We start from the raw sequence: 72089 nt of genomic DNA on the forward strand, positions 1-72089 counted from the left end.
CATGTGCCCAAGTGCTTTCATGAAGCAGGGATTTAGAACTTCCCAAAATAGCTATTGCACACTAGCTCCCCATGTAGACACTCATTCCAGTCATTGGAAGTGGATTAAGTTAAAGTGCAGAGTAAGAGTGCCCCCCATAGGGAGCCAGTATGGAATAGATATTGTGCTTTAAATTTCATTTACTTTGCAATGACTTCCCCGTGCAGATGTTCCTACGTTTGCTGCAATTGAAGTCATAAGCCAACCTCAGACTGCTAGGGCATGAAAAGGAAACTTTCCCTGTGGGCCAGTTGTTCCATAAATATCACCCACATCAACGGCTGGGAGAACTTGATGGGGCCAGCAGTGAAAGGGGAACAATCCCAGCAGCAATGGAGGGAGACACCCCAAGGAACAATAGGTAGCTCCTCCCACTGGGAGTCTCTGGTGCCCATTGGACCAGCTGGGGGAGAGGGTGCTGATTGGCCAGCATTCCCCAGCTCCCAGGATTTAACCAAATGCTGGAGCCATGTAAAGTCTTTCATCTCTATTCCAGCAGCCTGCCCTATACATCTGAGTTAGGAATAGGGACCCAGCCTGACAAGATGCTGTGGATTGCCCATTGAGGCATTAGGAAGGAATTTTGTTTCTCCCGTGGGCCAATTGGTGAAGGACCAGGGAATTTTTTGCTTCCTTGCAGCCCCTTCAAGCCACAGTGGGTTAAGTAGGAACATGCTTAGTACCTAGATGAGGTACTGGGGTGGAGTTGTTTATCTGGTGCAACTTGCAGCTGCTTTCTAGTGCAGTTAAGAGAATAAAATGAATGATTCCCAGCAGTAAAAGACTTGGGATTTGCGTGATGGGCCTTGGGCTCATGATAGGGTGAGACCTTGTGGCCTTCGTGGGCCAAGGTCAGACCTTGTGGTCCTTGAGGGCTGAGGTCCCCACCCTGCTGCACCCTCTGTCTTCTTATGGGGGAGGGTACTTGGACTCAGGGAGCTAAGACATCTGGGTAGACTAAGGAGAGCGTACCCCATGTTATGGGTTATACTACGGTAAGGAGCCGTGTAACCCTGGCACTTGCACCAAACCAATTAAATACCTGGTATAGGAAAGTAGGGGTGATGGGCAGATAGCGCCCCTCCCCTGTGTGAAACTTTAATAAAAGTTGTGGCCTGACACTTAATTCCATGTATGTGTCCGTCCTCATGTTGCTGTTGTGTCCACCTCAATTGCCTTTTGCAGGGTTTGCCCCTTCCTTTGTAGCAACCATTGCTGGCTAACGGTGAAGGGTACTGAACTCGCTGGATGTTGGGTCTAATCCAGTATGGCTATTCCTATGCTCCTGAGAACAAAGAGGGGAGCATGAGTGCACCATTGTACATAGTGCAAACTGGGTGGGGTGCTTTGATTTCCTTTTCCAGCAACGGAGTTGTGGATTATGATGTATGGCTCCTATATAATGGGCCAACTTGTGCTCTCCGTTCCACCCATCCAATCTCACTGAAGTCCATAGGTATGAATGTGATCTGAATTCATCCCTTATAACATTAGAACTGTGCAAAACTTTCATAATGAGAGCCAAAATCAGGAAGAATGTCATTTTAGGAGGGAACCTGAGTTCACTTTTTTTTTTTAATTTCAAACTGATAGCTAGTGAAACTCATTGTTTTGACCCAAAATTATGTAAAACTGACCAATTGAAACTGGACATAGTTGTGTATTCACTTAGGCTCCGATTCAGCAAAGCACTTAAGCATATGCTTACGTTGCACTGAAATAATTTCATGCACTTCACGTTAAGGACACATTTCCCGAAACAGGGCGTTAGCTGTGTTTTGTTTCATTAATAATGTTCTAGGGGCCTGGGATGCTTGTATGGGCTTGAGACTTTTTTTAAAATTAACTCCGTTCCATTGTACATAGAGAAGTAAATATTATTCCCATGTGTGTGGGAAATTAGCAGTAATGGAAGCTAGGGAAGCTTAATTTTCCCCTGTAGTGTGCTGAGAACTCACCTCATTGTGTCTGCCTAATTACAGTCTGAAATACAACTCACCCCCTGCCTCTCTGTTAGCCATGGTGAAAAAAATATTAAACTAAAAAGTCATAGAGACAGAAGCAGGAACACAATCTGTTTTTTCCAGACCCTTCATTTGCAATATGGAGACATACTGTGCTTCTAAAATCAAATTGTTTTTTTTTTTAACGTCAGACTTCAACCAAACTACACCTGTGTTGTTAAGAATACTTTTGTGTTTGTGGGCATGTATATATCACGGTGATGTGTTGAGATGCAGTGCATGTATCTGTAGATGTAATTCTGCAAGGCATTGTCCCTATGACTGGGAATTTCAAAGAAGCCAAAAGCAACTATGTGCTCAAAATGCACTCCACTTCATCAAAACTTGAATGATTCAACCCCATGGAGTCCTTTTGAAAATCCCAGCTGTCAGGGCCAGGATGTGGACAGCCTGTGTGCACCAGTCAGTTACCAAGTTGCAGTCAAGGGATTAGTAGTGGGGTCAAGCCAGGTCAGGATACTAGGTTATAGGCAGCAGACAAGTCGCACAGTCAAGGTCGAGCTGAATCAAGTACCAGGTTGTAGACAGGAGGCCAGGGATGAATCAAGGTCAGGATCTGGAGTCTAGGATCCGGTCTACGCTGCCACTTAAGTCGATGTAAGTTACATCACTCAGGGGTGTGAAAAAACATCCCCCCCTCCCCACGAGCAACATAGTTTACAGCAACATAACACAGTGTCTACACCACACTCTCCTGACGACTTAGCTTCTGCCTCTCAGAGAAGCGGAGAACTGAAGTCAATGGGAGAACGCTCTCCCATTGACTTATCACGTCTTCACCAGACCCACTAGTGTAGACAAGCCCTAGGGTTCACAACAAGGCAAGGTCAGGAGTGGAAGCAAGCAGGCAGTCTGCATCATTATTCAGACAATTCCCCATGATGGCTTCCTGGTTTATATTCCTGCATGACCCAATCAGTGGGCTATGGGGGGCTACCACTCAGGCCCTGCTGGGTGGTACTTCCTGCAGTGTCTAGCTTCACAGGGTTCTCCAGCAGAAACCCAGCCTTGAGCTTCCAATGTGGAAGTGTTGGCAACTCAAACTTCCTATGACCAAATCCCATCAGTTCTTACACCAGCCTACTCTGCTTTATTATAGGTGAGGCTGGTAGCACCACCTGTTGAGGTTGTCCAACATTTCCCATTATAAGATCCTGTTTTCAGTTTATTGTAACTTTGCCAAATATATAATTCTATGATTTAACCATTTTAGCTGAAATTTTCCATGGCAGATTTCTGCCTCAAGCTCCATATTTATTTATTGACCATTACAGCTAAACCATTTTGGCTGGATCTGAGAATTTGGATAAGAGACCAAATGTTCTTTTGCCCATATCTAATATTTGACAACCTTTTGTGGACAAACTTTAGCACCCCCATTCTTTAGGAGTGGGACTTGAAATTTGGCAGGGGTGGCCTTTGTCTTAGGCTGTGCCTTTTGATGTCACTGTGAAAATCAGGCCAAATTTGGCCTCTGAAAAAATCAGTTTGCATATGCTAAGTAGAGACTTAGATTTTAGCAGCTAAATTTCCCGAAGAGTTCTTCCTCACTGAGCATGATCCAGACCGAGGCTGAACAGGACTTTCCCTGCAACTACAGTTCTAGACTGCTGTGAGTTGTGGTGGGTCCTGGGAGAGGACCTGTCTCCCCCAGGCTCTAAACCTAACCATAGGCTGAAGCAGCATGGAGGAAGAAGTTGCCTGACAGACCTGGAGGGAGGGGGTGAAGAAAGGAGACTGAGACAAGGAACAGTGGGGGAAAGAAACCAGGACTGGAGGTTGGCAGAAGGAGAATAAAAATGGTACAGAGAACCAAGGCAGACTGGGCTTCTCTGGGAAAAGAGACTAGGACTGGAAGCCGGGGAAGGAAATGGTGAGGGGAGTGTGACCCAGTGGGTGGAGGAGACACTGAGATTGGATGAGGAGCCAAGGGGAAAATTGGAACTTGCTGAGCATGGAGACTGGGACTGAGACCAATTGGGGGCACAAGAAGGGAAGGGGGGAGTTAAGACAAGTCTGACAAGAAGCTGAGGTATGGAGAGAGAACTGGGACTGGCTGTGCAGACACTGGGGTAAGGAACCAAAGGAGAATAGGGGGAGAGACACTGTGATTGGATGAGGATCCTGGGAGGAAGATTGGAACTGGGAGCCAGTAGGAACTGGGAATGTTGGAAAGTCAGGAAATGGCAGAATTAAGGCTGCCTGTGCAACCTTAATTTGCCCGTCTTGTGCATCTGCACTATGGCACAGCAGTGATACTCAGACTGAGGCTCTTGAACTGCAAATGACTCTTTAGTGGGTCTCCTGTGGCTCTCTGCAGGACATGATATTAAAACACCATGTGATTTAGTTATTAACCAATCAGGATGCTTTTACTATGCTATTAACCAATTATAGTTGATAAAATAATACTTGGTCAATCATTTTGCTATGAGTGTGTGTGTCTATATATGTGTACACAAGCATAAACAAGTTCCTAGGGTTGGGATTTTCCGACAAGGTTACAACTGAAAAAGCAGGTGACAGTGGAAGATTAATTTAAATCTTAATTCTAACGAGCACTGCCATGCCCACCATACAGTATATGTAGGCGATACACAAGACAGATATTTTAAAACTCCAAGATCATTCTTGAAAACTCAGAATGTTTTTTATCAAGTTGTAGTGGATGACTATTTGACTGTAACTCAAAGCAGTCTCAGTGAATAAAAGACAGAAATAGAATTCATGGGAGCCTTAGATGGTAACACATCACTAGCTTCATTGTATGTGATGTTTCCTGTTTCATGTGACTACAGAGGACCAAAAGTCCAGAAAACAGAATCTGCCCTCATACAAAAGGCACCCCTGTATAGAGAATGTACAAAATGTTCTTAGATCAAAATAAAAAATAAAGCCAGAAAAAGCTAGTAGAATGGTCCCACAGCCTTACTCTTCACCTCTTGGATTGTTACAGTTTCTGACATGCTGTGTTTCCATGGAGAAGTTTTTTTTTGGTGTCATGAAAAGGGTCTTAGAAGTCAGGACATTGTGACACTGAGCGAGAGCGCCGGTATGTTTTCAAACATTATGGAAATTATAAGTACATGCTCCAAAACTGTCAAATATATATGTGGGATTAACTCCTCGGGTTACACATGTTCTCTGGAGCTTGTCATTTCCCACACCATCTCCCAAGCCCAGTCCCGCAAACAGAATCTGATGCTCAGCTCCAGATGCTAAATGAAGCTATTTCCCAATCTAGGTGTCTGTTTTGTGCTAGATGTGATCTTTCCAGATCCAGTTGTGTATCCCCAATGTGTGTTGTCTGGATGGTTTGAAACAGCTCATCTAGTTAGTTGGACTGAAATGAGCCCTAATGTGAGCCTCAGTGATGTTTAACTCAGAGTAGGGTTCTTTTCCATGATCACCTTCCCCAAATGAAATGTCAGCTTCCTCATATTACATGCAATACCTCGGGGAACTGGGCTGTTCAGCCGGTGGGGATGCACATATGGAGTATATTTCTAGGAAATGTTATGCAAACGAGTTCGAAGAAAAAAGGAACCATAGGAAAACTATGTCAATATTATCCCTGTTTTACAGATAAAATCCATTCCATATGTTCCCTCTCACAAGCCTTTTTTTTGGAGCGGGGGTTAAGATTTTAACCATAGTAGCTATTCCTTCTATAACCAATTGGCTCCACACATTAGTAACTAACACTAAACATTTGATCTCCTTCAGTTCCCAGGGTCGTCTTATAATGTTCAAAAGACATGGTTTACCTGGATTTGAAAAGAAAGTCCCCATTTCTATCAGTCACAGCACTAATCAGTTCAGAGCATGGATGGCAGATGAGCTTTACCATAACCAGCTGTGTCTGACCTGTGGCATAGGAAAAAGTTTGTACTCTACTTCTACAGTTCTTTGTTTCAGATAAAGCAGAAGGAGCATATGGAGAAGAAAAATTCAGAAGTGCCTAAGTACTTAGGAGCCCCTTGAAAGACCATGAGACTTAGGTTCCTAGGTGACTAAATTACTTTTAAAAATGGGACTTAGTCTCTTAAATCACAGGTACTTTTGAGACATTTATCCTATTATTGGATTACATTCTTGCACCTGCACATTCCCTTGTCTCTATCTAGCTTTCTTTCCCTCTTCCAGAAATTCTTCCCTGGCCTGATATAGCTCCCATGGAAGCCCATGGATGGGGGATGAAAAACACCATGGTATTTTCAGTGATACAGGCTCTCTTTGGCATGATGCTCTAAGATTTCACCAATGTCAGAGTAACTGAGCCACATTCAAGGATATTATATCTAGAGCTGACAGCCCAAAATTGTCAACAAAAATTGCTTTCATTTTTAAAAATAAATTTTAATCAAAGTTGCCCGGAAAAGGAATCAAGGAAATGATTGATCCTGTCCAGAAAACTTTACCTGGATGGATGTGAAATGTACCAACCCATGTGGGCATCAGCTAGATGTGAGGGGTTGGTATCAAAAGGTGAAGAAACAAGAACAGGTTCAAAATGAGGGATCCAGAAGGGGACACTGCCGAGAATCTCGTACTGTCCCCACTGGAGTCAAACCAGTGTGAGATCAGATCCTGTTCAGAGTAAGGTTAATTGTGATCTTTCTGGAATGGGCAAACTGATTGTATCATAACCAGAATGGTTAGGAAACGTTTTTTCCTGGGTTTTAATCAAAACCCAAAGACCTGGAATTTTTTTTTTTTAAATTGGAATACTTTCAGTTTTTGTGAACCAAATATTTAAGCCAGTTTGACAAAAATTGGGGGTTTTACGGATGGGAAAACCCTGAAAAATGTCATTTAAGAACAGAAATTCCCCACAGATATTTCAGTTTTGGCTAAACAAAAGCCATTTCTGTCGAACAGAAGTTTTGACCAACAAAGTTTGAGGAGCTCTAATAATAGTCAACCAAGTCTTCACCCAAAACTAGAATTGAATCAGACACAAACCATTCTGATGCTTGAAAAAGTTCAAATACTTTGTTTATGTCCATGTGCGCTGCACTTTCTCTTTCTAATGACCACCAAAAGTGAAAGCGCCAAGATAACCCAGGAATGCCTGTTTCTATGGTGTTTGTGGGTGTGACGTTGCACCCCATAATGCTTTATAGAAATATGCTTATGAGAGTAAATATGACATCACTGGTATGTTTTACGCTAGATATGCCATGTAACATATCTTTGCAAAGGTTATGTTCTACTGAATGTATTCATCCTATTTGTATGCATATATCATTTTTATATCTGAAGTTATGAGCATTGGCTCTAGGCTTGTATTTAAAGTGCTTGGTGTAGGAAGCACATAAGGCAGATTTGGTCAATATAGTGTGAAGGGATTATTCAAGTAATTGGGAGTACTTAGCTAACAATGGACCTTGAGAGACGCCAGTCCACATCTGAGCTTTCCTGGGAACATTCAAACTAACATGTAAACAATGGAGTCAGCCTGTAAAGAACTGAGTCATGCATGGACATGTGACTTGCCCATGTGACTCCAAAACTCCATCTTGTAGCTGTGATTCTGCACAGGAGAACACAAGGGCTCTCCACCCACAAGAGAGAGACTATATAAGGCCCTGGTAAACCACTCCATTTTGTCTTCATCTGGCTCAAAAAATAGCCTCTTCACCCCAAAGAAATGCCTGAAAGAAACTGGAACAAGGACTGTACCGGGGAAAAGATTGGGCCCAGACTAGGGAGGAGTCCAGTCTGAAAGAAGCTTATTGAAACATCTCTGAGGGTGAGATTTTATCTGTATTCAGTTTTCTACTGATTTAGGCTTATACTTGCGTGTGTTTTATTTTTGCTTGGTAACTTACTTTGTTCTGTCTGTTATTACTTGGAACCACTTAAATCCTATTTTTTATATTTAATAAAATCACTTTTTACTTATTAATTAACCCAGAGCAAGTCTTAATACCTGGGAGACAGAGAGAGAGATGCACAACTGTTTGCTCTACCAGTGTTATAGAGGGTGGACAATTTGAGTTTACCCTGTATAAGCTTTATACAGAGTAAAATGGATTTATTTGGGTTTAGATCCCATTGGGAACTGGATATCTGAGTGCTGGAGACAGGAACACTTCTTAAGCTGTCTTCAGTTAAGCCTGAAGTTTTGGGGGACGTGGTTCAGGCCTGGGTTTGTGTTTGTAAGAGGTTAGTGTGTCTGGCACAACCAGGCAAGGTACTGAAGTCCCAAGCTGCCAGGGAAAACGGGCTTAGAGGTAGTGTCAGCACATCAGGTGGCAGTCCCAAGGGGGTTTCTGTGACCCAGCCTGTCACAGTGGGCTGACCAAAAAACATGAGTCACAGACATAGTTTCGTACATTTATTTGTAGATGTTAAGGTCAGAAGGAACAATTCTTGATCAGACCAGTTAATCATAAAGACTACCCAAGGAAGATTTCCAGCCTGAAGATTCAAGATGTTCGGATACATTTTTTTTTTTGATAGGTTTCCAAACTTTTGAACTTAAACTCTGGGCCAAATTTTGAGCTAGTTTGACTGCAGTGGCTATTTAATCGGAAATCAGTAGAGCTAGGCCAATTTATATCAGCTGAGGATCTGGCCCCATTTTTTTTAAGCTTCTTCCACTGAATACTCTTAGCATCTCTGAAACTTTCTCTAAGGTGCTGCCCCTGTGGTACATGATGTCAAAGGGTAGCTAGGAAACTTAATATCTTTATTTCATGGACTACTTTACTGACCAGTTATCAGCAGGCAGTAATGGTGCTGCTCTGCAGGCAAAGATCACTTTAGCTCAGGCAAAGTCAGTCCACCACAGAAGACTCTGCAAATTTTGGGTAAGGGCAGAAGTGTAGGTAATGTGGTCTAGTAGTTAGGAAACTTAAGTTTTAGACTTGGCTCTGGTGTTGACCTGCTCTGTGGCTATAGATGAGTCACTTCTCTTCTTTATCAAGCTCTTATATAGAGGTCCGTATCATTATTCCTATTTTATAGATGGGGAAACTGAGGCAGAGAGGGGGCGTGACTTGTCCATAAGGTATTTGGAACAGTGGTCAACTTACAATGTGTTTAGAGCATAGACAGGTCCCTGGTCTCAATTGGAGCTTTTAAATGCTACTGTAATAATAAAAATAATTAATAAATAGAAAGGAAGGTCCAGAGTGTTCTAATGCCCACCCTCTATTGCACCCAACCTGGTGCTGCAGGAAATTATCCATATTAAATATGGCTTTGCCTGTGTGCATCTGGCATAGTCTGCCCACAGATTATTGTTCTAGTCTTTTGTACTGTCTTATGGAGCTAATGTTACTATTACTATACGGCTTTAGAATGTATGGGGGCTGTTCATATGAAGGTGAAACTCAGGTGGTGGACATTTGTTTCAGCTTTTGGGTTTGTGGTTTTTTAACTTGTTGCTATCAGCAATTAATTGCCTGTTGCTGCTTTGTTTTTGCAAATATTGTAGTATCAAACTATTTTAATCATCAGCTTCTAATTTAAATTAAATCAAGAAAACAATCACAGCTTCCCATTTTAATGTAGCCAATAATTGTGGGATTTTTGTTTCCACTTCAGGAATACAATTGGAGAAGCAGTGCAGTGTGATCAGATTATTTGTAAGTGGCAGAAAGTGGGGCTTCATTTGAAGATGGGCACAGGCAAGTGCCTCTACAAAATTCTACCCCAGCAATATTGGATTGATTATCTTTGAATGTTTAGCAAATTGGCTCATTAGAGAATAAATGCATGCAGTTTGCACCTGTCTCCAATTTAGTTTTGATGTGATACCTGTGGAGGAGAAAAGCTGGAGAACTGCTAGAGAGGACTGGGCTGGCTTTGAGGTTGGTTAGACTGCTGTTTTTCTGTCTGAGTTCCCTGACATGTCTTCCCCCCTTTAAACAAAAGTTAGACGTGTGTTAATGATAGCCACATGAATTCTACAGTATGCTACAAAGCCCATACAAAGGGAAGGGAGAATATAGGGGAAAGCGTGTAAGGAATGATGTGCAGAGAAAGGGAGACTGAGTGGGCCGAAAGAGGGAAGAACAGAGAAGTAGAGATGGGAGTATGACCAAGGTGGTGGGTATGGATGGCTTTAAGGCAGGACTCTTGGGATCTAGACCTGGTGGTGTGAGGGGTGGTCCCAAACCTTAGGTGAGTCTGTGGAAACCAAGAGACGGTCCAAAGGGCCTGGATAAGCAAAATTATTTGTGACAATGTGGGAAGGATGATGGGGGGAAGCAGGAGTAATGTCAGAGGGGACATGGGGAAAGAAATCCTAGTTCTTTGTTTGCTGGGAGGGGTAATCAAAATGTTAGCGGCTATGAGCCTTACTTAGATTTCTTAGGACAGGGAGGTGGCGGGAGAAGGGATGGAGGCACAAAGAAGGAAGAGGAAAAACAGACTGGAAGGGAAAGGGCTGGGAGGGCACTGTTTTATGTCCTAGAACTACAAACCCAGAAAATGTGGAACCTTGATTCAACAAGGTATTTAATAACATGTGACACTAATTTCAGAGTAACAGCCGTGTTAGTCTGTATTCGCAAAAAGAAAAGGAGTACTTGTGGCACCTTAGAGACTAACCAATTTATTTGAGCATAAGCTTTCATGAGCTACAGTTCACTTCATTGGATGACACTAAGCACCTGCCTTGTCACCCTGAAGTACATCAGAGGAGGTATGATCTAGAGGGTAAAGCAGGGGACCCGAGATTCTTTTCCCAGCTCTGCCACTGACTAGCTGTTTGACCTCAGGCAGGAGACTTAACCTGCCTCAGTTTCTCCATATGTAAAAGAGAATTATTTTTCTTATCACTCCCTTCCTGAGGCTTAATTGACTAGTGATGTTTATAAAGCTCTTTGACACCTTTAGAATGGAATGGAAGCCACTGTAGAAGTATAACTTTATTACTTTATATTTATTAAAAGTTAAGGCCCACCCTGCAGAGGATGGGTGGGGGGGAAGCAGTGTGAGCATCACAGAAACTGAGGAAAACGCTCATTTTAGCGCATTTGTAGACTGAGACAGCGGTAGAGTGCCATGGTTTGATCCTTGCTATTTATTCTGATCCTCTTCCTTCCAATGGCTGGGCAATAGCTGTAGGTTGAGGGGTTTTTTAGAGCACCCTATATGTGCTAACTTGTTCAGCCTCCACTTCCAGCCACTAGCTCTTGTTATATCTTTGTTGCATTGTTAACAACAGACTCAGATATAATTTTTTTCAGTGACTTTCTAAATTCACTTGGAGGGGAGGAAATACTGCTGGAAAAAGAGGAGTTTGTGTATATTGCAGAACTGAGTATTCTGCCTGGAACGTGGGGGAAAATGGCTTGAGTTCCTTAACTTCCTTCTCCATGTGTCTTCCTTCTCCATGTCCCTGCAGGTTTAGTGACTCTCCTAGTCTCAACCACATGGCTGTTCTTACAGCTGTCACTAGAGCTGGTTGAGATCTCTCACACGATTTTTTTGTCAATGACACGTTTTAGAAAATTAAACATTTTAGGAAAAATTGTCAAGGTGATCAATAGATTCCATTTTGTAGATGTCGTCATGCACACATTTTTCATTGGAATCTTTATCAAAACCAGTTTCAAAATCCTCATAGAATATTTTTGATTACCAAAAGCCTGATATTTTTTCAGTAAGAAAATATGGCACTTGGTAAATGAACAATTTTGATTAAAATATCATGAAAAACTTCGCAAAAATACCAAACATGAATCCATTTCTACCCCTGCAAAATAGAAGCACTTTGAATTTTCAAAATGTCTCCATCTCTTTCTACTAGCTCTCCGTTTAAACCCCTGACCCCTAAGTACCTGAATTATTCTTTCCTGAACTTGACTCTTTGTTTTCACCGTCGGAATGTTTCCAACTTCATCTGTGTGTTTACTGATTTATTTATTTATTGGCATCCTTCCAAATGGTTCTCTATGCCTGGTACAATCTGCCTCAGCTCATCTGTAGGGCTTTTATCCTCTCTACAGTTTAGTCCCTTCTGCAAATCTTCTTGTTCTGCTTCCCCTGTCTGTCCTTGGATTGTGTGCTAATTGGGGCGAGGACTGTGCCTTCTTGAATGTATGTAAAGTACCTAGCCCAATGTCGGCATTGCATAGACAAATACTGCTCAATACCTTGGATCAGAGATCTTAAACATATCTACACCAAACTGGCTTTTAAAAATTGCCATGACTCTTGTTTTGTCTCTTTGCCAGTGTTTCTAAGGCATTTGTGAAACTAAATGGGGCTCTGCCCAGTGACTGATTTTAACCCTACTATTTCCTTTCATTCTTGCCGTTGCTGTGTGTCCTCTTTGGATTAAAAGGGAACTTGTTTTACACGTGTTCTGGAAGGGTTTAGCCTTCAATGGATGGGGCGAGGGGGGGAAATAACTGGCAGAGACTTTACAACATGACCAGCTAACATGATTGTAAAGATGCTCAACTGTCTATGCTAGGTGTAAAGGCATGTTTGGTATCATGTTAGCTAAATTGAATTACATAACTACATTTTTTAAAGCCTCTTTTACTTGGTCTAGATTCTCTACTCTGTCCACACGTACAGAGCCAGGTGTAGCTCCCTGATCCTTTGCCTCCCAGCCCAGATGGTCCCTGGATGCTCAGACTTCCTGCTTTAACTTCCGCCTTTGCTGTAAATTCTATAAGAGAGCTTCTACTAGTGGAGGATCAGGGATAGTACAGGTTTCCCCCCCTTACATGGGGAAACTTCAGCTGGAAATCTCCATGTAGTTGAAGGCCACTTTATGCTGCAACAGACTAGTGACTCTAGCCCATGCAGACTAGAATAAGCAGGTAAGGAGGGGCAGATTTGTGAAGGGCCTTGAAGGTGAGGACAAGAACTTAGAACTTATTTCCTGCAAATAGTTGAGCATTAGACTTGGAACAACAAAACGTGAATGAGCGTTTTCCAATTGTGCTTTGATATTGTCATGACTTTGATGGAGAAATCAACCAGAACGCACTTATCCTGACAAGATCTCTCTGACTTTGGATGCGGTTCCATTAGAAAAGGTTTCCTATCATTGTCAAGGTAAGATTGTTGATTTTTATCTCATTTGGTTTCACTTGCTTCACTTTTGCATGTAGAAAAAGACGATGCTGTGATTTTCTCCCCACTGAATAACTAGGGTGCATTAATAAGCTCTTTTTTTTTTTTTTTTTTAAAAAGGGGGGGGGTTGGGGGTGGCAGCTGCCATCCTAAAATGTGCTGACAAGCCAAATATCTTAGAGATTTCTGACTTTCTGCTGGCATGTCCTTTTATTTATGTAGGAGTCTATTTAGGTCCCAACCTTTAAAAGACAAAGTGTTTGCAACATTCAATAGACATTGCACAGCTCAATTGCTGGATTGCACACTCTTTATTACAAGGATTCTGGATACTTCACCACACTGCAAATCCAAACAGACATGGTTGATTCCATTACACTCACTCTGCATTATCAAGGCTTTCTTCACAACTATCACAGCTAGAGACTTAGGGTGAGATCCTGGTCCTGCTGAAATACCTATCCTCTTTGAGGTTGGGATTCACCTTTTTTATTTTTCAATGAAAGCTGAGACTCTAGAAAACAGAGGTGGTGTGATAAGATACCACTGCATGTTGAAATTTGGCCTTAACACAATGTCCTTCATGAAATCAGCCAACAGAAATTGTTTGTAGAGTGAGAAATTAGCATCCTTTTCTTCATGTACTTCCCCATTTCCACCTCGGAGCAAAGCGTACATGAGCTCATTTGGGAAGAGGAACAAAAGCTACTGGGGGATGGAGCTGGCCAGAGGATGACAACTCTGTTTCATGGCATCTTCTGAGGTTTTCAAATTTTTCTGTTCTGCCTTGGAATGGAAACAACCGTTTGAACCTTTCAGAAAAAATGGAATTGTCTAATGTCTGGGTTTTTGGATCAGAACTTGAGCTTTTCAAGTTGGGAAGGCCTGTCTATAGCCATGAGGCTCAGGGTGTGGTCTGTGATGTGGGAGGTCTAGGTTAAAGAGCAGAGGGTGTTGCTCTTTCTTTCTTTTTTTTTTTAAAATCACTCTGAATCGGGCAGAGGCGGGATTCAAACTGCAGTCTCCCACGTATCAGGCTAGAGCCCTAATATACAGGCTATAGAATGTGAGTGATTGAGCTCTCCTATTCTCTAAAACCTTTCCCAATGAATACTTCAGCAAAACTGACACATCTCCACAAAACATTTTGGGTTAAATAAAACAGCATACTTCTGCAAACTTTAATTTAATGAAAAATGTTCCAAACCATTTCTATTAGCAAATGCTTTGTAAAGACTCTCTGACTTCAATCCCTATATTTAAGAATGAATTAAAAAACATTATCTAAAACTTGAATTGAACATTTCCAGGAGCCCAATGGGGCTATATTGGGGGTGGGCGTGTGGGGGGGAGAGAGTTATCCATGTGCAGTATTTGCATTTTATGGTGATGCTGCAAGCACCAGGATTAAACAATAACAAGTGTTTTAAAATGACAGTTGACCCCCCCACACACACACACACACAAGAAAACAGAACACTTTGTACATGCTGAGGAGTACAGAGAAGTTCTGGCTGGGGCTAGAAACAGAAGTGCCAAAATCCCATGAGTGAGGTGGTTTCTTTACTGCACTATTTCTGGTCTGGCCAAAAGCAAGGACTATCAGAAATCTCAAGAAGTTCAGATCTGAAACTGAATCAAAAGCACATCAGAGTTGGGAATAAAGTTGCGGAGGAAAAAATTTCCAGCAAAAAATGTAGATTTTGGTCAACCAAAAGACTTCACAAATTTATACTGATTTTGCCAAATTGTTTCAGTTGGAAAAAATTTTGTATTTAAAATTCGTTTCACATTTTCTAAATGAAATGATTCAAAGTTAGCTTTATTTTTGGTAGAAATTTAAAAATGTCTTTCAATTTTTAACTGTTAAATAAGTTTAAAAAGTTTTGGTTCGAATCATTTCATTTGACCTGAAACATGTAACATGTATGTTTTGTTAGATGGCTGGTTCACTGAACACTTCAAAAATATTTTGTTTTGGGTCAACCTGAAATAGGTCCCCTCCCGCCCCCAATTTTTCAGAACTGTCACCAAACAAAAAATCTGTTTACACAGCCCTGTGTAGGATCCTACAACCAATTCTATGCTTATAATTTCAAAGGTATAGCTATACCATCATGACCATACTAGTGTAGACTCAGTTTTTATCAGCAAAAAATTGCTTTTGATGGTATAGCATCGACCAGTTTGATAAAATAAACAATACCATCAAAAAGCGATGCTTTTGTGGTGGTATAACCGAGTCTGTTAGGGGTCCGGTAGGCATAGAAATGTCTGCAAAAATCACACCTAACTGGCCTTGCTATGCTGGCAACAGTTTCTAGTGTAGACCTAACCGTAATCCCGTTTTCAGAATCACTTAGGTGATTAGGAGCTGAAGTGTCATTGAAGCTCAAGCACCATTGAAGATCTGGGCTGTCGGCACTCTAGGAGCTTGAGTCTCTTTTGATAATCTGGGTCTAACTGATTTAGACTTAGGCTCCTAAATAGCCTGTGTTGCTATGCTGGCATAACCCTCTAATGTAGACCCAGTTGGCACAGCTACCTCCAACGCATTGTAGACCAGGCCTAAGACGAGATGTTGGTTCCATTCAAACCAATGACAAATCTCCAGTTGACTCAATGGCAAAAGTAGCAGGCCATACTTATCCAGTGTTTGAATTTGGCTGTTGAAGAATTTTATGCAGCAAATGGGAAACCGGAGTTTGGATCATCCTGTCTAAGAGGGTCTAATAATACTTAGTCCTGCCTCGGTGCAGGGGACTGGCCTAGATGACCTACAGCGTTCCCTTCCAGTGCTACATTTCTGTGATTCTATGACTTACCAATATCTGAAAAGCAAAATTCTCTTTCAGACTTTGGGAGTGGCTTAGGGCAGGGTTTGGTGGTGAGATTTAAGGGAATATCTATAATGACTTACTAATGAGCTGCAAAAGTTCTATGTCTTTATAATTTATTTCTGAGGATGGAAAATGTTCCCTTGGAATGTTATATTTCCATGTAGGTTGGGGTGGATTCTAACCAGCTCTGTGTAGGGTCTTTGATCCCTCTTTGCTCCAGTCCCCCAGGCTTTAAGAAAGATCAGTCGTGGTGTGGTAGAAAGCAAATGGAAATAAAGAAAGATGAGAAATGAGAGAGGAAAGAAAATCAACAACATAAAACACTGTTTTCTTGTAAGATTTGAGGCAAGGATAAATTGCCTGTGATCTCACTTCCAAGCAATGTCAGTTTATTTGTACTGCTGCTGAACTGACCATTTTAGCCGTGGCTGGCTACTCACTTATTCTGAGGCCTAACCTGTTTGCTCTACTCTGGCATGCAAAGGGAGTTCCCTGATGACATATGTTCGGTGTTTCCCTGGCTATCTGGGGCAGGGGTCAACCAGCAGAGCTCAAGCACTGGGGTCCTGATCTGTAGCCCGATGCCATCAGTGGAAAGACACCCATTCACAGCAATGGCCTTTGGATCAGGCCTGCTGCACGCTGTTATGGCTTATATGGAAGAGATTAAACAGGTCAGAGCCTAAATAAATTTAGGTAACGAACTGGAGTGTGAAAATGCCATGAAATCAGTCTGTGGAATCTCAGACAGCAGGGCTTTTGGGAAGACTCCAAGAAAGGCAAATCCATACCATATCAAGCTTTTCCTGTATTTATAATATTTTCCTGGATGTTCTGTCTCTTCACTGCAGAAATTTGAGTGCTCCTCTTTCTGCTTCCTTTTACAAGAGTTGAAGGATGGTGTCGTGGGTAGGGCCCATGCCAAGGACTCAACACCTGGGTTCAGTTCCTGGTTCTACTGCTGACTTGTTGTGTGACCTTAGAAAGTCGCTTCAATTCTCCCCCATAAAATATGGGTAACAATACTTCTGTTCTTCTACCTAAATCTCTTCAAGGTAGGGGTCATTTCCTAGTATGTATACATGAAGTGCCTAGCACAATAGGGCCCTGACTTCAGTTGTGGTCTCTAGGTACTACTGTAGTATGAATAATTAGCATGATCACTGCTAGGACAAGCTGTGCAATCTCTGCATTTACCAGGCTGTTAAGGACCATGGTGCAATCAGCTGAGTACAAAGAGGCTGTAATCCCCCAGAAGTCCCATACACTCTGTTCCCTTTGACTTTTGACTGAAAGTGGAGTTAGTGCAGTAAATCCTACCATACCAGCCAGTGCACCCACATTTGCTATGATAACTCTCCATCTGGGAGAGTGGAGAATTTATGAAGCTTCCGCACGCTCAGTGACCAGCCTTGGTAGGAGAATTTGGAAGCCACCCAAACATCTATCTAAGCAGCTTTGAAATGTTAAACTTGAAACTTTGTGCTTTCTGAGATTTTAAACTCAAGCATTTAGTAAATGTCTGTGCAGTGGTTAAATGAAGTATTCCCGTCTGCCAAGTTACAAATCTCCAGTTTACGCCAAGATTCTCCCCCACCCCTTGAGGGAAAAAGTCTTAAAGTTGAAGTTTATTCATGGTTTTCACAGCTTGTAAATCTAAGGAAATGAGACCACTCATTTATTTTATTTTTTTTTAGATGGGTACACAATGTATGCATAGCATGATATTCAGAAATGCAACTCACTAATTTTAGATCTTGAGACCTTACACTGAGGACAGAAGCCTCCTTTGACAGGGAGCAGGTTGACAAATGGCTTGGATTTCATAAACCAAATAGATCATAGGGTGTGAATATTTTTTTTAATGTTGCTGGAGGCAAGTTCTCTGCCAATAAATCATAAGTAGCTAAAAATGGACCAGAACCACTTTCTGAAGGTGCATTGGTTTGTAAAGGGCATATGATTGCTTGGGCAGGACTCCACTTTCAGTCCACAATATTCTGTTGGTAACCAAGAGGCATCCTGTAAATAAGCAGGATTAGGCAGAAATGGTCCTGAATCAAAACTCCTCATGGAAGTGACCCATAGGCTTCAGGGAAGCACAATATTGGAGGGGGGGGGCAGTGTGTGTTGTATCTTTTTTTTAAGCTGGCTCCTGTCTCTAGACGGAGCCACATCAAACACCCAAATCTGAACAGCATTAGAACTCTAGGAAAGTTTTGATCCACTTCTAAATTTATAAAGAAACAAGGAAGTGGATATCACTTCCCATCAGTGACTCTCTGGGACTGTGACAAACTATAAATGTTTTTTGATATCCAGAATAATCTAAGGCATGGGTTCTTTACCAATAAGTCAGGAGGTATTGGGGGAGAGGCAGGAGCACCCTGCCCTTTCTATACTGCTAAATGAAAGTGAAGTCTTGGCTAGATCCTGGACATGCAAAAGTCCCAGTAAAAGAACATCTGAGAATCCCTGATCTAATCACCTATGATGATCTAGCTGCATCCAGGATAATACAGCTTGCTGCTAGTTCACCTAACCAAATTGTAGCTTAGTAGACAGAAATGAGTCCTTTTCTTTTTGTTTTGGTCCTACCCTGGTTCTCATGTCATCTTTGATCCTTCTCCTCTTGTTGCCAATTGTGGTTGGACATATTCCTGGAGGTTTCATCACATGACATAATCTTTAATTCCTGGAGATGCTGGGACAATCCTGGAGAGTTGGCAGCCCTACCTTTCAGAAAGGAAACAGATCATTGGTTAGGAGTTAGTTGTCATGTTTCCTAGTGTGATTTGATGCCCTGGAGCAGACACCAACAAGTACCCATCTTGTGCTCTGTCTTTAGGACATTGATCCATACACATTCAAGGTCATTTGCTTCCACGTTGTCAGTGATCCAGAAACAAATGTCACTTTTGACATAGAATGCCCCTCTCCTCCCCTTTTGCTTGTACAGTGACATACACAAGGCTTTTTTTAGTTATTCTTCCTGGTAATTAATTGATCTCTAAATATTCATGGTAAATAGGCCCAATGGCCTGTGATGGAATGTTAGATGGGGTGGGATCTGAGTTACTATGGAGAATTCTTTCCTGCGTATCTGGCTGGTGAATCTTGCCCATATGCTCAGGGTTTAGCTGAGCACCATATATGGGGTCGGGAAGGAATTTTCCTCCAGGGCAGATTGTAAGAGGCCCTGGAAGTTTTTCACCTTCCTCTGTAGCATGGGGCACAGGTCACTTGCTGCAGGATTCTCTGCTCCTTGAAGTCTTTAAACCACTATTTGAGGACTTCAGTAGCACAGACATAGGTGAGAGGTTTTTCGCAGGAGTGGGTGGGTGAGATTCTGTGGCCTGCGTTGTGCAGGAGGTCGGACTAGATGATCATAATGGTCCCTTCTGATCATAGTATCTATGATGTTTCTGCTTTGCAGACACTTCACATGTATGACCATCACCATAATATGGTGATGGGAACCCAAGAAATACCTTATCTAGACAAGATAAATTAGTTAGGGATAGGGGACCTGCTCCTGCCTTCTTTAATGACAAGCATGTCTATCTTGTATCCCACACTGCTTGCCTTGCTGAATCATTGGGAAGTACAAAGCTACATTATTTACACCAGCCAACTGTGCCCTTGTTTGGAAATCAAAATTGACTTGAAATTTCCCAGAAGGATGATCAATAAAACAAACTGTCACTCTGGGGTTCATTTAACCCTCCAGAGAGAGACACTTGTTCTTCTTTACAGCAGAATGGGGAAGGTTTAGGATCCCTTGGGCAAGATCTGTTTCCAGTTAATGAGAGAGCCCAAGCTGTCCAGAAATAAAATTGTCAGGTTTGTTTTTTTTATTAAAAACCTGCCTGTGTGAAGCCAATGCCTTGCAGGGTCAGACACACAGACCATTGAAGGAAGTGGGATGCTTGCCATTGACTTCAGTGGGCATTGGGTAAAGCAAATGGTGAGGTATAATGTGGATGTATTTCAACTTCAGGTCAATGACCGTGCCACTGGATTCAATGGAGCTAAGCTAATTTACGTCAGCTAATCTGGTCCAAGAAATGTTAAGTGGGTATAAAAATGAAAAATAGGTTCTCTCATCCTCTTTCTAACTTTTTTAAAGGGGGGAGGCTGAAATTTGAACTTGGCTTGAGGGCTTTTAGTTTTATTAGAATTGGATGACCCTGGGACAGCTGGTTCATAGTATTAGGCACTGGGCCTCCCACACTGCTGGTGGTACCAATGACCTCCCTCTTTTCACATAATGTTTCCTGAGGTACAGAGAGCAGCTCGCAGGTGAAGCAATGCTCAGTATTTTTGACCCCTGCTGATTTTACCAGAGGTTCTCCTTTGGTTAGGACGTCTGTCTAGCCAGCCTGAGCAACTCGGTTTGAGTTTCAGCAGCAGTCCTGTGTCACCCAACAAGAATAACACTCTACATTCCCATATTGCTTTCCCTTCAAGAATCTCAACCAACATGAATTAATTCAACTTTACAACAGCTCTCCATAGGAATTGTTATCCCTGTCCCATAAATGGGGGGAACTGAGACACAGGGAGATTACCATCATGCAGAACATCTGCTGCAGTGCATGGAAGAAAAAACAGGTCCCTGACTCTCAGTGCCCTGTTCTCACCATTCAATTGTGGTTTGTTCCATAAATCAGTGAATAAGTTGTAGGCAGGGAGGTTCTTGACTTAAGTTCACTGTTATGTCTATATGTGGGTTGACAGATGCCCCGGAAAGCCCTCAGTGCCCACAAAAATGCCAATTTAAATTAAATTTTTATTTTATGACCCTTTTTAACAACTTCCCTGTAGGCACCCACATTCCTCCCCTTGGCATCTCTCAAAGGCTAAATAAAATGTGGCAGCTTTCTTTTAAATAGCTGTCCTGCTTGCTTTCTAGTAATGCAAACTCCTTCAAGGCGTTAAGCAAATCTATCTAAAAGTTTGAGAGCCATTGTAGCCCTATGAACACTTCAAGACTCTTGCATTTGAAGTAAGCGCAGACCCTAATCCTCTGCTCTGATTCAAGGGAAGAAAATTGCCTGTAAAGTTCCCTCCTAATAAAGTGTCCTCACTGACTGCCTTTGGAAAATGAGTGAGTGTTTTTCCAAGCAGTGCTGCAGCTGTGGGAAGGCTTCTGCAATTTTGACTCATCGTGCTTATTCCCAAGTGCTGTCATTGCTTTTTCCTATATTTATTTATGTGAAATTGTTCTTAGCTTGTGTTTAGCTCCCAAGTCTGAACATATTCAGAAGTTCTTTGAATAGAAAAAATACATTGCCCCACGCCTTTCTTGATCCCTGAAATATTTAGTTCATCCAATTTCATGCACGTGAAAGATGCCTAACTGAAAGCTCTTTGAACCTCAAGTCTTCTGTTCCCATACCAAGGTTGGTGGTGTAAGTTACATACTCTGCTTATAATTACTGAAAGGACAAACAGAAGGTCAAAGATACCACAATGATCATTTAAACCTGAGCCTGTGTTCTCCTCTGAATCGGTAACCGTGCTGGGACCTGATTCTCCACTGTCCTGCATGGCATAGTCACTTACACCAATGCACAGTGAGTGCACAATCTGTATAAACCAGGGGTTTTCAAACTTGGTTGCACTGCAACCACCTTCTGACAACAAAAATTTCTACACAACCCCAGGAGGGGGGACCGAAACTTAAGCCTGCCCAAGCCACACTGCCCCAGGTGGGGGATCAAAGCCGAAGCCCAAGGGCTTCAGCCCCACGCTGGGGGCCTGTAACCTGAGCCCCTCCACCCAGGCCTGAAACCCTTGGGCTTTGGCTTCAGCCCTAGGTGGTGGGGCTCGGGCTTCAGCCCCGGGCCCAGGCACATCTAACTCCAGCCTTGGCGGCCCCATTAAAACAGGGTCGTGACCCACTTTGGGGTCCTGACCAACAGTTTGAGAGCTGCTGGTATAAACCATTCTAAAATCAGAATGGCAATGGTTATGCTCACTTTACACTAGTGTAAAGACTGCACTACACCTGGCTTCTGATTTTCATTAACACACCATATAGGCAAGCCTTCAGTGCAAGTGTACACCACTGGTCTGCGAATTCTGATATGCCTCATGTACTAAGTGACCCATGTAGACCCTGCTGGCATGCACTAAAAGTCCCTTAGTGTGCCTTAACGTAGTGCTGTTTGAAAGGGGAGTATGTTAGTACACCTCAAGGAACTTCTGAAGGGGACTATGGAAGGAAGGGGGTAATGAGGGTTTACAGAGAACCCCTATGATGGGAGAAGAATGGGGGATCCTGCTAATGAGGGGAGGGGAGAGTGGGGAACAATCAGAACCCCTGCCTTGAGGGGGAAGAATGAGGGATATTTGCATGGGGGTAGGGAAAATGGGGTGTACAGAACCTCTGATGGGGGGAAATTGGGGGATCCTGGTATGGGGGGAGGAAAAGGGAATGGGGAGCCCTCAGAACCTGGCTGGGGGAGTTGCAGGGAGTCCTTGAAGTAGAGGGGGAGGGTGGCACAAAGGGAGTATGGGTGAGGAATGGATAAATGTGGTGTTTAGATGCTGCTTGTAACTATTAGAAGTGGGAGCACTGGCTGTTGGGAGTCTGAAAAGACAGGAAACAGGAAGGGCAGGGGGAAGTTGAGGAGGTGGAGTGAGAGCTACCGAAGGTGCAGCAGCAGCCTGGTAAAGAGGTTTTCACTTTAAAAATAAAGTCCTGTTGAAGTTTGTTAGTACCTTGCCTGGTTGCTACAACATTTTGGTGACGAGGGTGGAATCTTCTGCCTCTGAACCCACCTGCACCCTTTCTGCAAAGCCCAGGTTAGCCTCCAATTGCTTTTACTGCCTGGATCCATATGTTTGAGACTTATCTGCTTGTAATCACTGCTACAGAGATTTCTGAAACAAGAAAGCGTGCTCTGCTCATCCACTGCCTTGGAGCAGAAGGGCAGCGTATATTTTACACTTTTCCCCTTGCAGATGATAAATATGAGACTGCACTCACTGCATTAAAGAACTTTTTTGTGCCAAAAGTGAATGTAGTAGCTAATCACTACAGATTTCACTAGCGTGAGCAGAAAAGAAGGGGAGACTATAATGCGGTATATTGCTTCCCTGAGGAGTCTGATTGTAACTTCTGACTTTGGGAATATGGCAGATGAGATGATTAGAGACGAGCTCGTTGAGAAAACAAACATGCTTCATGTAAGAGAATGCTTACTGCTAGAACCACAACTGTCATAAATATAAAGGGAAGGGTAAACACCTTTAAAATCCCTCCTGACCAGAGGAAAAATCCTTTCACCTGTAAAGGGTTAAGAAGCTAGGATAACCTTGCTGGCACCTGACCAAAATGACCAATGAGGAGACGAGATACTTTCAAAAGCTGGGAGGAGGGAGAAAAACAAAGGGTCTGTGTCTGTCTGTGTGATGCTTTTGCCAGGGACAAAACAGGAATGGAGTCTTCGAACTTAGTAAGTAATCTAGCTAGATATGTGTTAGATTATGATTTCTTTAAATGGCTGAGAAATTAAGCTGTGCTGAATAGAATGGATATTCCTGTCTGTGTGTCATTTTGTAACTTAAGGTTTTGCCCAGAGGGATTCTCTGTTTTGAATCTAATTACCCTGTAAGGTATTTACCATCCTGATTTTACAGAGGTGATTCTTTTTTACTTTTTACTTCTATTAAAATCCTTCTTTTCAGAAACTGAATGCTTTTTCATTGTTCTTAAGATCCAAGGGTTTGAGTCTGTGGTCACCTATGCAAATTGGTGAGGATTTTTACCAAACCTTCCCCGGGAAGTGGGGTGCAAGGGTAGGGAGGATTTTGCGGGGAAAGATGTTTCCAAACAATGCTTTCCTAATAAATAAACCCGGATAAACATTTGGTGGTGGCAGTGGAAGTCCAAGAACAAAGGGTAAAATAGTTTGTACCTTGGGGAAGTTTTAACCTAAGCTGGTAAAAGTAAGCTTAGGAGGTTTTCATGCAGGTCCCCACATCTGTACCCTAGAGTTCAGAGTGGGGAGGGAACCTTGACAACAACTTACACTAAAAAAAGCAATAACCTTTGCTACTCAGATTGAGTCAGCTACAGCTGAAGCCAAAATAATTAGCATGGATACAGGAGGCACAGTCCAGGCTGTGACTCCTTTGCAGAAAAGTTCACTATCACTGCAGACAAATGATTATAAGAGGAAAACTAATGGAAAACCACCAAATCAGCAAATTCGAAATACAGTAAAAGCATGCTTTCGCTGTGGATCCCTACGACACTTTGCAAGCTACACAGGATGTCTGGCAAAAGTAGCTCAGTGCAGTCATTGCAAAAAGATTGGACATTTTGCTAAAATATGTCACAGCAGCCAGTTCAATCAACAGGTTACAAAACCAAATTTATTGTGCTGAGTGTGGACAAAATCACTACTGTACATATTCCAGAACAAATAAAGTGCACTGTAAAAATTTCCACCATACCCTCAGGCAAATCACACTCTATTCAGCTAATGTTGGACACTGGCTTAACAGTATCTATGCTACCTGATTCCATCTATTTGCATTACTTTAAAGATGTGCCTCTTACTGAACTCAAACTTCACTTGGTGTGCTTTTTGAAAAACCATATTCCAGTACATGACTGCCTGCCAGCAATAGTACTTTTGGTGATTGCTGTGTAACTGCAGAGTTCTACATTGTCCACAAAGGCACTCCTATCCTTGGCAGAGATTTATTGGCTGCTTTAAATCTCAGGGTAGTTAATGGACAAATTGATCTTCCTCAGCAAAGCACTCTTGCGGTACACACACCAGTTTCAGCTGGGGCCCAACACTAGGTTGAGGAGAAACTCAGCTGTGCTTATGGGTTTCTGTATAAAGTTAAAATGCGGAATAATGTGATGCCTGTACGACAGAAGTTACAGCACTTACCATTTTCAGTCAGGGAAGCTGTTTCAGAGGAAGTTAGAAAAACTGTTCAAAAGGACATTATTATAGAGAGAGACTCCTCGGAATGGGTTTCACCTATAGTAGTGACGCAGAAGAAGGATGGAGGCATTTGCCTTTGTGTGGACTTAAGGGAGCCAAATAAAGCTATTGTGATTGACAGCCATCCTCTTCCTCACATAGAAGAAGTATTTGCAGAACTCCGTGGAGCAAAAGTGTTTTCTACTCTTGATTTGCAGACCGCATACTACCAGGTTATGTTGCATGAAGATAGCAGAGACCTCACAATATTCATTACACATGAGGGACTATTTTGTTTTAAACGTGTTCCATATGGTCTCGCATCTGCCCCAAATGCCTTCCAAAAAATGATGTAATTGATTCTGAAGACTCAACATGGAGTTCAGTGTTATCTGGATGATCTTATCGTGTTTGGAAATACTTCTGAGGATGACAATAACCTGCAGGCTGTAGTAAACTGCATCAGCAAAGCAGGCCTCAAGCTCAATAGGTCCAAATGCAAATTTAAACAAACTGAACTCTCCTTTCTGAGGCATAAAATATCACAGGCTGGACTAAAACCTGATCCAGATCATATCCTGGCAATTTCAAATGCTCCTCCTCCAACAGATTTGCAAACCTTACATTCCTTCTTGGGTCTTACCTCCTGGTATGCAAAACTCATTCCCAGTTATGCTTCTGTCATTGAATCGTTATGGGAATTACCACAGAGAAGTTCAACCTTAGTGTGGACAACGGATGCACAAGCTAGTTTCGAAATGGTGAAAGACTTGATTGTACATAGTCCAGTACTTGCACTATTCACTCCTGCATTGCCCACAATTGTAACTACTGATGCTTCTGATTATGGACTTGGGGCTGTCCTCACACAACTTCATGAGGACAACACAGAGAGGGCTGTTGCATTTGCTTCAAGGACACTAAGTAATGCTGAGAAGAAATATTCTACAGTCGAAAAAGAAGCACTTGCTTGTGTCTGGGCTGCTGAAAAATGGAGAACTTACCTGTGGGGTTGCGCACAGACCACAGCCCTTTGATGTTGCTCACCACAAAAGGACTGGGAAGAGCAGGATATCGTATTGCTAGATGGTTTGCAAGACTATTCTCTTTCAATTATGAACTGGAATATAAGCCTGGAAAAAAATGTGGTAGCTGATTGCCTTCACCAGATGGTCCACCAGAGGATGAGGATGTAGTCGTTGCGCTTATTACAAGCACTCTTACTGCAGTTACAAAAGAAACGTTTCAAGCTGCTTGTTCAGCATGTAAAATTCAACAAAAACTACAGGAATTTCTGACAAAGAGATGGCCCAGTAACCCTAAAAACCTTGACCGAGTTCTGCTGCCTTATTTTAGAATTTGGGATGAACTTTCTTTGCTTGATGGCTGTGTGCTACGAAGTACACACCGGCTACTTGTGCCAGAATAATTACAGTCAAAACTCATACACCTGGCACACGATACTGATCAAGGAATTGTCAGAACCAAACAACAACTACGGGATCTGTATTGGTGACCAGGGATGGACTCTCAAACTGATGCACTCATAAAATCCTGTGTCACTTGCCAAATGCATAAGACAGCAGTGATATGTACCCCTCCATTACAGCCTGTTCCTCTTCTTGAATCTGCATGGGAAAAAGTGGCGACTGACATTGTAGGACCCTTTGCTGCTGCTCCAAGTGACTGCCGTTATGCCATCACTTTAATAGACTATTTCAGTAAATGGCCTGACGTAGCATTTACATCGCAAATCTCTTCTGCTACAGTAATTAAGTTCCTCTCTTCAGTTTTTAGCAGGGAAGATAACCCCAAAGAACTGGTTTCAGATAATGGTAGTCAATTTACTTCCCTGGAGTTTGAAACTTTTCTAGCAGAGAGGAACATTTTACACAGAAGGTCATCCCTATGTTAACCTCAAGCCAATGGGGAAATTGAATGGTTTAACAGAAGTTTGAAAGAGAGTTTGTAAATGGCTAAACTGGAAGGGCGATTGTGAATAACCTTCACTACTGATTTCTTGCAAGCATACCAGGCTACACAACATGCCACAACGCAAAGATCACCCACAGAGTTACTGCATGGAAACAAATGAATACTAAACTGAACATTGTTGAATTGTTAAAGGCATGACCTGATGCCCCAAACGAGGATGATGTGAGAAAAACAGTTGAACAGAACCAAGCAAAGTCTAAGGCTTTCACAGACAAGCAGTGGGGTGCTAAGGAACCAAAGTTTGAGTGTGGTTCCTTTGTTAGAATACGAAAACCAGGAATTTTATGCAAAGGGAACCGTAAATTCACAGCTCTTCTTAAAACCATAGAGAAGAAGGGACCTTACACCTATCGACTTTCTGAAGGGTGGGTATTGTGATGGGGCAAGACCAGATGGCTATAGAAAAGTAGTGGGAGATAGATCTATTAGCTCCAGGCTAAACAAATCCCTGGTACCAGGATAAGTGAAATGGAAGCTGCTCCAGGTCAATTAAGACACCTGGGGCCAATTAAGAACTTTCCAGAAGGCAGGGAGAATGCTAGGTTGATTGGGACACCTGAAGCCAATCAGGGGCTGGCTGAAACTAGTTAAAAGCCTCCCAGTCAGTCAGGTGGGTGTGCATGTCAGGAGCTGTGGGAGGAAGTTGTGCTGTTGGAGAGGCTAAGTAGTACACACCATATCAGGCACAAGAAAGGAGGCCCTGAGGTAAGGGTGAAGTGGAGCTTGAGGAATTGAGGGCTGCTGTGGGGGAAGTAGCCCAGGGAATTGTACATGTCATGTTTCTAAAAGGTCAGCTACCATAGCTGATACTATTAGGGTCCCTGGGCTGGAGCCCAGAGTAGAGGGTGGGCCCGGGTTCCCCCCTACCACCTTTGCCCCCTGATTAATTACTGAGACTGGGAGACAATAGAGACTGTGCAAGGAAGGATAACTTTTCCTCACCTCCCTTGCTGGCTTATGATGAAAATGGCTCAGTAGAATGAGACCCTTGTCTCTAGAGAAAGAAGGGTTACGTGGAGGGTCACAGTGAGCCCCCCTGAGGCTAGCGAAATCCACCAGGAAACGCGGGACCCACGGAAGCAAGGACAGAGCTTTGTCACAGTATGGAATGCTTTTTATCTTGCACCTGCCTATGCACCAAGAGGAGATTATGCCAATACCCAGTCTGCATTGGATGACTTCACCGTAGTATCAACGCAACAAGACATTGCACTGGAACCGGGGCTTGAGAGATGGCCTGTCAGACCCAGACGACCACCTGTCTGGACTAGAGACTATGTTATGTGGTATCTACAGTGTTTTCAGTGTAATATTTCTGCCAACAGTATAGTGTCTTGTTTCATATTTGTTCCTGTGGTTAGAACAACAATGTTTATTTTAATTGGGAGAGTATCTTGAGAGAGGAGGGAATGTGGTGTTTAGATGCTGCTTGTAACTATTAGAACTGGGAGCACTGGCTGTTGGGAGTCTGAAAGGACAAGAAACAAGAAGGAGCGGGGTGGGGGGCAGTTGAGGAGGCAGAGTGAGAGCTACCGAGGGTGCAGCAGCAGCTTGGTAAAGAGGTTTCCACTTTAAAAATAAAGTCCTGTTGAAGTTTGTTAGTACCTTGCCTGGTTGCTACAACAAAAGAGCAAAGAGTCCTTGGAGCATACAATAAGCTTGGCCTATACAAGCTACGAGGTGTGCAGCCCCCGCTAGTATTTACGCCTTCTATAACGCCTTTGTTTAAATGAGGCCCAACCTACGAGAGCATGAGGGAACCCTGGGTTACCATCATACCAGGCATGCTGCATGGTTAAGACTCTTCCACCTAGGACACAACCTCTTGGCATACAGCTCAGAGCTTCGACGGTCTCGGGATCGACCCACTGAGACATCAGAAAGGAGGGATTTCTAGCCTACGTCCTCTGCCAACAGAAGTTGTCAATTCTGATGAGGGAGTGATAGATTTAAAAAAAAAATCCCAGCCTCAGAGCATGTGAGGTCTGTAAAGACCTACTGCACTGAGTCTAGAGTTGAAGTATTGCACAAAGCTGCACATGAAAGTAAGCTTTTTTTTTTTTTTTTGTAAAGTCAATTTAGTTTGGAGCTTTTCTATATCGGCCCTTGGCAGACATAATGTAAAAGCATTAATAATGGCTTTCCATGTGAACGGAATTGGAAACCTCATCATATCCTCATTAGGAAGTAAATATTCCTGTCTTGCCCAAGGACTTTATAATAAAGGTTTCTTTTTATAACTAGATCCTTCTTACTCCATAGATCACTCTGCTCTGTGCAATTGAGAAACAGCCTTCTCTCCCAAGGCAATGTTCAAAATGTCCCCTATTCCCCTTTCCTCACATCCACTGCCCACACTTACTGCTCACTTGCTTCCAAGCATGTATGTGTATTTTGTAAGTAATGTTACTACTTCTAAGAAACATTCCTTTCAACCCGCAGTGAATATTTCTCACAAGCATGAGAACATTTTACCCTTTCATTTGCTTACCAGACACTGCATGATTTGCAATGGAAACTGGCAGGAACACTTAAAAAATAATACTAATTTAAAAAAAAATCCATGACTGTCTCAGAACTGAAAGATGATGTATTTTGCTGAGATGTGCAGGGTTTTTAAGCAGGGCTACAGTAGTCCTTGAGAAAGGGCAACCGAGGATGAATTTGGCAGCAATAAAATGAAACAGAGGCAGAGTGATCTAGAGGACAGAGTACAATGGAAGGAAAAATTGACCCTCATGTGGCACATATTGGTCACTTTGCTTTATGCACAACTGGGAGGTGCTCAGATACTATGGTTATGATGGTGATATGAGACTGTCTATAAAATAGAAATAGATGGAGGACTGGAAGTTAGGAGAGATGCCTGCTGTTGCCTCACTTTGTGCTCTTGGAGGTTGTTCAGACCAGGGTTGTCAAAAGTGGCTACTGAGTTTGTGTGCTTCCATTTTTGGGAGTCCATTTGAAGACCCTGATCTTTCAAAAGTGCTGACCACTCGCAACTCCCTTGGAAATCAATGGGAGCTGCAAGTGCTCAACACTTCTGTTAATCTAAGCCAAGGTGTCTCTTACTGGGCTCTCAAAAACTGAGGCACCCAAAAATCAGTGGGAGGTTGTTGGGTTTTTTTAAATGGTTATTAATACTTCTGTGTCTCAATTCTCCAATCCATAAGACAGGGTTCATCATTTCAACCACCTTTGTGAAGTGACGAGCTCTTCAGATGAATACCCTATATGCTGGAAGACTGAAGTAATATTGAACCTGTTGTAATTTTCTGCTCTTGGACCAACAATGAGTTCCTTAATAGAGGTTGTTTTCTAAATAAAAGATGTTGAAGATTCGAATTTGGTATTCGGGCTGCCTGGAAAACGAGAATGCCATTTCAAAAAAAATCAAGGTTTGAGAATTTGGGTTTTGTTCCACATCAGAAAATTTTCAACTCTGAATTTTTTTTGCAAAAAAGATGTGGGTGGGTGCATGACCAGCTTGCCTTGGGATGTTTAGTCATACTTTGGGACAGATTGGCAGTTGCTTGGTTTTGGTGGTCTCAGGTGCAGGTTTTGCTGTATATTAGAGCAGGAGAATGGCAAGTGCTCCAGAAAAGATGCACACCTGCAGGAAGTAGCCCTTTTTGTCACAGACTTCTCTGGCCTTGGGCAAGTCTCTGCACCTGAGTTCCTCATCAATACAAAGGGGATGGTAGCACTTCTCCACACCTTTGTGATGTAAGAAAAATGAATTCATTCACGCTTGTGAAACACTAGGCTACTGTTATGAGATGTGATGCTCAAATAAATTGGTTAGTCTCTAAGGTGCCACAAGTCCTCCTTTTCTTTTTGCAGATACAGACTAACATGGCTGCTACTCTGAAACCTGAGATGAGAGAAGGTCACATAAGTAACTAGCAAGATATTGTAACCTCCTCTTCGACTTTCACATCTTCCCAGTTAAGTCTACTCAACATTCAGCAGCTAAAGGGATCTCCCTCTGTCCCTTCCCCAGCTACTTTTCTGCCTTTGTCTCTTCCCATTCTCACCTTTTCGGCCCATTGCCTGTTGCTCCCTTTGCCTGGAGCCATATCCCGCAGCTTGTGAGCCAGGGATCCTCATACTGCGCTGTCTAACTCCTCTTCCAAGTCACTCTTTTGACCTTACCTTCTGCCATGGGCTTCTACTCCCATGATGTCTTCTTGGCCTACCTCAGTCTCTATTTTAAAACATTGGAATTCACAAGAATTGCTTACCATTGGCCTCATCCAGTCCCCCTTAAACTAAATGGAAAGAGTCTCGTAGATTTCAATGTGGATCCAATGGCTAGATAATATGATTCCCATAGGTTTTGTCCTCTAACCACCTCCTTTCCCTACCCACTTCCATTGTCTGGATTCACACGCTGTGTTTTAATCTTTGATCATTAACAGCATTAACAACATGCGCTGCATTTATTGTAAGACTCATGATATTTGGGTACTTTCTTCTAAGAACCAACTGTTGGAATCAGGTTGTCACCTAAAAATCTCAGCTTCCCTTTCCTTTGTGTTTTAACGGTTATAAAGCTTTAATTTTTTTAGACCTCAACATCTACTGTCATTAAATAATTGTATGTACCCCCGTTGTGTGACAGCCCCCCATGATTTCCATACCTGTGAAAATTTAAATGTTGAAAATAGACAAAGTACTTAAAATAAACTTCAATATTATCTGTCAAAATTATTTTAAATAACTAATTCTGCCAAGACAACATATGCATGTATCATAATAGAAGAGGGTACACTGTATGCTAACTTGCTGCTGTCCCCACATAAATCCTTCATCTGGAAGAAAGAAGAATGGAGTGTTAAACTGACAGCAGTGAATGGAATTAGAAATATGACAGATGAATGTTAAATAAACAGTTGTAAATGGTACATATAACAAAACTGACATGAAGGTTAATTTATTTTACTTTAGTTTCATTGCACTTGTTTTTTTCTGAATGGGTAGTAACCTCTGTGCCCCAGAGGCAGAACATCTCTGATCATAACAGGATGGCAATGCCATCCTGTCATGATGCCAGCCCATAGGATCTAATGTTGGGATCCCATGGATGAAGTTGATAAGAGGAAGTAGAGAATTGACTGATGATAAGAGCTCTGTGTTCCCTGAGCCCACTCCCTGGGTGTGCAAAGAGAAGACCAGATGCTTCCTTCTCTAGCTGGTTCTCTTTTCTACAGTACATAGGCATAGATGGCTGGGGAGAGGGCTTTAGACCTACCCCAGAAAAAAAAATTAGGGATTCCATTATAAATAAAGGAGCCTCTGAATTTGGAACACTTTATTAAAAGTGGACAAATTTACTCATTGTAGAAAACTACTCATTAAAGCATGCCTTTTTAAAACATGAGTGTAAAGAATGACGTACAAATTTGCAATATCACATACCAGCGGAGCTGTGACAACCCACTGTGGATCAAAGCCATTGTTTAATACAGCACAGAGCACTGGAATTACACTCACAGCATAGGGTGCCATGCCATCAAAGGTTTCAGAGTAGCAGCCGCGTTAATCTGTATCCGCAAAAAGAAAAGGAGGACTTGTGGCACCTTAGAGACTAACAAATTTATTTGAGCATACATACCATCAAAGTAATTCTCGATCAACTCCACCACTTTGGAAAAGAGCTGATGTTCTGTTTCGCTGAGAGAACTGAGGTATTTCTGAACTGACCTTAATGGTTTTTCTGTAAACTGACAGCTGGCTTTCAACAGATTAACCTGAATAACCAGTTGATTATGGTTGAAATGGGAACACGTGAAGAACAGTTAGAACTTGCATTTCTTTTATGTTTACAGTTATGAGAGATTTTCAAGATGTTGAATAATGTTGTAGCCTTTCTGTTCCAGTCCTCACAGAATATGAATATTGAAAATTAATTACTGGGAAGTAGATGTACTTCTAAAACTCCTTTGTTGAACTTGGGGAACTGGGTTCACCTGTCCCTATTTGCACTTTCTTGGGAACTTTTCTTTTCTTTGAAAGTTCAGCCTTTTTAACTGTCTCCAACTTTAAGCTTTTCTGCTGGATTTGCTCCCAGAATAAGTTGTAAATTTCATCTGATCGGATGGACTGTAGTGAATTAAGAGTCCTTTTCAAAAGAGATTGACTTTCTGTTGCTGAAACACCTTTCAAAGTTTTGGACAGGCTGTCTACTGTGTTTAGGACTTTTCACCCTAGTTCAAGACCAGAAAGTTAAACTTTTCCATTTGAGTTGCTAGGCCGCTAACTCAAGATCACATTTCAAGATCTTTTACTGAATCCTTCACAACTTCCCAAGCTGCACCTAGTGCAAGGTCCCTCCCCGAAATTGAAGATGTGACATGTGCAGAGCGCATCTTGCTGGACAGAGGACACAGATACCTAGTGATGTATTTAACACTTCATATTTTATGTCCTGAAATATAGCCTCTCATTTGGGTGATTTTTTTTAAATGAATCTTTTATGTGTGCTTTTGTAAATAGTTTAAAGAGTGTTTCTTAGAATAGTAGTATTTTAATAATGTCCTGGCATGCCAAATTCAAAGCATGCCCATAGCAATGAGTGTATTATGCAGCTTGTGGTTTCTTCTGTTGCAATCTAGTTGCTTTACCTAATACTAAATCTGCCATAAGCCAGCACCAGCATAGCTTTGTCAGTGACAGTTGTTGATCCTCAGATTTAGAGCAATAATATATTTTTAATTACTGATGCAATTACTCCACTTTACAGACTACATTCTGCAATCCATTGAACTCTCCATGAACACGCATCTCACCCACATATCGCAAGCATAAAACCACTTGTTCTTTGTCAGAAAGGTCTGTTTCATCTACCATCGCTGTATAACACTTTCCAGAAACTCTCAGAAATATCCCTCACAATTTCAAGAGCCGCAATTTCCATTATCTCATTTTAAATAACTGGACTTATCAGTTAGTCTTGACTCTTTTCCGGCAACTTTGAACTATCAGGCTCATATTCTGCCTGGAAACAAAGCAGTTGAATAAAGCTCCAGTCAACCTCTCCACTTCAGGGCATGGTTTCAGTTTGTTAAATATAATGACCTCACAGTGCATGTCCTTGTCTGGCAAAATAACATATATTTAATATTTTCATTAGGATCTTCCTTTTTTCTTCTTTTTTCTGAGAGTACTGAAATCGTAGGATGTCACCAACTTTCTTTGTGGTCTTTTCAAGAATATCAGCTATTTCATGGTGACAAGGAAAAGTTTGGTACCTCTCAAATCTGTGTCAAGACTTCTTCCAATTAGAGAATGAAACCCTCTTCCATGTACTTAGACAACAGTCATTTGCACCCAAAAGCTTTGCAACAGAAGAAACAAAGTATGTACTCATTGGCGTATGAATAATGGAGTCATTGAAAATCATCAAACCAGGGTGAGCAGAAAGAACAGCCTTGTGTTCCAAAGTTACATACAGGGAAAGATTTAAATGGTGCTTGATGAGGTATCTCAGAAATGTTAAGAATAGCAGCAACTGGCATTTGGTTCCTGTTACAGGCAAGGGCAGAGACATCTTAGTACAAAAGCCAGTGGAGGTTGATCCACTTGTTGTTGGAGGGGTACATTCCTCCTCTATAATCTGCTGTGTTTTAACTGATTTCATTTTAGCACTTTGAAAATATTCACTTTGTCTTCACTCAGTAAAAATGTTGCAGGGTCACAGAATTAAAACGCACAATAATCTGTGGCAAATTCAAATGTTGATTTGGCCTCTTGGTTTTACGTAGTCCCTGCATTCTTTGTAGAACAGTCGAGTATGTGGCAGGATGAAGAAAGAGTGCGCCCTACAACTAACTGCTCTCTGGATTATGCTGAAAAATACTTGGTTTTTACATTTTGCTTATGTAACCCTTCGGCCAGGTGGAGTTGGTAGCACCAAGGGCTGAGTTCAATATCTAGGGGTCATCTTAACAATACAAAATGGAACCAGTTCAAGCCCCCACTGTGTTAGTTTAGAAAACTAAACACCAACCCTACGTGCCTCTAAGAGGCAAAACTTCCCCACTCCCAAGCATAGCCTGCGTATAACAAAAGAGAACCCTTTTTAATGATTTTTTTAAAAAAGGAAAGGGGATGTAGCTGGGAAAACACCACAATTCCATTCAAAAGCAAATACCCACCCCACAGTATGTTGGATAGTGTTCCTTGCCTCAGTTTCCCACCTTGTGGTTTGAAAGTCCAATCAAATGTCCCCTTAACACGGCCCTCCCCTTTCTCTCTGCTGCACCCCGCTCACCATTAGCTGTCCTTAGGCAGTGAAGACCCAGAGTTCAGAGATGCATTCACAGGGTCCGCCTCCACCCCTGAAAGTGTGGGGGGAGGAGGGCAGGCACTGAGCAATGCCTCCACCACTGTTGCTGCCTTGGTTCACCCTGCTGTCGCTCATCTCTGCCACTGTTTTTACTGCTACTTCTTGCCACTCGCTGCCAGTTCTGTGACTGTCACATTTTAAGGTTCGCCACATAGGCCCAGCTCTTACCAATTTCTCTGAGCAGTGGAGAACCCCATACCCTGTCTATGGCTTAGCCCCTAGACCTGCTCATCAGCGATTTCAGCTCTAGTAATCACTGAACAGAAACAAGGACTCTCTCTCAATGGAGTCCCATCAGCTCTGTCTTTAAACACTACAGAGGGGAGGGTCAAACAGTGATGGTGTACAGGACTCCTTAGGCAGAGTCCACACCACCAGGTAAAAATGCCTGCCCCCACCCCCTCTCATCTTCTGGCATCTCTGCACCCTGCTTAGCAAGTGAGGTTCAGTTGAGGGGGACACCTTCAATCAGGGCATGCTAAGTACAGTTCTGCTGCCATTTACACATACAATAAAGATAACCACATTCCATTACCCACATTCAAATTTAAAAATTCTATTAAAGCTGATGTTAAAATTATATAATACACAGGTTAAGAAAGGAGTGTCTGTACATCTGGGTATAGTGCTTAAATTCTCCAAAAGTACGAAGTTTGGTTTAAAAGTCATACAATACATATAGTACATAATCAGCAATAACCCAAATTTAGATTAATAAATCTAAAGATGCAGTTTAGATATTAGTATCCAAATATCCGGGTACATCACTCATGAAAAGTTATACAGAGAGTTGGTTGTGGAAAGCAAACATAGCAATGAGTGAAGATTGTCCCTCAGTGTTTGAGAAATTAGGATAGATTGTCCTTTAGAAAATACAATCCATCAGGGAAGTATTTCAGTTACTTTACTGACTTCAAAAAAGAAAAGGAGGACTTGTGGCACCTTAGAGACTAACCAATTTATTTGAGCATAAGCTTTCATGAGCTACAGCTCACTTCATGCTTTTGCTCAAATAAATGTGTTAGTCTCTAAGGTGCCACAAGTCCTCCTTTTCTTTTTGCGGATATAGACTAACACGGCTGCTACTCTGAAACTTTACTGACTTTGTTTTTTATCGGCACTCCAGCTCCTCTCCCCTAGTATTGCCGATGTCTGGTGAGGTGTTCTATGTAGATGTCCCTCTATCACCAGGTGGTGTCCAACACCATGAGCTGCTGCATCAGCCGAGCATAGCGTTGACCGATTCTGCATTCTCTCGACACTCATTACTGGGGTCCCATGTGCACAGGGCTCTGACAATCAGGGCGTGACTTTGAACCTCGTAGCCCCTAGCTCTCTCAAGGTGTCGGCCAGAGGGGCATATTTCTCCACCTTTCGAGAATGGGCATCATGGAAGGCCGGGGTCCTGTTCTCAAAGGGAACTATGACTTCCATCATGACAATCTTCTTCTGGTCCTCATAAGCGATGTCAATGTCTTGTTGCAATTGGCCGTCAGTTACGGGGATGGTGGAGTTCACTGCAACCTTCCACACGTGTGGAGGAATGGCTCTGACTAGGCAATTCTGAATGGCATTGTGTCACAGCTGCCAGGCTCTGGAATAGGGCTTGCAGCTCCACCAGAGGTGGGCTAGTGTCTCGTTGGCGTAGCCGCACTTCCTTCATCGCTTGTCCCGATTCCTGAGATGGACAGCTCCGTTCAGCGACACGCAGTTGAGCCAGGCCCTGTGGATGAATCTCCAGTTGGCAAATTGGGTGAAGCTGCCCCCAGGGAGGAAGTGGTTGCTGGCATCCCACTTTCACGTCCCCTTGAAGGCCTTGCCTTGGTCTGGCTTCAGCTTCCAGTTTTCCACAAACTGGCACTGGATGGCATCCTTTCGGGTCCTCTGGAGCATGGTTCTAGCTCTCAGAGTGATGATCGTGTGCTCTGCATTCTTTGAATTGTAACCCAGACAAGTTCAGATTGATCCCTTTGGCAAAGCAGGTGTGTCTGCCTAGGTGTTCAGCAGACACAGCTGCTTTGCCAAAGGGATCAATCCGAGCTGATTCTGGGTTACAATTCAAAGAATACAGTCTGCTTCTGAAATCCCCCGCCCCGCCCCCAGTGCATCACTAGATATGAGGGTAGAGCTTCTTCAGATTCTGCCTGCAATGATGTAATCCACACACCCCTCACCCAGAGACTCTGGTAAAGCGAAGGCAACAAATAAGATGCCATCTGAAGGCCTTTATAGGCCTGGAGGTGAAGGCTGCAAAAGATTAGTCAAAGGATCATGGGCTCCATGATATCTGGCCTCTCCTCTTCCTTTGTGAAAAGAGCACATGGACCTCATGCAATCAGGAGGCACTTGGAGCCCACCCCAAAGAAGGGGCAGCTGGCTGGACTTATCCCAGGTCTCCCTAGAGCGAGAGGTGGGATCAGAAGTCCTTTGGCACAGAAACAGAGAAAAAGAGGATTAATTGCTCTTATGGGAAACAGCCAGCCTGGCTGCAAGAGAAGCGCAGATAGGCAAGCCTCACAGAATTCCCCTTGATGTGAAGAGGAGAACTGCTTGCTGGAGCATTTCCCATTCAGGGAAGAAATGAGACCGCGCCTGCTGCAGAGGGAACCTTGCACCTGGCCTTGGCTACCAAGAGTCAGCTGATACCACATGAGATGAGAGAGACTTCAACTGAAACTTGGACATGCAATGGTTTTCCTACCCCAGAAGAATTTTCAAGATGTTGGCAATTTTTTCTACCTTGAATTAGGACAAAAAGTTGAAATTCAGAAACATTTTCTGAATGGATACTCTGAGAAAGAAATCCTGTTTTGTTTTGATTTTCCCCTTTTCAAACCTGTTTTAAAACTATAAATCAACTAACGTTTTTAAGAACACAACTTAATTTTGAAAAGGTTGAAACCAGATGTCTCAGCACTATTTCGCCTCCTCCCCCCCCACACCCAAAAAACCCTTCCCACCCCCCCCACCCCCAAAATCAGGAGATATGACCCTTTCCCACCAACTCTTCCAGTTTGGCAAATCAACATTTTTTGACTGGAAAATCATTTTGTCAGATAACTTCCAACCGGCTGAATGTCAGACAGCTGAGACCTCCTGGGCTGAAGAGAACAGGGGATAGTATTAAAAACTATTTTCAAGAGCTTTTATTTTTTAACTGTGTGTAAAGAATGGCCGCACTGGGTCAGACCAAAGGGCCTGGTAGCCTGTCCCCTGACAGTGAACTCTAGTCTTTTCACTTTTCACTCTAGTCTTTTCATTCCTCTGCAGTAGCATAGTCTGTAATGAGTTGGCATCAGGGGTATGATGAGGTTAATGTTGTAATGTCACTGTTATCTCCATTGTGGTTCGGGGCCTGCTAAGCTTTGTATCCATGAGCCAAATTGTTTGGCTTAGCACAAGCCCTTAGCAAATCCTGAAAGAAATAATGTATTTTTAAAAGTTACACACGCTCACCCGTAAGCCTCTTCCAAGAAAACAAAATATTAGGGACCTGGGGGAGGCCCAGACACAAATATCTGATTCATGGCTTACAGCATACATCGCTGCATATCTCAGAAAGTCCATGCCATTGGAGGCTTCCACACAACTGCTGACTCTAAGGCTTCAACCCAGATATGAGTTCTTGCTTTGTGATATCTGCGTTCAGCTGTTCCTGCTGAGTCCTTGTTTCCTGGAACTGTGCATTGACATCATGGGATCCAAAGAGTCAGGCATAGCCATCTCCTGACTAAGGCAGGACATAGTGCTGCTTCCATCAAGAACAGAGTTCCTTCCCAGCTTGATGTTAATGCTTGAAGGAAAAGAGATGCCCCTTTATCTCCTCAGCCCTCTGAATAGGGAGTAGGATTAGAGCCCAGCTGTGAAATCTTGGCCAGGGGGTGCTTGATCTCTGCCACAGTCTCCGCCGCCACTCCACTCCTTCTCCCAAGACCACACCTCCACCACGCCTCTTCTTGCTCCCACCCTGTCTCTTCCCTGCCTCTTTCCACCCTCTCCCTGAAGCGCACCCCATCCCCGCTCCTTCTCCTTCCTCCACAGCTGATCTGCCACAGGCAGGAAGTGCTGGGAGGGATGGGTAGAAGTTGATCAGCAGGGCTGCTGGCAGTAGGGTGACCAGACGTCTCGATGTTGAGCAGTTTGTCAAGAATGCCACAATGCCACCAATGGTCGGGACGCCATTTGTCCTGATATTTTGTTTCGGGAGTGTTTTTTTTTTTCCCCCCTTAGGTGGCGGTGACAGGCAGGGGGCGTACCCCTTTAATTGTTACACTCACCCGGCACATCCAGGTCTTCAGCGGCGGGTCCTTCAGTCGCTGACGGACTTCGGCAGCATTTCGGTTGCAGGTACTTCTTTTTTCAGCGGCAAGATTTATTTCCCACCGCTGAACATGCCGGGTGAGTGTAACAATTGAAAAGGCTCTCCCCATGTGGCGGTCCCGATATTTTGTATTTAGCATCTGGTCACCCTACCTGGTGGGGGGGAAGGGGTAGCTGGCTGCCTGTGGGTGCTAAGCACTCGCAAATCTTTTTTCCATGGGCGGAGCACCCATGGAGTTGGCGCCTATGTTACTGAAGCCCATGGCAAAACTCCCATTGACTTCAGTGGAGCCAGGATTTCATCATCTATCTCCCACAAACACTGATCTCTCTCCAACTTTCATGGTGGGAGGTCAGACTCCTGAGGGATAGGCCTATTACTCTTGATACACACAGCAGTATCAGATAGGTGCTTCTCTCCGGAAAAAGACTATCAGAAGCCTAGTACATGGTGGTTTAAGCTTGCTTCTGCAGAAGGATAAACTGTTGAGTTGTCTTGAGTGCTTAGTCATACCAAGATATTACTCATACCAAACCCTAATTCATCAGCTCGCACAGAGAGCTTTTATGATGGTGGAGTCACCCAGAGTCAATTAGCCATTATCACATTCTTCTCATGTTCCACAATAAAATAGGAATTGCCACAAAAGAACAGACCAACAGTTCATCTGATGCTGTCTCTGAGGGTGGCCAACGCTGCATGCATGAGAGAGAAGTGACACAACCTACATCTTGCACGTGGCTATTTATTCCGTGGGGAGGAAATCCTTCTTGACAGATATACTGACAGATGAGGATTAATTGCTTTGTGATTGTATTTCATTTCGGGTTGCACTTAATTTTCAATTCTTATTCCTCACGTCTAATCCTTCCCTTTTTTTAAAAAAAAAAATCTTTCTGAGACATTTGCTTAAATTACATCCTGTTGTAGTGAGTTCCACGGGCTAATAGATGTTGCATTAAGAAAAGGGATACCTTTTAACCATTTTCAATCATTTATGTAATATGCCAACGTTTTAAAAGGTAAATTTGTTAGGGAGCATAATTCATCTGGGCAGAATCTCACATTAGTGAGCAGACTTTATAAAACTGTTGTAATATATATTGTTAAAAGTGCTGCTTATTTGGCAGGTCCGTACCTTACAACGAATCCTCCATAAAAATATCAAGAACCAAAAATATTAGTATTGAAGATAATTTATGTATTGAAAGACTCTTTAGCTAGCTGTAATTGGCACAGCTTCATTGCAGTTAGGATAAATTTTCATTATTGATTTCAGATTCATCCCTTTGTTCCGATATTGCTCATCACAGCTTTTTATAACCATCTTACTTTCCTACTTGGACATATTAAGTGGGTCTGATCTCATTGACATAAGTGCAAATCAGGAGTAATGACATTAAAGTCTGTGGACCAAATTGTCTTTGGGTCTAAAGGGGGAAATCTCCATTGAAGTCAATGGAGAGGCACCCATTTGCAGTTGTTAAGTATTTGGGCCAGTGGAATTACCAAGGTTAGATTAAAATCCGGAACAAATTGCTTAGATTTCTTGCTTACTATAACATAGTGAACTGGGCATTCCTATGTAATTTATGCTACAGTGTTTTGGAAGAAAGGGTGAGGATCAGGTAATGCTTTAATGTAGGGGTTTGATAAGACCTTGCCTAGAACCTGTCCTTTTAAAAAACTTTCCTAGCACTGTAGCAGCCAGCTAAGACAGTCTTTTAATAGCTTGCTAAATTCAGCCATAAAAAATGGATTTGATTTTGGGTATCCTGGGACTCCATCACTCTGGTCCTTTTGTATGTCTGAATAGTGCTATAATAGATGCAAATAAGGTACTTTTGAAAAGAGTCATACTGCAGCTGTAGTATAAGGCTGCATTGAATTTTATTCACCTATTAAGTGAATTAAGTATTAAGGACATGTCATGCACTTTGCAGAGTGTACTCTTTTCACTCCTTATATTTTAAGTGTGTCTCCAGTATTCCCTGCCTAGACTACAGTTCAGTGGAATTGTGCCCAGCTCAAGGTCTGGATTAGAACTGGTAAAAAAAACCCCAAAGAATGACACTGAAAAATTTTCAGATTGTGAGTTTTATTATTTTGGAGGGGCAGGGGGAATTGAACATTTTTGAGGGTGGTCGTTTTGGATGAAAATCCAATACTTGAACTTCAGAATGTTTTTCAGCCAGTTGTTGTCTTAGTATATTGCACAATTTTTATATAAAACCACTTATGGCCCCGGACCATGCCCATAAATCTGAAAGGTTTCAGAGTAACAGCCGTGTTAGTCTGTATTCGCAAAAAGAAAAGGAGTACTTAGAGAGTGGTTAGTCTCTAAGGTGCCACAAGTACTCCTTTTCTTTTTTCATAAATCTGAAAGAAAACCACACAGGCCTGCTACAGTGTCTTTCCAGCCCCAGACATCAACAGCCATATTCTAGCTCTGCATCTACCCTTTCAAAATCAGCTCTCTCAGGAAAATCTAGGGCAAACAGGTTGCATCTACCAGCATATCTTGAAGTTTTCCAAATCTGCACCCTGACAAGCCAGGGATGGAAACTTATTCTGGAGCGAATGATTCCTTGCCAAGAACACATTGCCACCAACACACTCCTGTTTATACTAGGAAGTGGTAGCCAACTTGAACACCTCAGATTACTTTAATCCTCATAGTAGTATATGGAGACAAAGCTAGTCTCTCAGGTAGCCAGGATTCAAATGAGATGGTTTCCTTTCACTTAATGAAGCAGGATTTATATTTGCAGAATCACCACCCTGTTCGGTTGTGGACAAGGTCTGTGGTCCACTTCTGTCCGACTTAAACCCTATTCTGACAGCTGAAGTGGGACTGAAGGCTGCCATGGCCTAGTTCTAATGGAAAACCATGACACAGGAGCAAACTCCACCCCTAGGGCCTAGTGACCATTCTGTAATGACGTGGGTACCTACCAGGATATGACCATGTTCTCAAAATATTGGTGAGCAGAGCCCAACTCACCTTCCATACATTTGGACTTAATGTATACTTAAATACAGAAGATGTGTGTTGGAGGGTTTAATCACTGAACCTAGCACGGCCTTATAACCCCCTCCTCTTTTCCAACCCTCCATGCATTGGGATGAATTGAGCCTCTTGTGAGAGCAAAAGGATCGCTCACCTTTCAAGAAACCTATCCTAGTGGAACAGCCTCTCATCCATAATAAATACTAGGCGTCAGTATGCCGGGAGATGTAAATGGCATTATCCCTTTGAAACCCGATGGCATTCTTATATATAAAGGACAAATCAGACTGTTACAAAATAAAACTAACAGGACCTTTTACCCTCTGCTCTTTCACATGAATTGAGAGTACTCAGTTCAATTAGACACTTTCACATTCTCTTTTAATGGCTTTCTCAGAGATTCATTCATTTTTCCCTCCTGGATTCTTCGTGCATTTGTAGGCTTGCAGATCCCTATCAAACCTGATTGTGCAATTAAGTCAGTGTGATAAAATTCTCACTGCCAGCTGAATCACCAGGGAATGGGTGCTGGGAGGGAGGCAGGGAGGAATAATTTTTTCATGCTCTGAGTTTAAGTGAGGCACAGGTGTTGGAAGGATGCTCTCCACAGGGCTCAATTTCACCCTGTCTTAGTTAACCACAAGTGAGGGAAGCAACTTCCTAGAGCCATAATGGCAACCAGGGCGCTGATGCTTGCAGCCTGCATGGATGCAGAAGACCTTGTTCTCTTCTCAAGTACACCTGTAAAAGTGTCCTGACTTCCATGGATTTACTCCTGGTAACGTCTGTGTAAGCAAGAGGAGAATGTAGCCCAGTAAACTCTCTCATCCTGAGGGGGAAGGAACCATTGTTTGTCCCAAAAGGACCAAGTCCTAGAGGTCTGAGGAGGTAGTTTGTGCTGAGTAAGCACTGCAATATGGGTAGCATGTCTGCCTATGCAGTCCAAGTTTATATCACTCTATGGCTCCCAGAAAGCCAAGTGTACCCTTTGGGCATGGTGAAAGGGAGAAAAATTTCAAAAAGACATCAAATCCTTTTTGAAGAACATAACCACATACTTGCAATCTTTGTAAAACAACTTGAAGATGGACACGATCAGCAAAAGTGGTTAGTGATGCTCCACTCTATTCCAGGAGCAATGAAATTAAGCATGCCTCCTTGCTGTCTTTCTGACAGGAGCCAGGCCAGACTTTTTGTACATCAGCATCAATTATTGAAATGGGCCAATGCAATTCCCAGACCTCAGCAGACTTTCTCCTCTTGGCAAAGATCATGGTTTCAGCATCCAGGGAATAGAGCTGCATCTGCTCCTAACACTTGGCAGGATGATGAAAACCCACCAAGCATTTCTGGAGGAAGAAGAGACAAAAGTGGCCTGAGCGTGAACATCCAATCCGCCTACTGGGCAGGTTTTTGGTGATGCCTGAGGTAATAGGAGCACTTAAGAACTTTTTAGTCTATAGGAGTCCACTTTTCTGAGCCTAACGCTGCAGTCTATGCTCTTACTGAAGTCAATGGGAGTAAAGGGTCCCGCCCCACACACACACACTGCAAATTAATTTATTTAGATACTTCACTAGAAGTAAGGGTGGGAGAGAGGAAAGGTGTCTCTAAGTCACTTTTCTTCTCCTCTGATCATGTGGCTATCAAAGGCCATTTGGGGCTGTGGTTTAACTTAAAGCACCCTAAGGGCTGCTCTAAATTACTCGGGCAGCATCATTCCCATAGAGGCCACTCTGCCAGCTGAGGATCAGCTTCCATGTGTGCAGCCCCTGCTCCTTCCTACCTTTAGATGCCACTTCCCTGTCTCTATACCACCTATTCAGCAAGAGGCAGCAGGTGCCATAGAGCAGTGGGTCTTGAAGAGGTGTCTTGTGGAACAACTCAGGGAGGTAGTACAATGCACACTGTAGATAGGAGGGAATTTTGCCCATAGTAATAGAACTTAAAAAGATGTTGAGGATTTGTTTTTGTTCCACCAAGCAGTGACATGTCCTCAGGTAGTTTTGAAGCTAGCTCAAGTTTATATGAACCTATTTGGTCTAGAAAACGGGCTGGGAATCTCCTGGGAACAGTCTTTGCTTATTATTTGTAGGGAGCCGAGGATGTGCGAACTGCCATACAGAGCAAGGGTAGGGCATTGTCCTTCCTCCAAGGACCTTCCAATGTCTGGGCCTGATACTACAGATACCTACCCATTGAATGTTGTGGTTATCATCATTAGTAATTCATTGAAGTCAATGAAACTCCTAATAGTATAAGCACTATTTGTCTGGTAGCAAGCATAAGGGTGGTATTCCCCACTCAGCATCTCTGGGGAATACTGGAGACACACTTAAAACACCGAAATAACATGGTGATCCACTCTCAAAAATGTTCAATTCGCCCTGCCCCTTCTCCCTCCAAAATAATAAATCTCTCACAATCTGGAATTTTTTCAGTGACATTCTTTGGGTTTTTCTACCAGTTCTAATCCAGACCTTGAGACAGGCACAATTCCACTGAACTGTAGTCTAGGCAGGGAATACAGGAGACACACTTAAAACACCTAGATAACATGGTGATCCACAAAGCCTGAGTTAGGTGCCCAGACTCCCTATCCAATGGATGGGGAGAGGTAGTCCCCTTACAATGTGATCCATAAAAGCCAGCATGCTAGGCGGGGAGCCATGTAGGCCAAGCAGTAGGTGTGCTAAAGCCTGGCCCTTTCACAGAGACAGGTGCCTAAGTCAGGGCACAGAGAGGCACCTAGCTCTGCTTAGCGAGCCACAAATGGGACCTTGGCACCTGGAGTATGGTGGCTTTGGCACCTAAGCTGTTTCTTGTAGGAAGGAGTTAGCTGCCTGCCTTGCTCCACACACACTGACTGGAAGAGGAGGAGATGGTACCCACTTTCTAACTTTTAGCCTAGTGGTTAGATCACTTGCCTGGGATGTAGGAGATCAGTTTATTTTTTCACTTGTGCGCAACACTTAACATCAACAGCAGCAGCAGCATAAAGCAATGTAGGGATTACCTCAGAAAGCTTGATTATGTGACCATAATCCTCTCTCTTCTGGCCAAAAATAGGGTCTAAATTCTTGTCTGAGAGGCTCCTTTTTCTTACAGATTTCTTACAAAATATATTCTACAATCTGATGTCACATTCGCTTGAGAGTTTCTTTCTGTCTAGTTTTTAAATTAAGATTTATTTATACTATTGTAAAGTTTGGCAGGAACAGCCATGCAACAATGTCAAATTTAACAGGAATGCATCCTAAAAGATGTAGATCCAAGTTCATTTCCCCCCTCTCTGCCAGAGGGGAAACAAGGATTTGAACCGGGGTCTCCCCCCCTCTCAGGAGAGCACACTAACCTCTGACATCTGGGATATTCTCATGTGAGGCACCCATAGTCTCTCCTGCTGAAGCTGTTCCACTGTGGATAAATAACAAGAGTGACAGGAGATGTGGGACTGGACCCAGGGTCTCCCACCCCACCACTGGGCTACAGAGTCATTCTCACATGCTCTCTCATGCTCACTCTATGGCTGAATGACAAGGGATTGAGGGAGCCCCAGCACAGAATATCCTAGAGATCAGAGGTTAGTGCACTACCCTGAGAGGTGGTAGACCCCTGTTCCATTGCTTGTGCCACTTTTGGCAGAAAGGGGGGAAATGAACCTGGCTCTCCCACACCCCAGGCTCTAACTGCCGGCCTAAAAATTTTACAAGGTGGGTAACTCTACCACCTCCGACTGGATATTGAAATGGATCCAATCATGCTGAGGGGCTGCCTACTAGATTGGGCCCCGCACACAACTCAGGCAATCATCCTTCTGTCTTCCCCAGTTCATGAATCACTCTGGGGTTTAGGCAGGAGGTAGGTGTCCGGACACCTAAGATGAGGCAGCAGTGCCCATACCCAGAGGCAGGAACACAGGTAGCAAGGGGACTTTTACCCTGAAAGCTTGGGTACCACATTAGTTCAGGTACCTATAGGGTTTGGCAGGAGTTCTGTGGACCATAGTGGAACCAAAAATGGGACTAAATCTGGGGTTTGGGGACTTGAATACATTTGAGGATCCCACCCTACATAATAATCCTAGACAGCTATGATAAGATTTCCAGCCCATTTTCTAGACCAAAGGGGTTTGGATAAACCTGAGCAAGATTCAGATCAGCATTGAAGCTTGTTGGTACTTATTGAAACCAAACAAACTGTCACAGTCTTTTGTAACTTCCCCTATCATCACAGGCAAAACTCTCCTATCGCTGTAGGCATGGTACGATCATTCTCTAAAGACCCACTTCCAAGTGCTGTTCTTAGTGAATCGAGCTGAGTTGTAAAATTGCCCATGGTTGTTCCCCATCCCCTAACCTCTGTCTACTTGTCTGTGACCTCCTTAGAATACAGACTGATCACCTGGAATGTTTGGAACGTGCCTGGCGCATAATGAATGCTCCTATTAATACAGAATAATAAACATTGGATTGTTTTAATTTTGATACTTATACCTCAGGATGAAAGTTGGAAGTTTAACCCCCACCCCCCAAAAGAAATCCCTAAAACAGTTTCCAGCTGAGACTGTGTTTTGGGTAAATGCTAAGATTGCTATGTTATCTGAACTGATTCAATCTATATATTAACATATCACTTTTAATTTCTTCTAGCTGAGAAACTCTAGATCAGATTCTGATAACCCTGAATCTGCTTTACAGCACTTTCTTTCTCTAGTGGTTCCCATTGTACTGCTAAACATGGGTTAAGAGTTAAAGGAGCTGGCCTTGTGGTTCATTCAGCCTTGAAAAACTGTTGAAAACTTAACAGCTCAGGCACAAAATCTACTCACTTTCCTTTTGCAATGATAGTGGATTATAATAGACAAAACTAATGATACTTTGCTCCCCATCCAAAAAAAATTACTCATCCAAGATGAGTGGGTGTGGAAATTTTTTGCAAGGCAGGTTGGAATGAAGGTGCCAAACGATCGCATTTACTAATAAATTCTGTATTGCAGTTCAGACATCTCCATCTTTAAGTGGTGCATCAGGAAATGTAAAAACATTGTGCTCCGGGTAAAGATGGGTGGCCTTGTGAGAAAGCACTCCACCAACATTAGCAGAACATCCTGTGATGGTAGATTAGGGAGGATGAAATGATAAATAATTTAATGGCTATTCCTGTATGAATTTGACGTCCGAGAGAGACATTAGTCTTCTCCTTCGTGCTCTTTATCCCAACAATTCACTTCCAAGTACGTCATATCCTGTTATGTCTTCCCCTTCTTAACCCCACTTCTGCAGTCCTAACCCACTTAAATAGCCCCCACAACGTCCGCTGGATTTCTGGCATGAGTACAGGTTCCAAAACTGTTTTGTCTCTTGCGTCGCACATCTTAAAGGCCAGGCAACACAAGGGATTGTCTGGGAGCTCTGCCGAAACTTAGCAAATCACAGGCCAGCTCCAGCTCCCCCTCATTGCCTGATCACCCCCTTCCAGAAATAAAAGTGGAGGACCCAACCTCCCCACTCCAGCAGGAGAAGCCAAAAGAGATACAACCAAAGGTCTGATTTGCTTCACCTGCCCATGGCAGCTCAAGGTCCCTGTCTAATTTGGAGCCCCATAATAAATTGTAAAGGCAACCCTGCTGTTCTATGCCTAACAGAGAGGTCAGTGAGATATATCCTCAAGATTGACAGCCTTTCTTGAGAACCTCCACACAGTCCCTTTGATGCTCTCATGGGAGTAATTTCTGAGGTAGTAAATCATGCCTGGATATAAATCCTTTTCTGGGAAATAAAGCCGCTATTTTGCACTTACTAAGTTGTACTTGCCTCTGAAAGAAGCAATTTTAGAAGATACACTTATCCGGCTCCTTGCAAGCAATAATTCAGACTTCCAAGGAAGATACCACTTAGGCAGTTTATCGTTGTAAATGGGATTAAAATTCACTAGCTTTTTATCCGAGTAGCAAGATCCCATAATATACAGCTAATCAGTAACACTAGACTGTGCACCCTGTCTGAACTGTTCCATTCATGACTTCAAGATAGATTTTTTTTTTAAAGGAAACCTTCATGCTGCTGCATACTTGAACAAGTGTCTGGAAATAAATGCGTCTGACATGTTTGTTACCTTGTGTCCTTTGCTAGCATCATGTTTCACACATTTGTACTGGAACAAGGGCTTTCTGCTTTGCAGTTCAGCTTGTTGTGGTTTGATCCCATGGTGAATTCATAATCGTGTCTCTCTGTGACATCATCTGCTGATGGAGAAAAGTCGTGATGTCACAGCACTATGATAACCTCAGTCACGTGTCATCAAACAGGAAGGACTGCGCATTTTAAACAGAAATCATTTAGGAAATTAGCATGTGATAAGATGTATGAGAAATGCCTGAAAAGTGAGGGGTAGTAGTCTTATTTGTAGTCTGATGTTTACCTGCTCCAATAATCTGTTTATCTGTCTGTAGTGCTACAAAGCAAAATAGCATCAGTTGCAGTTCATAAATCTTTCTTAAAAGGTAATCAGGAGCTAGGACATGCTTTCTGCCTGGATTATTCAAGAAGAATTTCCAATATACACCCTAGTGTTAACCAATGTCCCCTAGGAGCTAAAGTTTCTTTGTTGAATACTGGACAACATTCCCATACCAAACCTTGGGGATGCTTACATCCAGATCTACCACCAAACATTGTAGTTTAGACCCATTACTACAATAGGCCTGAATTGTGAAACCTAATCTGAACAAACCAAAGCTTTGGGGCAGTTCAGATTTCAATATCTGTGACGTGAGCCCACTTCCCCAGGAAACTAGCTTTTCTGATAGCCATAAAATCAGATGGAAGGATTGAGATAGGAAATTACAAACTGTAATCCTTCATTTTCCTACTGCCAATACTGCACTATGATTGTGATACAAAGCTGGGGAGGGGGAGTGGTTAAAACACCAAGAATCCTTAGACCAACAGGTCTGAATCCCAGAAGGGTTGACTCAGCTATTTAGGCTTATAAAATAGATAAGCTCAGTATCATGCATCGAAGAGGAATAACCAATGCACATTTGGATAATACCTAGCAGCCAGGGAGGTCATTTGCTTAAATTACCGAAAAAGGTGAGGGGGGGCAGATATTTGGCACATTTGAACTGGAATATGTCTTTAAAATTCCTGTTACAGCAGCTCTGAACAAGGGCTAAATCCTCCTGAAATGGAATTTACAAACCAAAAGAGAGAACCTTAAAAACAAAGACTTACCCTATTGTTCTAGAGTCTCTCTCTGACTGCCTCTCCCACACACCCTGCTGTCATCTCCTTGTGTCAAGTACCTAACAAGAAAAGATAGGCCACAGGAAGTAGCGTTTCTTAAGAGACACGGCAGTTGGGTGGATGTACAACATGTAGAACTGTAGGGTGATCAGATAGAAAATGTGAAAAATTGGGATGGGGGTGGGGGGGAGGTAATAGGAGCCTATATAAGAAAAAGACTCCAAAAATCAGTACTGTCCCTATAAAATTGGGACATCTGGTCACCCTATGAACACTGAGTAGAATCCCTGCCTCTGATTAAAAAGTGTGTGAGTGCAGAACACATTCGAGTTCTAAAACCAAATGTGCCAATGCCTGTCAGGCGTAACACATCAATAACCACCACATTGATGCTTGAAGTAAATGGGTGTTTGTACTTTAATGTGGGTGTCCATCAGTTCCTTGTTGGGCTAGATAATAGTTTGTGATCTAACTAAAGGGAGGGATAGCCTAGGAAAGGGATTGTGCCTCGATGAGTCACGGCCTTGGGGTGTAAATGGGGCCGGGTCCATACCTGTATGTTCTGTGATTCACCAGCATAGCTACACCACTGAGCACTGGTGCTTTACACCCATGCTTTTCCTTGTACCTGAACTCAGGAGTGTTCATAATGTGGTCCATTATTCTTATCTATATTTTTTGAAGGGGCGGATCCTTCTGCATCTCTCTCTTCTCGTGTATTTCTTTCACCATCTGTTCTTTCCTCTGTGTCTGATATTATGCTTTTGACTCCATTAGAGAAGTGGGGAGTGGGAGGGGGAGGAAACCAAAAACACAGGACCATTCCCTTCTATCCTGGTTCTCAACAGGATGCTAAAGTTCGGAGGCTAAGTCCCCTATAATTTTTTTTTACAAATATCCCACTCTAGTTGCATTCCCTCTGCCTCACAAGTACTGATGTCTTGTTCATGTTTATTTTTCTCTCCGTTTCCTTTTGGGACTCTCAGGAATTTTACTTCTTTAATGGGGGTAGTTGCCACTGGAATGAGTGGCATGCATGCTCTCCTATGACTTTTGTTTCTGGAAAATGGGCAGCTGCCAAGTAGGATTAAGAGGACATGATTAAGAAACCTATTTGAATCTTTCCCCACAGCTTTTTTGTTTTCCCATCCTTCTGGGGCTATTTCCTGCATCTTTTCAAAAACTGGGGATTGACACAGCGGTGGGTTGTTTTTAGCCTTTGTTGATTTCCATTTATGATTTCCCATGTGGACTATGCAAAGGCTGTAGCAAACATGACTTTGGATCCTACTGCAAGTCTCCAGGGTAGAGGATGGAGGAGGCTGTCCCGACAGGTTTTATGTTAGGGTGTTCCTTTGGGTGGATGAATGTTTACTGTTTCCTTGCGGAATTTAGGAATTATCCTGGGTTTTTTTACGCAACTGTTGAACTGGGCTAGACACCTCTCTCCAGTTTTATCATGTTTAAGGCTCCTCATACTTGTTCTGTACTCTTCAAGTCCTTATTATGCTGTGGTATTGCTTGACTTTATGCCAGGCCTAATGCTATCCATATGGAATGGAAGAACCAACTTGGAAATTTTATATTTATATATATATATATATATAGAGAGAGAGAGAGAGAGAGAGAGAGAGAGAGAGTCAAAGAACCAGCTTGGAGATTATATATATATTGTGACAGGGTCAGGCCAGATGGCTCCAGGAGAGTGATAGAAGGCAGATATATTAGCCCCAGGTTAAGTAGGTCCCTTTTCCCTGGGTAAGGTAACAGGGAAGGTTCCAGAACAATCAGGTAGACAGGCTGATTAGAACACCTGCAGCCAATTAAGAAGCTGCTAGAATCAATTAAGGCAGGCTAATCAGGGCACCTGGGTTTAAAAAGGAGTTCACTTCAGCTTGTGGTGCATGCGAGGAGCTGGGAGCAAGAGGTGCAAGAAGCTGAGAGTGAGAAGGCGTACTGCTGGAAGACTGAGAAGTACAAGCATTATCAGACATCGGGACGAAGGTCCTCTGCTGAGAATAAAGAAGGTGTTGGGAGGAGGCCATGGGGAAGTAGCTCAGGGAGTTGTAGCTGTCACGCAGGTGTTACAGGAGCCACTGTAGACAGCCGCAATCCACAGGGCCCTGGGCTGGAACCCGCAGTAGAGGGTGGGCCCGGGTTCTCTCCATCCCCCAAACTCCCTACTTGATACCGGAGGAGTTGAACTGGACTGTGGCTTCCACCAGAGGGGAAGGTCTTTGGCCTGTTCCCCGATCCACTAGGTGGATCAGCAGAGACTGCGGGGATTGTCGTTCTTCCTTTCCCCATGCTGGCCCATGATGAGGCTAACTGAGTCGACGGCAGATCTGAGCCATGAAAGTGGCCAAACTGCGGGCTGCCGTGAACCTCTGAGGCAAGAAAATCTGCCAATAAGCACAGGACCCACCAAAGCAGAGGAGGAACTTTGTCACTATATATATATATATATATATATATATACTCAGCCCAAAGTTGAATTAGAACTGATTTTTTTCTTGAGATTCAGAAAAATTGTGGTCTGCTTGTTTTGCCTGTTGCTTTGCCCACCACCTCTATTCTCATAGCATTACCCACACAGTGGGAAGGGCAGGCACTGAAAAGCATCAAGAAAGGCTTTAGAGTTGGAACCTTTGCAGACGTAGGTGGTTCAGATAAGCTTCTTATACAAAATTGAACCAATGGATGTTTGGAGGGCAAATCGCAACCAATATGAAATCTCCACGCGGACATGGACTTTGTCTTTTCACTTATTCTCTAAAGTACATAGCACATATTTGAGAATAATAATAACTTATTTCTGGTAGCTTTGGGGGACATTTTACCAATTTTCTTATTACTCCCTTCCCTTCTTTGCCAAGAATATTTTGAGAAGGCCACAAAGTCACCCTACGCAGCGCTTTCTGAAAGTCTGAGATGCATCTTTTATGTCTTAGATGTGGCTATGTTTGTTGGGGTCTGGTAGGCAAACAATCTCAGCCAACACACTGTGTGATGATGGAGGACAGCTTAGGTAGTAGAAATATATTTCAGCATAACTTGATATGTTTTTAGCTCCAGGCCATGTCCCACATTCATGCCCCTGTGGCAGAATATAGATGTATCTGTGTGTTGCTGACTCTGTTACTTATTTTTTTTTTCTCTCTCTCTCCCTCCCTCCATACTGTCTGCAAGTTTTAAACTCTGCCATTCTAAACCATGGATTCAGGTGGGACCTTTACATGGTAAGTGTGAGGCACCAGCATTTAAATGGGAACCTCAGTCTTTCTCTAGATTAAAAGAAAACCATGCATAAAAGCTGCCGTGTCTGGAGATTTTTTATATAGTTTTTTTTTTTAATGGTTGCAACAGTGACATTCCACAGGAACAATGAAAATGTCACCCTCAGGGGTCAAGGTTATGAGAACAGGGGAAGAACAGTCTTCTTGACAACTGCCCAAAAGATTGTGGAACTCCCAGAGGTGGAGAGAATAACCCCAGACCTTGCCACATTCTGAGCAGGATAGTCACACAACAGCTGCAATGACACTGCTAGAAAAAAGATTATAAGAAGAGGATAAGCGTGCACACATGTTTAGCAACTGCATCCTAAAACTCTAGGGAGGAGGGAAAAATCTAGCCCACTTGTTGGGCTCTTTCTTCATTTAGTTCAGTTTTATGGAGCATTCAGATGTTGTTATGGGTGGCAGATGGGTAGCTGGAGGCTGCAGTGGAGGTGCAAAGATCCACTGGAAGGTGGTTGGGTTGGTGGGACGTGTGTGCTGGTGTGGTTAACTGTGTTGTACCTGCGATGTGGATAAACACAAGAGTCCAGTCTCCAGGGCCGTCAACCCAACCCCTTTCACCAGCACTACAAAAATGAATAGAGAATTGTATTGTTAATAGATGATAATGTGGTGGGTCTTGATAAAAGTGAATAACATAAGTTGTATGGGATTCATTTATTAAACTGTTGAAGCAGGGATCATGGCATATGATCAACCTAACCCTAACTATTTTCCATGTATAACATGGCATGGACCATCGGAAACATTTCTGACAAAGAACATATTTGAAACTCGATCTTAACAGGGTTACCACAGAGGGGTTGAGAAGAATATCCAGGATCTGTTGGTGATAGAGAAGTTCTTGGTCTGTGTGACCTTTTCTCCATAAGCTCCTGGGGGAAATTTCCATAAAGATGAAAGAGGGATGACACACACCTCCGGCCTGCCTAGTGTCCACCCATTTCACCAACACAGAACACCACCAATTGCAATGCAGACATCCTTTTAGGGCATGGCTACACTGGAAACTTCAAAGCACTACCATGGGAACGCTCCCACAGCTGCGCTTTGAAGTGCGAGCATGGCACATGCAAGCGCTGGGAGAGAAGTCTCCCAGCGCTCCCTGGTAATCCACCTCCACGAGGGGATTAGCTCCAAGTGCTGCTCCCAGCTCTCAGAGCCTGTCTACACTAGCACTTTAAAGCGCGCAGACTTGCTGTGCTCATGGGAGTGATTTTTCACACCCCTGAGCCAGCAAGTTAAAACTCTATAAAATGTAAGTGTAGACAAGCCCTTAGTTTCAATGAATAGTAATTTAGAGTTCTGAGGAAGCCAAGTCAGAAATGGTCATTAAATCCCCTGATGTCCAACAGAAAAGCCCATTCTGTTCTTACATCCTGTTGTTCTCACTTACCCATGCTCTTTTAATATTTTTAAATGAAACTAGTTAGGCCGTCCTTATAGGATAGGGGACTCTATCCTCAGAAGTAGCAACTAAAAATATGGGGAGTCATGGTGGATAATCAGCTAAACACAAACTTCCAGTATGATGCTGTGGCCAAAAAGGCTAATACAATCCTTGGATGCATAAAAAGGGGAATCTCAGGTAAGACTAGAGAGGCTATTTTACTTCTGTATTTGTCACTGCTGGAATGTGATGTCCAGTTCTTGTGTCCACAATTCAAAAAGGACATTGAAAAATTAGAGACGATACAGAGAAGAGCCATGAGAATTAGCAAAGCATTAGAATATTTGTCTTCTAGCAATAGACTTAAGGAGCTTGATATATTTAGCTTAACAAAGAGAAGGCTAAGGGTGACTTGATTATAGTCTATAAGTACTTACATGGGGAACAATATTTAATAATAGGCACTTCAGTCTAGCAGAGAAAGGTATAACACTATTCAATGGCTGGAAGTTGAAGCTAGAAAAATTCAGACTGGAAATAAGGCACACATTTTTAACAGTGAGAGTAATTAACCATTGGAACTGCTTACCAAGGGTGTGGTGGATTCTCAATCACTGACCATTTTTAAATCCAAATATTGGATGTTTTTTCCTAAAAGTTATGCTGTAAGAATTATGTTGTGGAAGTTTCCATGGCTTGTGTTATACAAGAAATCAGACTAGATGATCACAGTGGTTCCTTCTGGCCTTGGAATCTATGAATCTACTTGGAATTGTGAATTGCTTAACGACCATGAGCCACAGGAACTAAGGGGTCTGCCATTTCCACACCTGATTTGGAACAGGAATATTGTTCTTAGCGAAGAAGAAGCGGTATCATAGTTTCTTCCATCTTGTGTGAACACAGCCCACCTCTGTGGTAACATGTAGACGCTCTTCAACCAACATTACAAGGCTACTAATAGAGATATATAAGGACAAAAATGGGGACACCATTCAACTCACTTCAAATACATTGACCTTTCTGGAAGTACAGAATGGAAGAAATGATATTTTACTTTAAATAAATCGGAACTGCCCCTCCTAAATAAAGTAAGGTATAATTACCAGTGAGGGATACCACCCAGTTATACCAGCAGCAAATGTCAGATGCAGAGAGAGGAGTTAAAAGGATGAGACCTAGACCAGTTTGGGGCTACCCAGGAAGGAGAGCAGGGCTCTTCTCTTGATGTGAGAGAAACCTGGTTGCAGCCTAGAGACTGAGCTAGCTTGTTGGTTAAATGAGCCTCCTGCAAGAAGGGATGACCTGACCCGCAGGGATCAGCTAAAGTATGGATTGTTTGAAGACAAGCCCTGAATAGAAGGGTGGGGTCCCACCACAGAGTCATTGGATGACCCTGTTTTGTGTTCTGGGTTTTTTTGTTCCTGATTACTTTTGGGCCTTAACAACCTAGGAAGGGTAGGACTGAAGTCTGCCTTGGCTAGAGGACTAAAGAAGTACTACCTCTGACTTTGCAAGAGATGTTACCTACCAGCGGAGACCTGTGACTGGGTGAGTCATGCCCTGACAGGCCACGATGGGGAAATGCAGAGGCAAAGCCAGTTGCAACCGTGTGGTTTATATTCATCAAAGAAAGCAAACAAAAGTGGGTTAGATCCTCAGTTGGTGTAAATTGGGGTAGGTCCATTGTCTCTAATGGAGATAAGCTAATTTATACCAGCTGAGGATCTGGCCCACTGTAAGCAATTAAACTGCATGGAGCAGATATAAGGATGAAGCTACCCAAATTGTAATTTGGCTGTGATACATAGGTTGGCTGGCTCTTCTGTTCTTGCAAAATGTGCTATGAAGTCTACGATAACCACAAGTGTTCAGAATTAGAGCCAGCCAAACTACTCATTAGAAATAATATGAGCAATTTAGTGCCCTTTTTAGTTAACTGGTCACAAATCAACCCCCTTTGCTTTGAATGTGTTTTGTTATTTGTAATTATTTTTGAATAGTTTGGAGGACTCATTTTCAGACCACATGTTGTACAGGAACTGTTTACCTCATCTGTTTTCCATCCCCGATTCCTGATGAGTGGTGACATGATATTGTTTCTGCTTTCTGATTGGATGACTAAAGATTTTTAAACAGGAGAATAATAAATAACATATTTTGCATTGTGATTTTTTGGACAAGACATCTGAGGCTATGACTGCACTAGTGCAGTAAGTCGCCCTAAGTTATGCTACTCCAGTTACGTCAATAACGTAGCTGGAGTCGACATAACTTAGGTCAACTTATAACGGTGCCTGCATCATGCTGGGTCGACAGGACATGGTCTCCCATAGATTTACCATACTCTTCTTGTTTGGGATGGAGTACTGGCGTTGACCGGCATGCGATCTGCGGTCTATTTGGCAGGTCTTCACTAGACCCGCTAAATCGACCACTAGCGCATCAATCGCCAGAGCTGTAGTGTAGACGGAGCCTTAGTCTCTGGATTCATCCATTCCTTGACCTCTTTGATGAGACCATCAGATGGTTATGATGCAGACAACTGTCCACTAGGAACCAGAACAATTATATTATTTACAATGACTGATTAGGTATAAGCCACCTTTTATCAGAGGGTAATGACTTTGGTCAAGAAGGCATCAATCTTCTTCATGGAAGTGCAAGTGGTCTTCTCTTCCATCCTCCCCGTGGAAGGAAAAGGCCTGGGTAGAGACCGTCAAATCGTGGAAGTCAACGAATGGCTATGCAGGTGGTGTCAGAGAGAAGGCTTTGGATTCTTTGACCATGGGATGGTGTTCCAAGAAGGAGGAGTGCTAGGCAGAGACGGGCTCCACCTAACGAAGAGAGGGAAGAGCATCTTCGCAAGCAGGCTGGCTAACCTAGTGAGGAGGGCTTTAAACTAGGTTCACAGGGGAAGGAGACCAAAGCCCTGAGGAAGTGAGGAAGTGAGATACCGGGAGGAAGCACGAGCAGGAGCGCTTGAGAGGGCAGGGCTCCTGCCTCATACTGAGAAAGAGGGACGATCAGCGAGTTATCTCAAGTGCCTATACACAAATGCAGGAAGCCTGGGAAACAAGCAGGGAGAACTGGAAGGCCTGGTACAGTCAAGCAATTATGATGTGATTGGAATAACAGAGACTTGGTGGGATAACTCACATGACTGGAGTACTGTCATGGATGGATATAAACTGTTCAGGAAGGACAGGCAGGGCAGAGAAGGTGGGGGAGTTGCATTGTATATAAGGGAGCAGTATGCTCAGAGCTCAAGTATGAAACTGCAGAAAAATGTGAGAGTCTCTGAATTAAGTTTAGAAGTGTGAGCAGCAAGGGTGATGTCGTGGTGGGAGTCTGTTATAGACCACCAGACCAGGGGATGAGGTGGACGAGGCTTTCTTCCGGAAACTCATGGAAGTTACTAGATGGCAGGCCCTGGTTCTCATGGGAGACTTCAATCACCCTGATATCTGCTGGGAGAGCAATACAGCAGTGCACAGACAATCCAGGAAGTTTTTGGAACGTGTAGGGGACAATTTCTTGGTGCAAGTGCTGGAGGAACCAACTAGGGGCAGAGCTCTTCTTGACCTGTTGCTCACAAACTGGGAAGAATTAGTAGGGGAAGCAAAAGTGGATGGGAACCTGGGAGGCAGTGACCATGAGATGGTCGAGTTCAGGATCCTGACACAAGGAAGAAAGAAGAGCAGCAGAATATGGACCCCGGATTCAGAAAAGCAGACTTTGACTCCTTCAGGGAACTGATGGGCAGGATCCCCTGGGAGAATAACATGAGGGGGAAAGGAGTCCAGGAGAGTTGGCTGTATTTTGAAGAATCCTTATTGAGGTTACAGGGACAAACCATCCCGATGTGTAGAAAGAATAGTAAATATGACAGGTGACCAGCTTGGCTGAACAGTGAAATCCTTGCTGATCTTAAACACAAAAAAGAAGCTTACAAATTGGACAAATGACCAGGGAAGAGTATAAAAATATTGCTTGGGCATGCAGGAGTGAAATCAGGAAGGCCAAATCACACCTGGAGTTGCAGCTAGCAAGAGATGTTAAGAGTAACAAGAAGGGTTTCTTCAGGTATGTTAGCAACAAGAAGAAAGTCAAGGAAAGTGTGGGCCCCTTACTGAATGAGGGAGGCAACCTCATGACAGAGGATGTGGAAAAAGCTAATGTACTCCATGCTTTTTTTGCCTCTGTCTTCATGAACAAGGTCAGCTCCAAGACTGCTGCACTGGGCAGCACAGCATGGGGAGGAGGTGACGAGCCCTTTGTGGAGAAAGAAGTGGTTCGGGACTATTTAGAAAAGCTGGAAGAGCACAAGTCCATGGGGCCGGATGCGCTGCATCCGAGAGTGCTAAAGGAGTTGGCGGATGTGATTGCAGAGCCATTGGCCATTATCTTTGAAAACTCATGGCGATCGGGGGAAGTCCCGGACGATTGGAAAAAGGCTAATGTAGTGCCCATCTTTAAAAAAGGGAAGAAGGAGGATCCTGGGAATTACAGGCCAGTCAGCCTCACCTCAGTCCCTGGAAAAATCACGGAGCAGGTCCTCAAGGAATCAATTCTGAAGCACTTAGAGGAGAGGAAAGTGATCAGGAACAGTCAGCATGGATTCACCAAGGGCAAGTCATGCCTGACTAATCTAATTGCCTTCTATGATGAGATAACTGGCTCTGTGGATGAGGGGAAAGCAGTGGATGTGTTGTTCCTTAACTTTAGCAAAGCTTTTGACATAGTCTCCCACAGTATTATTGTCAGCAAGTTATAGAAGTATGGGCTGGATGAATGGACTATAAGGTGGATAGAAAGTTGGCTAGATTGTCGGGCTCAACGCGTAGTGATCAATTGCTCCATGTCTAGTTGGCAGCTGGTATCAAGCGGAGTACCCCAAAGGTCAGTCCTCGGGCCGGTTTTGTTCAGTATCTTCATAAATGATCTGGAAGATGGTGTGGATTGCACCCTCAGGAAGTTTGCAGATGACACTAAACTGGGAGGAGAGGTAGATACGCTGGAGGGTAGGGGTAGGATACAGAGGGCCCTGGACAAATTAGAGGATTGGGCCAAAAGAAATCTGATGAGGTTCAACAAGGACAAGTGCAGAGTCCTGCACTTAGGATGAAAGAATCCCATGCACCACTACAGACTAGGGACCGAATGGCTCGGCAGCAGTTCTGCAGAAAAGGACCTAGGGGTTACAGTGGACGAGGAGCTGGATATGAGTCAACAGTGTGCCCTTGATGCCAAGAAGGCCAATGGCATTTTGGGATGTATAAGTAGGGGCATTGCCAGCAGATCGAGGCACGTGATCGTTTCCCTCTATTGGACATTGGTGAGGCCTCATCTGGAGTACTATGTCCAGTTTTGGGCCCCACACTACAAGAAGGATGTGGAAAAATTGGAAAGAGTCCAGCGAAGGGCAAGAAAAATTATTAGGGGACTGGAACATATGACTTATGAGGAGACGCTGAGGGAACTGGGATTGTTTAGTCTGCGGAAGAGAAGAATGAGGGGGGATTTGATAGCAGCCTTCAACTACCTGAAAGAGGGTTCCAAAGAGGATGGATCTAGACTGTTCTGAGTGGTGGCAGAAGACAGAACGAGAAGTAATGATCTCAAGTTGCAGTGGGGGAGGTTTAGGCTGGAGATTAGGAAAACCTTTTTCACTAAGAGGGTGGTGAAACACTGGAATGCGTTACCTAGGGAGGTGGTGGAATCTCCTTCCTTAGAAGTTTTTAAGGTCAGTCTTGGCAAAGCCCTGGCTGGGATGATTTAATTGGGGATTGGTCCTGCTTTGAGCCCGGGGTTGGACTAGATGACCTCCTGAGGTCCCTTGAACCCTGATATTCTATGATTCTATGATTCTAAGAAAAAAGAATATGTTGTTCTCCAGTGTGGCAGATGCACAGTAATTTTAGCATAGATTGTAACAACACAAATCATTCTTTTGACTAATCCTCATATTTCTATAGCCAAATTTCTATGATGTATGTTTAGTTTAGGGGGCACTTTATATTTCAAGATCAGGACAGTCTTTTACATTCTGATCCTTTTAAATTCCTTGTCATTCATTATAGTACTTTTGTTCCTTGGAGGACTTTAACATATATTTGTACCTTACTGTCACATAAAATAGTATCCATAAAGTTGATTAATTTCAGATGAGCACAATTAGTTTTTGGCGTGGGTGCTAATGAACAGATGTCTTCATTTGGTAAGAAAGATAAAATATACATTTTTTTTAAATTACCAAATATTTTCTGTTACTCAGAGCATGTTCTCCACACTGTTTCCACTGGATTCCTTCTAGCAGTAGTCAATTTATATTGTGAATTGGTTACAAAACACAGTGATTTTCCACCCACACCCCCCAAAAGGAATAAGCACCCATAATTCCCACTGAGAGCATTGGAAGTTCCAGATGCTCAACATTTCCGAAAATTCTAATCTTCTCTTTTCAGAATTCAGTAGTGCATCAGAGTATTTATTTATTTGTATTGTAGTCGCACCCAGGCACCCCACTCCTGGACCAGAACCCCTTTGGCTAGATGCTTGATGAACAGAGAACAAAAAGAAGATACCTGTTCCAACGAGTAACTATAAATCTGATTAAAAAGAAAAGGAGTACTTGTGGCACCTTAGAGACTAAATTGGTTAGTCTCTAAGGTGCCACAAGTACTCCTTTTCTTTTTGCGAATACAGACTAACACGGCTGTTACTCTGAAACCTATAAATCTGATTGCTGAAAATTCCAATGCATCAAGGATTAGAACTGTGTAACAAAACGTGCATGAAGCAGAAAGAAAATGTGTAAAGAGAACACAGTGTCTAAACATTTCAGACGGAAGTGTCTTTTTCAAGTGACCTACTTTGTTACAGATGACCTTGAAGTTTACCATCACAGAAACAGATTTGAAGTGGGAAAAAACATCCTTCTCTATTTCCCACCCCCTGCCCCAATTTGATTGCTTTGTGCATTTGACAGCACTGTGTGTACAGTCAGTTTCACTTCTGAATTCTTGGCTTATCACCTCTTGGGGTCAGTTGAAGAAGACTCCTGGAAAAGCATTTTAGTCCAGTAAACATCTTTTTTGGTATGGCCTTGTCCAGCTGTGATTCTGCTCTGTGTGTACTGTGCCCTTAAAGGTAGGAACCCTGACGGTCAGCTGGGGGTGGCAGAGTTTTTATGACAGGTTTCAGAGTAACAGCCGTGTTAGTCTGTATTCGCAAAAAGAAAAGGAGTACTTGTGGCACCTTAGAGACTAACCAATTTATTTGAGCATGAGCTTTCGTGAGCTACAGCTCACTTCATCGGATGCATGCCGTGGAAACTGCAGCAGACTTTATTTATACACAGAGAATATGAAAAAAATACCTCCTCCCACCCCACTGTCCTGCTGGTAATAGCTTATCTAAAGTGATCATCAGGTGGGCCATTTCCAGCACAAATCCAGGTTTTCTCACCCTCCACCCCCCCACACAAATTCACTCTCCTGCTGGTAATAGCAGGAGTTTTTATGTATTTTCAAAACAGATCATCTCACTCTCTGCCTCCACATTCTCTCATGAAGATTTTCTTTCTTTCTTCGGCTCTGTAGCGTAGATGTAGCCAGCGTCGGCATCGGTATTGTTCCCTCGTCTAGACACAGTTTACACTGACAGAATTAGGTTTTCTGCTGGTGTGGGAACACCACCTCCCCAAACAACGTTAGCTGTGCTGACAGAATCACTCTTCTATTGAGATAGCGGAGTCCACATGGGGGCGGGGGGGTGTTGCTGGAATAGCTATGTCGCTAGGGGGTCTGTGTGGTTTGTTTCACACCTCTGACTGCCATATCTATACGCAGGGCCCTACCAAATTCACGGTCCATTTTGGTCAATTTCACAGTCATGGGGTTTTAAAAATAAAAAATTTCATGATTTCAGCTATTGAAATCTAAAATTTCACAATGTTGTAATTGTCGGGGTCCTGACCCAAAAAGGAGTTGGGGGGGTGTCACAAGATTATTGTAGCGGGGGGGGGGGGGGGTTGCGGCACTGCTCCCCTTACCTCTGCAGTGCTGCTGGCGGGGGCGCTGCCTTCAGAGCCGGGCCTCCATCCAACAGCCGCTGCTCTGAAGCCGCCCGGCTCTGAAGGCAGCACAGAAGTAACGGTGGTAATACTGGGACCCCCCCTAAAATAACCTTCCAACCCCCTTGCAACTCCCTGTTGGGTCAGGACCCCCAGTTTGAAAAACACTGGTGTCCCCCTTGAAATCTATATAATATAGGGTAAAAGCACAAAAAAGACCAAGATTTCATGGGTGGAGACCAGATTTCACGGTCTGACGCGTTTTTCATGGCCGTGAATTTGGGAGGGCCCTAGCTATATGGAATATATTTTAAGTGTAGACCAAGCTTTTTTTTTCTTTAGTAAGACATTAATCATGAAGACCGAGACTATGGATTGGTCTACACTTAAAAGTTAGGTTGACATAGCTACATCAGCCAGGAGTGCGTGGAGAAACCACACACCATTTAAGCATCTCTTTTAACAGAAAATGAGAGTTAGTGAAAGGGAAAAAATCCACTTGCTACTAAAATTTTCAGATTTATGTTAAAAAAAACCCCTTCAAAATGGAAAAAAATATTTTTAAAATTTGTTTTTCAGATTTTGAGACTATTTTGTCTAAATCACCTCAAAAATGAAATAAAATTTTGACAATTTCATGGGGAATCATTTCCTGGCTGGCTCTACACTTACTTGTTCAAAAAGTGCCAAGCGTCCTTTGATTTGTCTGAATTATTAGTAATTCATCTTCATCCCTATATAATTTGACTTCTATGCTCCAAAACCTTATAAAAAGCCCTACATGGCCTCCAGAGTTATGTGCTTTGGAACAGAGAGATAAAGAGTTAGGATCTTCTGAGCAAACTACATTCAGGGAACTCTGAAGCATCCAGTAGGTAACATATGTGTTGTACTTGGTTTAAATACTTAGTCAACCCACTCATTCTATGTGAAATATATTTAACTATCATGTGTTTTAAAGAAATTATAGGCCTCTTAAACTTTCCCTTGTTCTGAAACTGAGCCCTCAATAAGAAAAAACTGCCCTTCAAAGGTATCAGACTTAACACCTGTTTATAAAAGATAAATAATAATGGAAGAGGAAAACAATTACCATAGTGCTTTCAGCCATATGGAAAACCCTTGTGCATGAGACAGAGGTTTTTAGTGAAAGAACATACCAGATAATACATTATGAAGCAAACAAGTAAAGCAGGGAAAACGAATTTCAATAGAAAATTTATTTTCTTTTATTTGCATTTTGCTTGACTTAATTTCAAATGGGAGCGGAAATTGACTTTCCCAATGGGATTACTGGGTTTGTATCAGAAATATAGATTTACTAACAGATATAAGAGCAGATTGAAATTTAGGGACAGGTAAACCTGTTAGAGTAAATAAGAATCAACTCACATTTTCACTCCTGGTACACATTTGCAATAAAATAAGGAGCTGAACAGCTGTGGTATACACAATTACCATAATTGTGCATGCAATCATGTCAATTGTGCATACAAATTAAGCATGCAAATACATAAAAATTAGCCATGTATTTTTGTGAACACAGTTCATAATTTGCCCCAAATATTCTATTATTGTATTTGTATTTTGGCAAATTAGTTATCAAACATTTTTGCACCATTCTATAGCTGGACAAATAAGGGAAAAAGTGATTTGTCAGATAATTTATTTCACATACAGAGAAATCAAATGATCTGGGATTTTCAGATGAGCCTAAGGGAATTGGGCAGCCAATTTCTCTCTGAATTTCAATGGGGTGTGAGCATCAAATTCCCTTAGACTTTTTTTTGAAAATTTCATCCTCATTGTGTGTGTCCTTGCTCCCCCTGCTCTGTTTAACTTCTGATTTAAAAAAAAAACAACAACAATTTACAACCAATGACAGTGGTGGTAAATTTTCAGCCTCTTATTCAGCAAAGCACCTATGTACATGCTTAAAGTTAAGCAGTCCCATTAAAGTCAATGGAACTGTAAGGAAGGCAGGCCTTGTGGTTAAAGCACTATATTGGAATTCAGATAGTCTGGCTTCAGTTCATAATTCTGACAGACTCCCTATGTAACCTTAGAAAAATCACTTAACTTCTTTGAGCATCTCTGTAAAAGAGGGTTAGTAATGTTTTCCTGTTTGCTGGGATATCTAACCCCAATCAAGTATTTAAGTGCTTAGATATTACAGCATGTTGGGTTTTGTTTTGTTTTTTACCAGAAATATTTGGAGGCAGTGTGACTTAATGGATAGATCACTGGACTGTGACTCAAGACCTGGATTCTGTTTCAGCCCTGTCACTGGCTTGCTGGGCAACCTAGAACAAATCCTTTCCAGTCTCTGTGCCTCAGTTTCCCATCTTTAAAATGGGGATAAGTATGCTGACCTCCTTTGTAAAGCATTATGGACCAGATCCTCGAAGGTCTTTAGGATCTGAACTGCCATTGATTTCATTTCAGTGGAAGTCAAGAGCTTAAATACCTTTTGAGGATTTGCAAGAGATGAAATGGGTCAGAGATTAGAAAGAGAGAAGCTCAAACACTTGTTTATTTCACCAACAGAAGCTGGTCCAATAAAATATATTACCTCACCCACTTTGTCTCTCTCGTCTCCCGGGACCAACACCACTACAGTGCTGCAAAGAACAATTGGAAGATCTGGGCCTTTGACATTTATAGAGGAAAAACACTCTATAAAAACAGATACTTATTTCTTCATTTTTTAATTCCAATAGAAAATGAAATAAAAAAGTTGGAAAATGTCTGCAGACTCCTCCCACCGCTCCAATTTTCTAACCAGCTCTGCTGAATATGGACATAGGCACCTGTCTTTTGGCACATGTTTGGAAATTTTGACTGTTTTAGGCTGAGTCTGATGCCCAAATTCAATGAGAACTGAGTGCCTGTCTCCCTTAGGGTCCTATGACAGTCCCAGCTTTAGTGTGCTCACATGCAAAGTGATGATAATATAGGGTCAGATTTTGCAGGCTTATAAACATTGAGTTGCGCTTTTGCCTAAGAGTTATTCCATGATATTTAATAGAACTGTGAGCACGAATGAGTATTAGGCAGTATTCATAAGGCTGTAAAATCTGGCCAGTAATGTGTAATGGAGCTAATACTTCCTCATCTCATAACAGTGTCGGGAAGATAGATGATTTTGTCTGTAAAGTGATGGGAAGTGTTATTTGCCATAAATGGTAAGTACTGTTCTTACTAAGGCATCTGTTAACCAGTCCTGCACACATTTTTTATATAAAAGTCCTTGTCACAAAAACTGAAAAATACCCCTGGCATTGGTGCTTACCATTTGCATTGATGAAAATCACTTAAAAGTCATGAACAGGAAGGAGAGCCCAAGTTTCAAACTTAGATTTTGCACACTGTGAATTTGAGGGCTGTTGGGAAGCACTGGTTTGGCTGGGTCCATCACAGGCTCCACTCCTCTGTCCTGATCTGGCTTAGCATTCTCATGTGCAGGGCCGGCCTTAGTGTGAGTGCCATGACATGGGCGCCGTGGTCGGGTGTGAGGGCAGTGCCATGGTCAAGAGGTTGCGGAAGGGCTGCGCCCACCCAGGAGGCAGGGAGGGAGGATAAAAACGGCTGCGGGGAGGGAGTCAGGAGCTCACAAGTGTCCCCTCTCTGCCCTCCCAGCACCATGATACCTACAGCTGCTATCCCTCCACCTGCTGCTGTTCTGACTGCCAAGTGGCTGCCCGCTGCTCGGGGAGCAGTCCTTAAAGGGCGACCAGTCCTTAAAGGCTGGCCCTGCACATTCTGTCAACCACCTCCCACCCCACCCCCAAGTCTTATTGGGCCTATCTCTATGCATGATAAAGGGCAGGCCGCAAAGGCTTCATTCTCTAGCATGCAGATTTTCCACATGCCAACAGTGCGAGGATTATCATGATTCTGAAGGCACTGTCCTAGAGCCAGAAGGAGAAATAAGAATCTGGGTAGGCCTGTGATAAGATAAATTACTGAAGTTCTCTGCCATGTGATCTTCGCTATTGAATATGTACTTGGAGCAACAGAACATTGTGCCTCTGTCCACCACCTTCAGCCTGGGAAGGATATGGGAAGGCGGTGAGGCGCTAGATGGTATATTTGTTTGCTCAGTGAAGCTTTTGTGAGTACCAGCTGTCAAAGATTAATGGCACTGAAAATGTTGCTTAGGGGTATAGGCTGTTGAAATCACCATATCAGGTAACTCCTGGGTCAGCAGTCCCTGATGTGGTCTTGCAGGGGTTCTCTACTGCTCCCTGTCTGGTTTCCTTTGGTTAGTCCCAGATCAAGGCAATTCTTGGCCCCTGGCCTCTAATTTGGCCCAGGGGTCTGCTTTGATCCTTTTGGGCCTTGATTCTGGAGGCAGCCTGGTGCGATGGTGTTGCCCCTTCACTGTCTCAGCCTTTCTACCTCCACTCTTTCTCGGAGCTCTCTCCTCTTATAGCAGGCCTTGTTTCCCTTATTGGTTGCAGCGGAAGGTGTCTGCCTCCAGGACTAGCAGTGGTGGCAGCTGCATGGGGGTATGGTCAGACTGAATGCCTGCAGGCAGGAGAGGCTCCCCTTCCCCTTCTGCGTCTGCTCAGTATAGGGTTTGAAGACCCCATTACATCCTGGTGGAACCTCTCTAAAGCGAGGCTGGAATTTAAAAGGAGCTGAACAGAGCTGGGTGCCTAACTCCTCTATGCTCCTTTGCAAATCCCATGCCTATTATAAAAGGCCCTATATTATGAGGTGCTGAGCACCTCAGCAATGTGCTTCATGCCCTCAGCTTCCAGAAGCTGGGAATGGGCGATGGGATGGATCATTTGATGATTACCTGTTCTGTTCATTCCCTCTGGGGCACCTGGCATTCGTCACTGTTGGAAGACAGGACACCGGGCTAGATGGACCTTTGGTCTGACCCAGTGTGGCCATTGTAATGAAATCAGTAAGGGCCCGGAGAGTAGCCATTCAAAATTCACACATCCATCATGCATCATCAGCTATCTTCTCTTGTCTCCCAATAATTTTGCAATCATACCATTTCACAGTACTGACAAACTCACTGGTTGCAGTCCTCTAGTATTGGCTGAAGCAGATAATATCTGGGGAACCATTATTTATTTTATTTTTATTTTACTGTCAATGGCTTGACAAATAGCAGGCTCTCTGTTTCTTCTCTCGAGCCTAGATAGGCTCAGCATCTTAATGTGGTATTGATCCGAGCCCTCTGGGATTTGAACTTGCTTGACTTTGTAAAGTTTACATGGGTAGGATATCTAAAATCAGACAGCTGCCAAGGTTGAGACTGAACTGTTTGATCTGGCTAACTCATAATTAATTGAGCTGTTAATGTGAGTATTGGAGAAGGACACTTGAGGGTGTTTGGCCGGAGACATGGAGTTTGACAGATGGATGCTATCCAAATTTCAGTCAGGTAGTCTCAAAAGATGATTTATAGCTGGGGATAGCAGACTGTAATGTGATGTGATATTTTCCAAGTGAAGCGGGCTGGTGGAGGGTTTTTTTTTAGATCCGGATACATGATAGAAGTGATCTGAATTTGCTATGAAAATTCTTCAGTTGAGCAGGTATACAGCTTTATTTTCTATTGCGCTCTTTGTGCCCAAACTCTCCCGCAAGCACTTTTAATATTATGAGCTACATAAGGATGCAGTGGACTGGGGGCAGAGCAGTTACAATGCACACAAAAATCTGTCCCCAACAATCTTGGGGCTCCAAGTCACTCCTGCTAACACAGGGAGTACAAACTACACGCCACATTCGAGTGAGAGAGGACCACTGCCCGTCCACTGGAAGGCAGGCAGTGTTTTCAGAGCTGTTATGCTTTCTGAGTTCTACCAAAGGGATGAGCATTAGGCTTGGGGCCCCATTGGCAGGGACTGCAATGAATCAATGTATTGACTTGGCAGCATCCCGTTCTGTAGAACAATGAATAGATCTGGAGAAAGCAGGTCAGTTTTCTAGAGGGGCTTGTATTGGGGTGAGATTAGAACCATAGAGACGAGAACGTAGGGGTTGCTCCTGAAAGCAGTTAGTCAGCGGAGTATGTTTAGTAAAGTTCCCTTTCTCACAACTCAGTCAGCTTGCTTCCTCCTTTATTGCTAATGAAACAACTTACCAGTCAGCACCAAATGCTTTTTGGTTATTGCTTGTTCCATTCACATTCAGCACCACCCATTTAAATGGACCCCCAGGATTGATGATCTACCACAAGCCCATGGAGGCTGCAGTTGCCAGAGCTCGTACCGGCACTTTGGGTTACTCCAGCTTCATTTGACGCAAGCCAGCAGCCAATCCAGCCTTTGGACATTAGCATGTGATTTATAAAGAGAGAGAGGTAGACCTAGGACCTTCAGCCTCCACGTGGGCATTGAGGGAACCAGGGGACAAGATTTAATTAGTTTTTTTCCTCCGTACTATTCACATTGCTGTCAACTCTCTCATCTTCTTCTGGAGAGGTCTGCAGTTCAGCAGTCAATGATAAGAGCATGGGTGGGAGTTAAAATAGAGAAAGAATTTGGTATACAGATAAGCATGCTGCAACCCTGTGATTTGTTCCCAGAGCTCAATACGAGCACCATTGTGAAATATGCCTGAGCTTTCAAAAATATTCTGGGTGCTAGCTTGCAGCTGAACATATATAATATCCCACTTTGCTTCTTGGATTCCCATATATAGCAGTGCCACAAATATATCATAAAACTTGACCAGAGTTAATCTATTGTATAGTATACAGAAGATCTTCCTATTTCTCATGGACTGAATGATTTTACAAGGCACATATCATCATCGTCGTCGTCTGAGCTGGCTGAAAAAGCTTAAAGACAAAAACTCATGCTAATGTTCATGAAAAATGTTGTTTTCCATTTTCTGACCAGTTGTATTCATCTGTAAGATGTACTGTTTCTTTCCTTTGAACTCCTTATGTCTCCCTTTGGGCCAATATACCTTTTTACCCCAAAATCAAGGATCTATCTGTTCACCACATCAGCTCAAATCTCTTTTCATCAATGTTCATTGATGCAATTAAGTGGGGAAAAGGATAAGGGCAGGCGCATATCTTGGTCACCAAACATATGCACACATTTATTAAATATCCCTAATATGATTGCAGGACTCCTATGTCTTCCTAGATCCCTTCCCACTTCTTGACATTCGTGTGTGGTTGCATTTGTAATAAAGCTACTCCAGTGGGAGCAGAGAAGATGGAGCTGTCAGTTTCATTCTAGTCATGACATAAATCAGTGATGCTCTTTTATTTAAGGTGTATTCACGGTTGATGAAGGACAGCAGATTGACATTGCAAGATTGAAGTCCTCAGAACTGCAATCCACATAACGGGAGCAGTTTGAGTAGAGGTTGAGGAAACTTCCCCTACACTAAAAACAACGAGGAGTCCTTGTGGCACCTTAGAGATGAACAAATTTATTTGGGCATAAGCTTTTGTGGCCTAGAACCCACTTCATCGGATGTACGGAGTGGAAAATACAGGAGCAGGTATAAATACATGAAAAGATGGGAGTTGCCTTACCAAATGTGAGATCAGTCTAACGAGGTTAAATCAAATAACAGCAGGATACCAAGGGAGGAAAAATAACTTCTGAAGTGGTAATGAGAGTGGCCCATTTCAGACAGTTGACAAGAAGGCGTGAGTAACTGTAGGGGGGAATTAGTATGGGGGGAGATTAGGTTTAGGTTTTGTAATGACCCCACCACTCCCAGTCTTTATTCAGGCCTAATCTGATGGTGTCCGGTTTTCTGGCTGCTGATTTTTCTTATTTCCCACAGTTTGCAAGCCCAAGTTTGGGACCTATGAAGCTTCATTGCTCTCTGACTTTGCATGCAGTGTCGTGTTGCAATGGGAGGAGGTCACAGCTGTGTGCTGGATACTGCCTTGCATTATAGAATCATAGAATAACAGGGTTGGAAGGGACCTCAGGAGGTCATCTAGTCCATTGTTTGGCTGGGACGTGCCAACGCAAAGCCTTGCCATGGTGATATAAGGCCCCAGTCCAGCCAAGTACCAAAGCATGTGATTAACTTTAAATATGTGAGCTGTCTCACTGGCTTAAATGGGACTGCTCACGTGCTTGGAGTTAACTTCAGTTTAATCTGCACTGAATCAGGGCATATACGTCACAAAGTCCTCCTAACCCATTGTAATCCCATTAGACCAACTCTCAGTGGTGGCCAGTCTTTCTGCCTGACCAATGTGACTCAAACTTCACCTAAGGCCTGACCCAAAGTCCATCAAAGACAACAGAAGAATTCCCATTCACTTCAAAAGGCTGTGGATCAGGCCTTTCGAAAGGCAGATTGATTTTTAAAAAAACAACAAAAAAACCTCACTGAAGCTTTGCTGGGAGTGACTTGTGGTGTTAACGCATTATTTATTATTGTAGTGCCTGATAGCCCTAGTTACGGACCTGGAGCCTGTTGCACTAGGTGCATTAGAAAAATAGAACAAGAAGACAGCCCTGGACCCAAAGAGCTTGCCATCTAAGAAGGACACTTGCCTATTGGGATCCGAAATGCAACCATCAGCCCTTTTCACTTCCATACAAATGGTATTTTAACAAATTGTTACGCTGGATTCGCTAGAACATAAAGTTTTAGAATGGCAGGCCGTGAATGTGAACTCAGAGGTTTCGATGTTCAAAGGGGCTGCGGGTAATTAGGTCCCAAACTCTGACTGAAAGAATTAACTTTGTTCATCTCTGGAATCTTTATGCCAGACACACACATCATAACTTCTCTCTAGACTAAGAATGCATTCAGCAATCAGCCCATATTTCCAATTGTTCCTCATTTTTTCAATTTGCAACGTCCCACTTAGCTAAAAATCAATTTGTTGTTACATGAATTGCTGCAGGACATAAAAATGTCCAAGTAACCACCCCAATGAATTAATACTTTGCACTGTATTCTATTCAGACATAATAGCCAGACAGAACAATATGACCAGCCATCAGTCCTTTCTGACAAGGCTTGTTTTTTGTGATTACATTACTATTGCCATTTTGCATTCCCTCCTGTCTCTTCCCCACCACTGCCCCCACTTGCACTGAGGTAGATTGCCAGAGACCTGGGGTTTGTTTGGTTTTTTTAACCTTCCTTTGTAGTGTGGGTTACGGGTCACTTGCTGGTTTGAACTAGAGTAAGAACTGGCCCAGCAATATCGGCAGGAGGCCAGGGTTCTCGGCACCCCACCCCACCCCACAGGATTGCGGGTCCAGTGACCCCGGCTTGAGCAGGCTCCCTGGCACTAGGGCTGCAGTGGCAGGCAGGCAGGCAGGCAGAGCAGGCTGAATGGCTGAGCTACCAGCAGCTGAGGTAGGAGACCAGTGGGTGCAGGGACGGGGGTGCAGCCAGTGGATGGGAGACAGGATCTAGGTGGAGGACTAGGGGCAGTCCTGGGGGGTAGGGGCTGGATGCTGGAGGGGGCAGTCTCTGGGCGAGCTGTTCTGCTCTGGGCAGGGCACCCTGTCTCTTCAGGG

The 72089-nt window shown here is 43.1% G+C and overlaps 1 long non-coding RNA gene across 1 annotated transcript; it reads right to left on the reverse strand.

The window, feature by feature from the left end:
* Positions 1–18277: 18277 nt before the first annotated feature.
* Positions 18278–49898, reverse strand: LOC311531860. The gene is made up of 3 exons (XR_014714294.1): positions 49821–49898; positions 48700–48826; positions 18278–18688 (listed from the first exon to the last, which is right to left on the reverse strand). It is a non-coding gene; the product is annotated as an uncharacterized lncRNA (long non-coding RNA).
* Between the last annotated feature and the right edge of the window lie 22191 nt (positions 49899–72089).

This window comes from Lepidochelys olivacea, assembly GCF_965140295.1.
Source record: "Lepidochelys olivacea isolate rLepOli2 genome assembly, chromosome: 16".
NCBI classification, from domain to species: Eukaryota; Metazoa; Chordata; order Testudines; family Cheloniidae; genus Lepidochelys; species Lepidochelys olivacea.